This window comes from Oncorhynchus kisutch, linkage group LG15 (assembly GCF_002021735.2).
Source record: "Oncorhynchus kisutch isolate 150728-3 linkage group LG15, Okis_V2, whole genome shotgun sequence".
NCBI lineage: Eukaryota > Metazoa > Chordata > Actinopteri > Salmoniformes > Salmonidae > Oncorhynchus > Oncorhynchus kisutch.
This window is the reverse complement of record NC_034188.2, coordinates 95,550,160-95,622,248: the sequence shown is the minus strand read 5'-3', so window position 1 is coordinate 95,622,248 and position 72,089 is coordinate 95,550,160.

Here is a 72,089-nt window from a genome sequence, read left to right as displayed (position 1 = left end):
CTCTCATGAGGACCGGCACAGGAAAGGAAGACCCAGAGTTACCTCTGCTGCAGAGGATAAGTTCATTAGAGTTAACTGCACCTCAGATTGCAGCCCAAATAAATGCTTCACAGAATTTAAGTAACCGACACACCTCAACATCAACTGTTCAGAGGAGACTGCGTGGATTATGCCTTCATGGTCGAATTGCTGCAAAGAAACCACTACTAAAGGACACCAATAATTAGAAGAGACTTGCTTGGGCCAAGAAACACGAGCAATGAACATTAGACCGGTGGAAATATGTCCTTTGGTCTGATGAGTCCAAATTTGAGATTTTTGGTTCCACCGCCATTTCTTTGTGAGACGCAGAGTAGGTGAACAGATGATCTCCTCATGTGTAGTTCCCACCGTGAAGCATGGAGTAGGAGGTGGTGATGGTGATTTATTTAGAATTCAAGACAAATTTAATCAGCACGGCTACAACAGCATTCTGCAGTGATATGCCATCACATCTGGTTTGGGCTTAGTGGGACTATCATTTGTTTTTCAACAGGACAATGACCCAACACACCTCCAGGCTGTGTAAGGGCTATTTGATCATGAAGGAGAATGATGGAGTGCTGCATCAGATGACCTGGCCTCCACATTCACCCGACCTCAACCCAATTCAGATGGTTTGGGATGAGTTGGACCACAGAGTGAAGGAAAAGCAGACAAGAAGTGCTCAACATATGTGGGAACTTCAAGACTGTTGGAAAAGCATTCCAGGTGAAGCTGGTTGGTAGAATGCCAAGAGTGTGCAAAGCTGTTGTCAAGGCAAAGGGTGTCTACTTTGAAGAATCTCAAATTTAAATATATTTTCATTTGTTTAACACTTTTTTGGTTATTACATGATTCCATATGTGTTATTTTGAAGTCTTCACTATTTTTATACAATATAGAAAATATAAACAAAAATATTAACCCTTAAATGAGTAGGTTTCTAAAACTTTTGACTGGTACTGGGTGTGTGTGTGTCTATTCACACATATATACATATATATATGTATATACACATATACACACACAGTGGGGCAAAAAAGATCCCTCAGGAGACCACCCGCCACCTCATCAGGAGCATGCCCAGGCGTTGTAGGGAGGTCACACAGGCACGTGGAGGCCACACACCCTACTGAGCCTCATTTTGACTTGTTTTAAGGACATTACATCAAGTTGGATCAGCCTGTAGTGTGGTTTTCCACTTTAATTTTGAGTGTGATTCCAAATCCAGACCTCCATGGGTTGATGAATTTGATTTCCATTGATCATTTTTGTGTGATTTTGTTGTCAGCACTTTCAACTATGTAAAGAAAAAAGTATTTAATAAGAATATTTCATTCATTCAGATCAAGGATGTGTTATTTTAGTGTTCCCTTTATTTTTTTGAGCAGTGTATATATACTGAGTCCCAACAGTTAAAAAAAATATATATATATATTAAAAAAATAAAATGTTGTGACTCAGTCCTGGTCACAACTTACGGTTGAGAGTAGGAATAGCAAAGTACACCAGGTGTAATTTTAGAAATTCAATTAGCCATGTCACAAATGTGTAGAACTGCAGAAAATGATCAAACACTATGCCTTATAGAGAAGCACCTTTCCCTATAGACAAGCACCTTTCCCTATAGACACACACTATTCCCTATAGACAAGCACCTTTCCCTATAGACATACTCTATTCCCTATAGACAAGCACCTTTCCCTATAGACAAGCACCTTTCCCTATAGACAAGCACCTTTCCCTATAGACAAGCACCTTTCCCTATAGACAAGCACCTTTCCCTATAGACAAGCACCTTTCCCTATAGACAAGCACCTGTCCCTATAGTCATACTCTATTCCCTATAGACACACACTATTCCCTATCGTCACACACTATTCCCTATAGTGGCACACAATTCCCTATAGACAAGCACCTTTCCCCATAGACAAGCACCTGTCCCTATAGTCACACACTATTCCCTATAGACACACACTATTCCCTATAGACAAGCACCTTTCCCTATAGACACACACTATTCCCTATCGTCACACACTATTCCCTATAGTGGCACACAATTCCCTATAGACAAGCAACTTTCCATAGTCACACACTAGTCCCTTTAGTCACATACTATTCCCTATAGTCAAACACTATTCCCCATAGACAAGCACCTTTCCCTATAGTCACACGCTATTCCCTATAGTCAAACACTATTCCCTATAGTCAAACACTTTCCCTATAGTCACACGCTATTCCCTATAGACAAGCACTATTCCCTATAGACAAGCACCTTACCCTATAGTCACACGCTATTCCCTATAGTCAAACACTATTCCCTATAGTCAAACACTATTCCCTATAGTCAAACACTATTCCCTATAGTCAAACACTATTCCCTATAGACAAGCACCTTTCCCTATAGACAAGCACTATTCCCTATGGACAAGCACTATTCCCAATAGACAAGCACTATTCCCTATAGTCAAACACTATTCCCTATAGACAAGCACTATTCCCTATAGACAAGCACCTTACCCTATAGTCACACGCTATTCCCTATAGTCAAACACTATTCCCTATAGTCACACGCTATTCCCTATAGACAAGCACCTTTCCCTATAGACAAGCACTATTCCCTATAGACAAGCACTATTCCCTATAGACAAGCACCTTTCCCTATAGACAAGCACTATTCCCTATGGACAAGCACTATTCCCAATAGACAAGCACTATTCCCTATAGACAAGCACTATTGCCTATAGACAAGCACTATTCCCTATAGACACACGCTATTCCCTATAGACAAGCACTATTCCCTATAGACAAGCACTATTCCCTATAGACAAGCACTATTCCCTATAGACAAGCACCTTTCCCTATAGACAAGCACTATTCCCTATAGACAAGCACTATTCCCTATAGTGGCACACTATTCCCTATAGTGGCACACTATTCCCTATAGACAAGCACCTTTCCATAGTCACACACTAGTCCCTTTAGTCACATACTATTCCCTATAGTCAAACACTATTCCCTATAGTCACACGCTATTCCCTATAGTCACACGCTATTCCCTATGGACAAGCACTATTCCCTATAGACAAGCACTATTCCCTATAGACAAGCACTATTCCCTATAGACACACACTATTCCCTATAGACAAGCACCTTTCCCTATAGTCACACGCTATTCCCTATAGACAAGCACTATTCCCTATAGACAAGCACCATTCCCTATAGTCACACGCTATTCCCTATAGTCACACGCTATTCCCTATAGACAAGCACTATTCCCTATAGACAAGCACCTTTCCATAGTCACACACTAGTCCCTTTAGTCACATACTATTCCCTATAGTCAAACACTATTCCCTATAGTCACACGCTATTCCCTATAGTCAAACACTATTCCCTATAGTCACACGCTATTCCCTATAGTCAAACACTATTCCCTATAGTCACACGCTATTCCCTATAGTCACACGCTATTCCCTATAGTCACACGCTATTCCCTATAGTCACACGCTATTCCCTATAGTCACACGCTATTCCCTATAGACAAGCACTATTCCCTATAGACAAGCACTATTCCCTATAGACAAGCACCTTTCCCTATAGTCAAACTATTCCCTATAGTCACACGCTATTCCCTATAGACAAGCACTATTCCCTATAGACAAGCACCTTTCCCTATAGTCAAACTATTCCCTATAGTGGCACACTATTCCCTATAGTCACACACTATTCCCTAGTGTCACACACTATTCCCTATAGACAAGCACGTTTCCCTATAGTCACACTCTTTTCTCTAGTGTCACACACTATTCCCTATAGACAAGCACCTTTCCCTATAGTCACACACTATTCCCTATAGTCACACACTTTTCCCTATAGTCACACACTATTCCCTATAGTCACACACTATTCCCTATAGTCACACACTATTCCCTATAGTCACACACTATTACCTATAGACAAGCAGCTTTCCCTATAGTCACACACTATTCCCTATAGAAAAGCACCTTTCCCTATAGTCACACTCTATTCCCTATCGTCACACTCTATTCCCTATCGTCACACTCTATTCCCTATCGTCACACACTATTCCCTATCGTCAAACGCTTTTCCCTATCGTCAAACTCTATTCCCTATCGCCACACTCTATTCCCTATCGTCAAACTCTATTCCCTATCGTCACACTCTATTCCCTATCGTCACACTCTATTCCCTATCGTCACACTCTATTCCCTATCGTCACACTCTATTCCCTATCGTCACACTCTATTCCCTATAGTCACACACTATTCCCTATAGACACACTCTATTCCCTATAGTAGCACACTATTCCCTATAGTAGCACACTATTCCCTATAGTAACACACTATTCCCTATAGACAAGCACCTGTCCCTATAGTCACACACTATTCCCTATAGACAAGCACCTGTCCCTATAGTCACACACTATTCTCTATAGACATGCACCTTTCCCCATCGTCACACTCTATTCCCCATCGTCACACTCTATTCCCCATCGTCACACTCTATTCCCCATCGTCACACTCTATTCCCCATCGTCACACTCTATTCCCCATCGTCACACTCTATTCCCCATCGTCACACTCTATTCCCCATCGTCACACTCTATTCCCCATCGTCACACTCTATTCCCTATAGTCACACACTTTTCCCTATAGTCACACACTTTTCCCTATAGACACAATCTATTCCCTATAGTCGCACACTATTCCCTATAGTCACACACTATTCCCTATAGCCTAACACTATTCCCTATAGACAAGCACCTTTCCCTATAGACACACACTATTCCCTATAGTCAAACACTATTCCCTATAGACAAACACCTTCCCCTATAGTCACATACTATTCCCTATAGCGACACACTATTCCCTATAGCCTAACACTATTCCCTATAGAGGAACACTATTCCTTATAGTGGAACACTATTCCCTATAGTGGAACACTATTCCCTATAGTGGAACACTATTCCCTATATTGGAACACCACTCCCTATAGTGGAACACAATTCCTATTGTGCTCTACTTTTCTGTGTACAATATAGGGAATAGGGTACCATTTGGGACACATTGAGACTGACTCAGAGCATTGTGACTACAGTGGTGGCCAAAAGTTTTGAGAATGACACAAATATTAATTTTCAAAGTCTGTTGCCTCAGTTTGTATGATGGCAATTTGCATATACTCCAGAATGTTATGAAGAGTGATCAGATGAATTGCAATTAATTGCAAAGTCCCTCTTTGCCATACAAATTAACTGAATCCCCCAAAAATATTTCCACTGCATTTCAGCCCTGCCACAAAAGGACCAACTGACAACATGTCAGTGATTCTCTCGTTAACACAGGTATGAGTGTTGACGAGGACAAGGCCGGAGATCAGTCTGTCATGCTGATTGAGTTCGAGTAACAGACTTGAAGCTTCAAAAGGAGGGTGGTGCTTGGAATCGTTGTTCTTCCTCTGTCAACCACGGTTACCTGCAAGGAAACACGTGCTGTCATCATTGCTTTGCACAAAAAGGGCTTCACAGGCAAGGATATTGCTGCCAGTAAGATGGCACCTAAATCAACCATTTATCGGATCATCAAGAACTTCAAGGAGTGCGGTTCAATTGTTGTGAAGAAGGCTTCAGGGCGCCCAAGACAGTCCAGCAAGCGCCAGGTGTGAGTGCATCTGCACGCACAGTGAGGCGAAGACTTTTGGAGGATGGCCTGGTGTCAAGAAGGGCAGCAAAGAAGCCACTTCTTTCCAGGAAAAACATTAGGGACAGACCGATATTCTGCAAAAGGTACAGGGATTGGACTGCTGAGGACTGGGGTAAAGTCATTTTCTCTGATGAATCCCCTTTCCTATTGTTTGTGGCATCCGGACAAAAAGCTTATCCGGAGAAGACAAGGTGAGAGCTACCATCAATCCTGTGTCATGCCAACAGTAAAGCATCCTGAGACCATTCATGTGTGGGGTTGCTTCTCAGCCAAAGGAGTGGGCTCACTCACAATTCTTCCTAAGAACACAGCCATGAACAAAGAATGATACAAACACATCCTCCGAGAGCAACTTCTCCCAACCATCCAGGAAGTTTGGTGACGAACAATGCCTTTTTCCAGCATGATGGAGCACCTTGCCATAAGGCAAAAGTGGCAATAACTAAGTGGCTCGGGGAACAAAACATCGATATTTTGGGTCCATGGTCAGGAAACTCCCCAGACCTTAATCCCTTTGGGAACTTGTGGTCAATCCTCAAGAGGCGGATGGACAAACAAAAACCCACACATTCTGACAAACTCCAAGCATTGATTATGCAAGATTGGGCTGCCATCAGTCAGGATGTGGCCCAGAAGTTAATTGACAGCATGCCAGGGCAGATTGTAAAGGTCTTGAAAAAGAAGGGTCAACTTCTTGCTCTATACGTCTTCACATAACGACAGAAGCCATTTACACCTGAATGTCTTCTCGAAAATGGTTTCTTGTTCTGGATGACAAGCCTCCTATGATGCCAATAAGATGTTAGGTAAGAAAAGCATCACATCTTCACACTGACACAAGCTCTCTCTTTCATTAAGCTGTGCATTCAGTCTCTTCATTAAGCTATACATTCAATCTCTTTCATTAAGCTGTGCATTCAATCTCTTTCAATAAGCTGTGCATTCAATCTCTTTCAATAAGCTGTGCATTCAATCTCTTTCATTAAGCTGTACATTCAATCTCGACATTACGCTGTACATTAAGCTGTACATTCAATGAAACTGGGGGATGCATCACTAATATCTTCCATTAATCAACATATATTTCATGAATTAACATATCGTCCATGAATTAACTCTTTATGAAATACATTTCCTTTTAAAGTGAAACTTTTACAATGTAATTGACTTTGCATGTCACATTAGAAATATCGTTGAATAAAATCATCTTTCTGTGTGCCAAAAAACACAACAAATTCCCTTCTCAACAACTCTAAAATTGATATTTCTATAGACCAACGGTCAGTTTCCATGTTGTTGAACCTCTAGATGTCACTATTTCTTAAATGCTCAAATTCACAGAAAACATTTGTCACCCGTTCGTCTGAGTAGGCCCTTACTACGTTCTTGTATTTGGGCAACTGTGTGTTGGACCCCTATGATGCTGCACCACACAAACAGACAGGGCAGTTGACTTGATTCCTCTTTAAGAACAAGAAGGAAAGGCTTATTCATAAAGACCCTGTTCATGTGGTTGTCTCTCCCTGGGACCAACACTGTGTTCATGTGGTTGTCTCTCCCTGGGACCAACACTGTGTTCATGTGGTTGTCTCTCCCTGGGACCAACACTGTGTTCATGTGGTTGTCTCTCCCTGGGACCAACACTGTGTTCATGTGGTTGTCTCTCCCTGGGACCAACACTGTGTTCATGTGGTTGTCTCTCCCTGGGACCAACACTGTGTTCATGTGGTTGTCTCTCCCTGGGACCAACACTGTGTTTTCATGTGGTTGTCTCTCCCTGTGTTGAGACAACATGAAGGAAATTACACTTACTTGTGTTACTTATACCTGGACCATGTCCATAGACAGTGTTTGCTTCTAAAAATGGCACCCTATTCCCTATATAGTGCACTACTTTTGACAAAGGCTAATAGCGTGAAAGATAAGGCAGGGCTCTCGGCAAAAGTAGTGCACTATATAGGGAATAGGGTGTAATTTAGGACACAGTCATGTTATTCTGTACTTCCATCCCTGAATGGGAATGTAGGTGGCCATGCATGAGTTGGGAGGTCCTTTGAGAAGGAACACAGGGCTGCTTGTTTTAACAGTGAATCTGTCTCGTTCCAGTCACAGCCCTGTTTAACGGTGAATCTGTCTCGTTCCAGTCACTGCCCTGTTTAACGGTGAATCTGTCTCGTTCCAGTCACTGCCCTGTTTAACGGTGAATCTGTCTCGTTCCAGTCACTGCCCTGTTTAACGGTGAATCTGTCTCGTTCCAGTCACTGCCCTGTTTTAACTGTGAATCTGTCTCGTTCCAGTCACTGCCCTGTTTTAACGGTGAATCTGTCTCGTTCCAGTCACTGCCCTGTTTAACAGTGAATCTGTCTCGTTCCAGTCACTGCCCTGTTTAACGGTGAATCTGTCTCGTTCCAGTCACTGCCCTGTTTAACGGTGAATCTGTCTCGTTCCAGTCACTGCCCTGTTTAACAGTGAATCTGTATCGTTCCAGTCACTGCCCTGTTTAACGGTGATAGTCTTTACACGAGTGGGTAAATTAACTATTTCAGGGGGAGAAGAGAGAGGAATCGTGGACGAAACGATAGCAGATTAAAAGACAAGGGCAAGAGAAGCAAGGGGGAGAGGAGAGGAGGCTGAAGAGGGAGAGGCAAGGAGAGTGTGGGAGGTAGTTGGAGATGGAGGAATGGGAGAGGAGAGTGTGGGAGGCAGTTGGAGATGAAGGCATGGGAGAGGAGAGGAGAGATGAGAGAGGAGGGGAGAGGAGAGTGCACCAGTCTGTGTACCTTGAAGCCAGAGTCGGAGGGAAAAGGCCTATAATGGCATGCGTTAGTGTGAGCTAGGCTGGATGGTTGCATACTCGACAAGGTCCCCGGCAGAGTGCATAGAGCTCCGTGTGCTGGGGGAGTAGGCCAGAGACGCAGTATCCAGCTCTGCATACTGGACATCACAGTCCCTGTGGCCAGAGTTCTAGAGACAAGAGAGGCAAGAGGAGTTTGATGAGAGAGAGTGATAGAGAGACAGTGAGTGCCTTCAGAAAGTCTTCATACCCCTTGACTTATTCTACATTTTGTTGTTTTACAGCCTGAATTCAACATTGATTGAAGTGATTTTTCCCACCCATCTACACACAATACCCCATAAAGATAAAGTGAAAACATGTTTTTGCAAATTTATTGAAAATTAAATAAAGAAATCTCTAATTTTATAAGTATTTACACCCCAGAGTCAAAGCTTTGTAGGAGCAGCTTTGGCAGTGATTACAGCTGTGAGTCTTACTGGGTAAGTCTCCAAGAGCTTTCCACACCTAGATTGTGCAACATTTCCCCATTATTCTTTTCAAACTTCTTCAAGCTCTGTCAAATTGGTTGTTGATCATTGCTAGACAACCATTTGAAATTCTTGCCAAAGATTTTCAAGCAGATTTAAGTCCAAACTGTAACTCGGCCTAACTCGGTCTTCTTGGTAGCAACTCCAGTGTAGATTTGGCCTTGTGTTTTAGTTTATTGTCCTGCTGAAAGGGGAATTCATCTCCCCAGTGTCTGGAGAAAACAGACTGAACCAGGCTTTCCTCTAGGATTTTGCCTGTGCTTAGCTCCATTCCATTTCTTTTGTGTCCTGAAAAACTCCCCAGTTCTTAACGATTGCAAGCATACCCATAACATGATGCAGCCACCACCATGCTTGAAAATTTGGAGACTAGTACTCAGTAATGTGTTGTATTGGATTTGCCCAAACATAACACTTTGTATTCAGGACAAAGAGTTAATTTCTTTGACACATTTTTTGCAGTATTACTTAAATGCCTTGTTACAAACAGGATGCATGTTTTGGAATATTTTTATGCTCTACCAGCTTCCTTTTTTCACTCTGTCAATTAGTTTAGTATTGTGGAGTAACTATAATGTTGTTGATCCATCCTCAGTTCTCTCCTCTCACAGCCATTAAACTCTAACTGTTCTAAAGTCACCAAATTGACTGCTCGACTGAGGGACCTTTGTGGGGTACAGAGATGAGGAAGGAATTCAAAAATCATGTTATTATTGTCCATGCAACCTATTAAGCAAATGTTTACTCCTGAACTTATTTAGGTTTTCCATAACAAAGGGGTTGAATACTTATTGACTCAAGACATTTTAGCTTTTCATTTTTGATATGTTTGTAAACATTTAAAAATATTTAATTCCACTTTGACATTATGGGGTATTGTATGTAGGCCAGTGCCCCATTTTTAATTCAGGCTGTAACACAACAAAATGTGAAAAAAGTAAAGGGGTGTGAATACTTTCTGAAGGCGCTTTATGTGTGAGACACGGAAAGAGCAAGAAAGGAGAGGGAGGGGAGGGAGGGGGAGGAGTAAACAACAAATGTCACTATTAGTTTTGTGTGAGAGTGTGGGAGGCAGTTGAAGAAGGATGGAAGAATGAAAGAAAGATGGAAATAGCAAGAGAAACAGAGAAAGAGGACTGCAGATCGATTGAGGATGTTGTGTGGAAATCTTTAAAAAAGGGTCTTATGATAATGAGAGAGGGGCCTATGATCATGAGAGAGGGCCTTATGATAATGAGAGAGGGACCTATGGTAATGAGAGAGAGTCTTATGATAATGAGAGAGGGTCCTATAATAATGAGAGAGGGTCTTATGATAATGAGAGAGGGGCCTATGATCCTGAGAGAGAGTCTTATGATAATGAGATAGGGTCCTATGATAATGAGAGAGGGTCATACGATAATGATAGAGGGTTAGGGTTCGGGTCCTATGATAATGAGAGAGGGTCGTACGATAATGAGAGAGGGTCGTACGATAATGAGAGAGGGCCGTACGATAATGAGACGGGGTCCTATGATAATGCGATAGGGTCCTATGATAATGAGAGAGGGTTAGGGTTTGGGTCCTAAGATAATGAGACAGGGGCCTATGATCATGAGAGAGGGGCCTATGATCATGAGAGAGGGTCCTATGATCATGAGAGAGGGTCCTATGATAATGAGAGCAGGTCCTATGATAATGAGAGAGAGTCTTATGATAATGAGAGAGGGTCTATGATAATAAGAGAGGGTCTATGATAATGAGAGAGGGTTTACGATAATGAGAGAGGGTTAAACGATAAGGAGAGAGGGTTAGGGTTCGGGTCCTATGATAATGAGAGAGGGTCCTACGATAATGAGAGAGGGTTAGGGTTCGGGTCCTATGATAATGAGATATGGTCCTATGATAATGAGAGAGGGTCCTATGATAATGAGGGGGGTCCTATGATAATGAGAGAGCGTCCTATGATAATGAGAGAGGTTTAGGGTTCAGGTCCTATGATAATGAGGCAGGGTCCTGTGATAATGAGAGAGGGTCCTATGATAATGAGATAGGGTCCTATGATAATGAGATAGGGTCCTATGATAATGAGAGAGGGTTAGGGTTCTGGTCCTATGATAATGAGACAGGGTCCTATGATAATGAGAGACGGTCCTATGATAATTGGGCGAGACCGAGTCAATACTGAGATGGGGAGAATGGGTCTGAGTCAAGACCGAGGTCAGAAAAATGTGAGTCCAGTTCAAGACCATTATTATAATTTGTCATATTACCTCCATAATAAGTCCAAAATGTCCAGTATTTACTTGAAACATTCAGAATAGTGAAAAAAAGCATACTGAGGGCAAATAGAGCCACTCTGTAAATTATTACTAACCCAAACACAGTGGGGAACAATGGGCCTTCTACGCCTTCAGAGAAGGGCTAAGGATTTATTAAATAATTATTATAATAGTAATAATAATGATATTATTATGTTCAATGATGTATGATTTAATCTCTTCAGTTTACATGATCAAAATCTAGCTATCTAAGTCAGCCATTGGCTAGGCAATCAGAAGAAAGGCATCTGCCATTCAACTGTATTAGGGCAACATTTTGGAGTGACAGTGGAATCAACCAATCACATTTTTACATAATGAGTGGGACCGTTTTTAATGAAACTTTGGCCTCCTTTTTTATGACATTTTTTAAAACTTTAGTTTATTATTTGTTAAATATTTTCTTAACTCTTCTTGAACTGCACTGTTGGTTAAGGGCTTGTTAATAAGCATTTCATGTTAATTAAGGTTTTATTTCATTTTATTTGTTATTTAAGAGGATGTTGTTGCTAATTTACATTTCAAATGATCATCATCTGGTAAGTGGAACTGTGTTTAATGCAGCACGCTTGCTGTTAGCCATCTCTATGTGTATTTTAATGCAGCACACTTGCTGTTAGCCATCTCTATGTGTAATTTAATGCAGCACGCTTGCTGTCAGCCATCTCTATGTGTAATTTAATGCAGCACACTTGCTGTTGTTAGCCATCTCTATGTGTAATTTAATGCAGCACGCTTGCTGTTAGCCATCTCTATGTGTAATTTAATGCAGCACGCTTGCTGTCAGCCATCTCTATGTGTAATTTAATGCAGCACACTTGCTGTTAGCCATCTCTATGTGTATTTTAATGCAGCACACTTGCTGTTGTTAGCCATCTCTTTGTGTTTTAATGCAGCACGCTTGCTGTTGTTAGCCATCTCTTTGTGTTTTAATGCAGCACACTTGCTGTTGTTAGCCATCTCTATGTGTAATTTAATGCAGCACGCTTGCTGTCAGCCATCTCTATGTGTAATTTAATGCAGCACACTTGCTGTTGTTAGCCATCTCTATGTGTAATTTAATGCAGCACGCTTGCTGTTAGCCATCTCTATGTGTAATTTAATGCAGCACGCTTGCTGTCAGCCATCTCTATGTGTAATTTAATGCAGCACACTTGCTGTTAGCCATCTCTATGTGTATTTTAATGCAGCACACTTGCTGTTGTTAGCCATCTCTTTGTGTTTTAATGCAGCACACTTGCTGTTGTTAGCCATCTCTTTGTGTTTTAATGCAGCACGCTTGCTGTTGTTAGCCATCTCTTTGTGTTTTAATGCAGCACACTTGCTGTTGTTAGCCATCTCTATGTGTATTTTAATGCAGCACACTTGCTGTTGTTAGCCATCTCTTTGTGTTTTAATGCAGCACGCTTGCTGTTGTTAGCCATCTCTTTGTGTTTTAATGCAGCACGCTTGCTGTTGTTAGCCATCTCTTTGTGTTTTAATGCAGCACACTTGCTGTTGTTAGCCATCTCTATGTGTATTTTAATGCAGCACACTTGCTGTTGTTAGCCATCTCTTTGTGTTTTAATGCAGCACACTTGCTGTTGTTAGCCATCTCTATGTGTATTTTAATGCAGCACACTTGCTGTTGTTAGCCATCTCTTTGTGTTTTAATGCAGCACACTTGCTGTTGTTAGCCATCTCTATGTGTATTTTAATGCAGCACACTTGCTGTTGTTAGCCATCTAACTCTAGGGTCATCTAGCTCTACCACCTGGTTGTTCTGTTCAGACAGCTCTACCCTTTACCACCTGGTTGTTCTGTTCAGACAGCTCTACCACCTGGTTGTTCTGTTCAGACAGCTCTACCCTTTACCACCTGGGTGTTCTGTTCAGACAGCTCTACCACCTGGGTGTTCTGTTCAGACAGCTCTACCACCTGGGTGTTCTGTTCAGACAGCTCTACCCTTTACCACCTGGGTGTTCTGTTCAGACAGCTCTACCACCTGGTTGTTCTGTTCAGACAGCTCTACCACCTGGGTGTTCTGTTCAGACAGCTCTACCACCTGGTTGTTCTGTTCAGACAGCTCTATCCTTTACCACCTGGGTGTTCTGTTCAGACAGCTCTACCACCTGGTTGTTCTGTTCAGACAGCTCTACCACCTGGGTGTTCTGTTCAGACAGCTCTACCCTTTACCACCTGGGTGTTCTGTTCAGACAGCTCTACCACCTGGGTGTTCTGTTCAGACAGCTCTACCCTTTACCACCTGGGTGTTCTGTTCAGACAGCTCTACCACCTGGCTGTTCTATTCAGACAGCTCTACCCTTTACCACCTGGCTGTTCTGTTCAGACAGCTCTACCACCTGGTTGCTCTGTTCAGACAGCTCTACCACCTGGTTGTTCTGTTCAGACAGCTCTACCACCTGGTTGTTCTGTTCAGACAGCTCTACACTTTACCCCCTGGGTGTTCTGTTCAGACAGCTCTATCCTTTACCACCTGGGTGTTCTGTTCAGACAGCTCTACCACCTGGTTGTTCTGTTCAGACAGCTCCACCACCTGGTGGTTCTGTTCAGACAGCTCTACCACCTGGTTGTTCTGTTCAGACAGCTCTACCACCTGGGTGTTCTGTTCAGACAGCTCTACCCTTTACCACCTGGGTGTTCTGTTCAGACAGCTCTACCCTTTACCACCTGGGTGTTCTGTTCAGACAGCTCTACCACCTGGCTGTTCTGTTCAGACAGCTCTACCCTTTACCACCTGGGTGTTCTGTTCAGACAGCTCTACCACATGGTTGCTCTGTTCAGACAGCTCTACCCTTTACCACCTGGTTGTTCTGTTCAGACAGCTCTACCACCTGGTTGTTCTATTCAGACAGCTTTACCACCTGGTTGTTCTGTTCAGACAGCTCTACCACCTGGTTGTTCTGTTCAGACAGCTCTACCCTTTACCACCTGGCTGTTCTGTTCAGACAACTCTACCCTTTACCACCTGGTTGTTCTGTTCAGACAGCTTTACCACCTGGTTGTTCTGTTCAGACAGCTCTACCACCTGGTTATTCTGTTCAGACAGCTCTAACCTTTACCACCTGTTTGTTCTGTTCAGACAGCTCTCCACCTGGTTGTTCTGTTCAGACAGCTTTACCACCTGGTTGCTCTGTTCAGACAGCTTTACCACCTGGTTGTTCTGTTCAGACAGCTCTACCACCTGGCTGTTCTGTTCAGACAGCTCTACCCTTTACCACCTGGTTGTTCTGTTCAGACAGTTTTACCACCTGGTTGTTCTGTTCAGACAGCTCTACCACCTGGTTGTTCTGTTCAGACAGCTCTATCCTTTACCACCTGGCTGTTCTGTTCAGACAGCTCTACCACCTGGTTGTTCTGTTCAGACAGCTCTACCACCTGGTTGTTCTGTTCAGACAGCTCTATCCTTTACAACCTGGGTGTTCTGTTCAGACAGCTCTACCACCTGGTTGCTCTGTTCAGACAGCTCTACCACCTGGTTGTTCTGTTCAGACAGCTCTACCCTTTAACACCTGGGTGTTCTGTTCAGACAGCTCTACCACCTGGTTGTTCTGTTCAGACAGCTCTACCACCTGGTTGTTCTGTTCAGACAGCTCTATCCTTTACAACCTGGGTGTTCTGTTCAGACAGCTTTACCACCTGGTTGTTGTGTTCGGACAGCTCTACCACCTGGGTGTTCTGTTCAGACAGCTCTACCCTTTACCACCTGGGTGTTCTGTTCAGACAGCTCTACCCTTTACCACCTGGTTGTTCTGTTCAGACAGCTCTACCACCTGGCTGTTCTGTTCAGACAGCTCTACCCTTTACCACCTGGCTGTTCTGTTCAGACAGCTCTACCACCTGGTTGCTCTGTTCAGACAGCTCTACCACCTGGTTGTTCTGTTCAGACAGCTCTACCACCTGGTTGTTCTGTTCAGACAGCTCTACCCTTTACCACCTGGCTGTTCTGTTCAGACAGCTCTACCCTTTACCACCTGGCTGTTCTGTTCAGACAGCTCTACCACCTGGTTGTTCTGTTCAGACAGCTCTACCCTTTACCACCTGGTTGTTCTGTTCAGACAGCTTTACCACCTGGTTGTTCTGTTCAGACAGCTCTACCACCTGGGTGTTCTGTTCAGACAGCTCTACCCTTTACCACCTGGGTGTTCTGTTCAGACAGCTCTACTCTTTACCACCTGGGTGTTCTGTTCAGACAGCTCTACCACCTGGCTGTTCTGTTCAGACAGCTCTACCCTTTACCACCTGGGTGTTCTGTTCAGACAGCTCTACCACCTGGTTGTTCTGTTCAGACAGCTCTACCACTTGGGTGTTCTGTTCAGACAGCTCTACCCTTTACCACCTGGGTGTTCTGTTCAGACAGCTCTACCACCTGGGTGTTCTGTTCAGACAGGTCTACCCTTTACCACCAGGTTGCTCTGTTCAGACAGCTCTACCACCTGGTTGTTCTGTTCAGACAGCTCTAACCTTTACCACCTGGTTGTTCTGTTCAGACAGCTCTACCACCTGGCTGTTCTGTTCAGACAGCTCTACCACCTGGTTGCTCTGTTCAGACAGCTCTACCACCTGGTTGTTCTGTTCAGACAGCTCTACCCTTTACCACCTGGGTGTTCTGTTCAGACAGCTCTACCCTTTACCACCTGGGTGTTCTGTTCAGACAGCTCTACCACCTGGCTGTTCTGTTCAGACAGCTCTACCACCTGGCTGTTCTGTTCAGACAGCTCTACCACCTGGTTGTTCTGTTCAGACAGCTCTACCCTTTACTACCTGGTTGTTCTGTTCAGACAGCTCTACCACCTGGTTGTTCTGTTCAGACAGCTCTATCCTTTACCACCTGGGTGTTCTGTTCAGACAGCTCTATCCTTTACCACCTGGGTGGTCTGTTCAGACAGCTCTACCACCTGGTTGTTCTGTTCAGACAGCTCTACCACCTGGCTGTTCTGTTCAAACAGCTCTACCACCTGGTTGTTCTGTTCAGACAGCTCTATCCTTTACCACCTGGTTGTTCTGTTAGTCTAGATGTGTAGATGGATAGTCTAGATGTGTAGATGGATAGTCTATATGTGTAGATGGACAGTCTAGATGTGTAGATGGATAGTCTAGATGTGTAGATGGATAGTCTAGATGTGTAGATGGACAGTCTAGATGTGTAGATGGATAGTCTAGATGTGTAGATGGACAGTCTAGATGTGTAGATGGACAGTCTAGATGTGTAGATGGACAGTCTAGATGTGTAGATGGATAGTCTAGATGTGTAGATGGATAGTCTAGATGTGTAGATGGACAGTCTAGATGTGTAGATGGATAGTCTAGATGTGTAGATGGACAGTCTAGATGTGTAGATGGACAGTCTAGATGTGTAGATGGACAGTCTAGATGTGTAGATAGATAATCTAGATGTGTAGATGGACAGTCTAGATGTGTAGATGGATACTCTAGATGTGTAGATAGATACTCTAGATGTGTATATAGTAGATACTCTAGATGTGTAGATGGATAGTCTAGATGTGTAGATAGATACTCTAGATGTGTAGATAGATACTCTAGATGTGTAGATAGATACTCTAGATGTGTAGATGGATAGTCTAGATGTGTAGATGGACAGTCTAGATGTGTAGATGGATACTCTAGATGTGTAGATATCTACTCTAGATGTGTATATAGTAGATACTCTAGATGTGTATTGTGACGGCCCTGAATTATTCTGACTTTTACATAAGTCCTTTGTATTGGTGTAGACTTGACGGACCAGATGGGACTCATTCCCACCCAAACTAAAAGGAGAAACCAATGTTTTCTCTGGTAGGTACAACCTACCTGGCACCACTATAAATAATAACCTCAAGTCAAAACCGTTACAGTATATAGTAGATACACTAGATGTGTAGATAGATACTCTAGATGTGTAGATGGACAGTCTAGATGTGTAGATGGACAGTCTAGATGTGTAGATAGATACTCTAGATGTGTAGATAGATACTCTAGATGTGTATATAGTAGATACTCTACATGTATCCCAAATGCCGCCCTACTTTCTTTATAGTGCACTTCTTTTGTCCAGGACCCATTGTGATCAACTACATAGGGACAGAGCCTAGCAACAGGAGGACACCAAGCCTGGATGACTTTCCCAGAGTTAAAAACGTATTCTTCTTCCCCTTCATTATCGGCAGGGACAATTGGTTTTTCATGGGGTGAAAGGATAGTAATTACGTTATGCTTGACAGATCATTGAAAAAGTGTGGCGTCAACGCAGTAATGACTCAGGATGGGGTTAATATGATGATTAGGAGTGGGGGACAAAAAAGCAACGTCTTTCCTCAGGTAAGGAATGTGGGAAGACCAACCTTTACAAGTGAATAAACTCTTTTGACTGCATTTGGGTTTTCTTATGCCTGGCAACCCTTTTTCAATGGGAAAATAACTCTGACACATTCTGATCTTTTATTCCCAAACGGGTGTGGGGCTTCTTTCCTGTGAGAGTTCATTTAGGGAGAGCCTGACATAGTCAGTCCCAAACGTGGCATACCCACCCCTGACAAATCAGTCATTATGGGAGCTTATCTTCTTCCAGCTGGACATGAACAGGGGAGGAGACTGCTGCTACCGTCTGTATTTACAACGGCCTGATAGGCCCGGAGGTTGTCAGTACCCTGAACACCTTCAACATGGCTCTGTAGTACCCTGTACACCTGGCCTATATACCTGTACAACATGGCTCTGTAGTACCCTGTACAACATGGCTCTGCAGTACCCTGTACACCTGGCCTATATCCCTGTACAACAGGGCTCTGCAGTACCCTTTACACCTGGCCTATACACCTGTCCAACATGGCTCTGCAGTACCCTGTACAACATGCTCTGTAGTACCCTGTACACCTGGCCTATACACCTGTACACCACGGCTCTGCAGTACCCTGTATACCATGGCTTGGCAGTACCCTGTACACCACGGCTCGGCAGTACCCTGTACACCACGGCTCGGCAGTACCCTGAAAACCTGGCCTGTACACCTGTACAACATGGCTCTGTAGTACCCTGTACAACATGGCTCTGCAGTACCCTGAAAACCTGGCCTGTACACCGTACAACATGGCTCTGCAGTACCCTGTACAACATGGCTCTGCAGTACCCTGTACAACATGGCTCTGCAGTACCCTGTATAACATGGCTCTGCAGTACCCTGTACAACAACCCTGTACACCTGGCCTATACACCTGTACAACATGGCCTCTGCAGTACCCTGTACAACATGGCCTCTGCAGTACCCTGTACAACATGGCCTCTGCAGTACCCTGTACAACATGGCCTCTGCAGTACCCTGTACAACATGGCCTCTGCAGTACCCTGTACAACATGGCCTCTGCAGTACCCTGTACAACATGGCCTCTGCAGTACCCTGTACAACATGGCCTCTGCAGTACCCTGTACAACATGGCCTCTGCAGTACCCTGTACAACATGGCTCTGCAGTACCCTGTACAACATGGCTCTGCAGTACCCTGTACAACATGGCTCTGTAGTACCCTGTACACCTGGCCTATACACCTGTTCAACATGGCTCTGTAGTACCCTGTACACCTGTTCAACATGGCTCTGTAGTACCCTGTACACCTTGCCTATACACCTGTTCACCTTGGTCAAGGCTGCTCTACTCACCGGCTTGTTAGTGAAGGGTGTTGACTCAGAGGGTACCATGTCGTAATATGGAGGCTGCAGAGGAAGCTTCTTGTCCAGGGTAAGCACCTACACAGGAAACACCACAGCTCAGAGTGGAGTAATGTGAAAATGGAGACGCCATAGAAATATTATCCGTAGAACAGACCTAGTCACTCAGACCACAGTGATTTCACTTGTTCTTATTGGTATACAATATATGACTATTACCACAGGATGGATGGAGGGTCATAAATCAAATGTCAATCATTAATAAAGCCCTTCTTACATCAGCAGATGTCAAAGTGCTGCACAGAAACCCAACCTAAAACCCCAAACAGCAAGCAATGCAGATGTAGAAGCACGGTGGCTAGGAAAAACTCCCTAGAAAGAAAGAAACCTAGGAAGAAACCTAGAGAGGAAGCAGGGTCCAAGGGGTGGCCAGTCCTCTGGCTGTGCCGGGTGGAGATTAAGAGTACATGGCCTTTAAGGCCAGATCATACTTCAAGGTGTTCAAACGTCCATAGATGATCAGCAGGGTTGTACATTGTGCAACAGGTCAGTATCTCAGGAGTAAAAATCAGTTGACTTTTCATAGCCGATCATTCAGAGTGTCTCTACCGCTCCTGCTGTCTCTAGAGAGTTGAAAACAGCAGGTCTTTAAAACACAGGCTTCCAGGGAAGGCAATTTTAGGGCTTCACCAGGTTTTATCGAAATGTACAGCTGTGTGTCGTCCACATAGCAGAGAAAGTTGACATTGTGTTTCTTAATGACATCAGCAAGATGTAGAATATATAGTGAAAACAGTAGTGGTCCTAAAATGGAACCTTGAGGAACGCTGAAACGTATATCAAATCAAAGTTTATTTGTCAGGTGTAGTAGACCTTACAGTGAAATGGTTACTTACAGGCTCTAAGCAATAGTGCAAAAAAGGTATTAGGTGAACAATCGGTAGGTAAAGAAATAAAACAGTAAAAAGACAGGCTATATACAGTAGCGAGGCTATAAAAGTAGCGAGGCTATAAACAGACACCGGTTAGTCAGGCTGATTGAGGTAGTATGTACATGTAGATATGGTTAAAGTGACTATGCATATATGATGAACAGAGAGTAGCAGTAGTGTAAAAGAGGGGTTGGCGAGTGGTGGGTGGGACACAATGCAGAAACATACAATTGATTTGTACCTTTGACAAACCATCCACAGAGACGAACTAATATATCTTTCCGACAGATAAAATCTAAACCAGGCAAGAACTTTTTCATGTGGACCAGGTTTTTCAATCTCTCCAAAAGAATGTTGTGATCGATGGTGTCAAAAGCAACACTATGGTCTAGCACAGGGGTTGGCAACTCCTGATTGGTGTCACACTTTTTTCCATCCCTAGCAAACACAGCTGATTAATAAACTAATTGCATTCTAAACTGAAGATCATGATTAGGTGATTATTGGAGTCAGGTGTGTTAGCTGGGCCTGGGGCAAAGCTGTGTCACCAATCAGGCCCTCGAGGACTGAAGTTGCCCAACCCTGGTCTAGGAGCACAGGGACAGATGCAGAGCCTTGGTCTGACACCATTCAAATATAATTTACAACCTTCACAAATGCAGTCTCAGTGCTATAATGGGTCTAAAACCAGACTGAAGCATTTCGTATACATTGTCTTCAGGAAGCCAGTGAGTTGCTATGCAACAGCTTTTTCAAAAATGTTTGAGAGTAATGGAATATTCGATATAGGCCGATAGTTTATATTTTCTGGGTCATGGTTTGGCTTTTTCAAGAGAGGCTTTATTACTAAATCAAATCAAATCAAATACAATTTTATTTGTCACATACACATGGTTAGCAGATGTTAGTGCGAGTGTAGCGAAATGCTTGTGCTTCTAGTTCCGACAATGCAGTAATAACCAACAAGTAATCTAGCTAACAATTCCAAAACTACTACCTTATAGACACAAGTGTAAGGGGATAAAGAATATGTACATAAGATATATGAATGAGTGATGGTACAGAGCGGCATAGGCAAGATACAGTAGATGGTATTGAGTGCAGTATATACATATGAGATGAGTATGTAAACAAAGTGGCTTAGTTAAAGTGGCTAGTGATACATGTATTACATAAGGATGCAGTAGATGATATAGAGTACAGTATATACGTATACATATGAGATGAATATGTAGGGTATGTAGGGTATGTAAACCCTCACTTTTAGTGAGTTTGGTACACATCCGGTGGATAGAGAGCCGTTTAAACTGTTCAACATAGGAGGGCCAAGCACAGGAAGCAGCTCTTTCAGTAGTTTAGTTAAGAGAGGGTCCAGATTGTCTAGCCCAGCTGATTTGTAGGGATCCAGATTTTCCAGCTCTTTCAGAACATCAGATGTCTGGATTTGGGTGAAGGAGAAATGGGGGAGGCTTGGGCAAGTTGCTGTGGGGGGGTGCAAGGCTGTTGACCGGGGTAGGGGTAAACAGGTGGAAAGCATTGCCAGCCGAAGAGAAAAATGCTTATTAAAATGATCGATTATCGTAGATTTATCGGTGGTGACAGTGTTTCCTAGCCTCGGTGCAGTGGGCAGGTGGGAGGAGGTGCTCTTATTCTCAGTGGACTTCAGTGTCCCAAAACTAATTGGAATTAGTGCTACAGGATGCACATTTCTTTCCTAACTGACTATGTATATTGGTTACTGACTACCCTGAAAAGTTGCGCATCATGGGGGCTATTCGATGCTAACGCAGAACAACACAGGATGTTAATGTGATGGTCAAGGGCAGTCAAGTCTGGGGTGAACCAAGGGCAATATTGGTTCTTAGTTCTCAATTTTTTGAATGGGGCATGCTTATTTAAGATGGTGAGGAAAACACTTTTAAAGAGCAACCAGGCATCCTCTACTGATGGGATGAGATCGAAATCCTTCCAGGATACCCGGGCCAGGTCGATTAGAGAGGCCTGCTCGCTGAAGTGTTTTTGGGAGCATTTGACAGTGATGAGGGGTGGTCGTTTGACCGCAGACCGATTACGGACGCAGGCAATGAGGCAGTGATTGCTGAGGTCCTGGTTGAAGACAACAAAGGTGTATCTGGCTTCCTGGTAAGGCAAGGGCTGATTTCAAGGTTTTACTGCTAACCCTACAAAGCACTACATGGGCTTGCTCCTACCTATCTTTCCGATTTGGTCCTGCCATACATACCTATACGTAAGCTACGGTCACAAGATGCAGGTCTCGTTGCGGTCCCTAGAATTTCTAAGCAAACAGCTGGAGGCAGGGCTTTCTCCTATAGAGCTCCATTTTTATGGCATGGTCTGCCTACCCATGTGAGAGACGCAGACTCGGTCTCAACCTTTATATCTTTAAGTCTTTATTGAAGACTCTCTCAGTAGGTCCTATGATTGAGTGTAGTCTGGCCCAGGAGTGTGAAGATGAACGGAAAGGCTCTGGAGCAACGAACCGCCCTTGCGGTCTCTGCCTGGCCGGTTCCCCTCTCTCCACTGGGATTCTCTGCCTCTAACCCTATTACAGGGGCTGAGTCACTGGCTTACTGATGCTCTTCCATGCCGTCCCTAGGAGGGGTGCGTCACTTGAGTGGGTTGAGTCACTGACGTGATCTTCCTGTCTGGGTTGGCGCCCCGCCCCTTTGGTTGTACCGTGGCGGAGATCTTTGTGGGCTATACTCGGCCTTGTCTCAGGATGGTAAATTGGTGGTTTAAGATAATCCCTTTAGCGTGTGGGGGCTGTGCTTTGGCAAAGTGGGTGGGGTTATATCCTGCCTGTTTGGCCCTGTCCGGGGATATCGTCAAATGGGGCCACAGTGTCTCCCGACCCCTCTCGTCTCAGCCTCCAGTAGTTTGTGTCGGGGGGCTAGGGTCAGTCTGTTATAGCTGGAGTATTTCTCCTGTCTTATCCGGTGTCCTGTGTGAATTTAAGTATGCTCTCTCTAATTCTTTCTTTCTCTCTCTCTCTTTCTCTGAGGACCTGAGCCATAAGAACATGCCTCAGGACTATCTGGCATGATGATTCCTTGCTGTCCCCAGTCCACCTGGCCATGCTGCTGCTCCAGTTTAAACTGTTCTGCCTGCGGCTATGGGACCCTGAGAGAGCAGGAGGGGTAGACATACTCTGAATGATCGGCTATGAAAAGCCAACTGACATTTACTCCTGAGGCGCTGACCTGTTGCACCCTCTACAACCACTGTGATTATTATTATTTGACCCTGCTGGTCATCTATGAACATTTGAACATCTTGGCCATGCTGTTATAATCTCCACCCGGACAGCCAGAAGAAGACTGGCTACCCCTCAGAGCCTGGTTCCTCTCTAGGTTCTTCATAGGTTCTGGCCTTTCTAGGGAGTTTTTCCTAGCCACCGTGCTTCTACACCTGCATTGCTTGCGGTTTGGGGTTCTAGGCTGAGTTTCTGTACAGCACTTTGTGACATCAGCTGAAGTAAGAAGGGCTTGATAAATACATTTGATTGATATTTAGAGGTCAGGTTGGTCAGGATGATATCTAAGAGTGCAGGTTGGTCAGGATTATATTTCTATGAGGGTGCCCATGGTTATGGATTTAGGGTTGTACCTGGTAGGTTCCTTGATAATTTGTGTGAGATTGAGGGCATCTATCTTAGATTGTAGAATGGCCTGGGTGTTAAGCATATCCCAGTTTAGGTCACCTAACAGAACAAACTCTGAAGATTTGCCCCCCCATCTATCTATTCACATATGGTCTCCAGGGTACAGCTGGGGGCTGAGGGCAACAAGCGGCAACAGTGAAAGATTTATTTCTGGAGAGATTAATTTTAAAATTAGAAGCTCGAAGGGTTTGGGCACAGACCTGGATAGTATGACAGAACTCTACAGAACTCTATCAGAACTCTGATAGTATGACAGATCTCTACAGTAGATTGCAACGCCACCCCCTTTGGCAATTCTATCTTGTCGAGAAAATGTTATAGTTAGTGATGGAAATGTCAGGATTTTTGGTGGTCTTCCTATGCCAGGATTCAGACATGGCTAGGACATCTGGTTTGGAAGAGTGTGCTAAAGCTGTGAATAAAACACACTTAGGAAGGAGGCTTCTAATGTTATCATGCATGAAACCAGGTCTTTTACAGTTACAGAAGTCAAGAAATGAGAGCACCTGGAGAATGGGAGTGGTGCTGGGGGCGCAGGGCCTGGGTTAACCTCCACATGATCAGAGGAACAGAGGAGGAGTAGGATATGGGTATGTCTAAAGGCTTTAAGAACTGATCGTCTAGTGCTTTCGGAACAGAGAGTAAAAGGAGCAGATTTATGGGCATGGAAGAATAGATTCAAAGCATAATGTACAGACAAGGGTATGGTAGGATATGAGTGTGTGTGTACAGTGCCACACACACACAGTATACAGTATACAGTATACAATATTCCTCAGTAAACGTCTCTGAAAACAATCTGTATGTCCTTTTATAGCTTTCTAACGTGCCAATATTCAAGATTCCCTGTGACTGGTGGAGGAAAAAGGGAAGTCAAGTTGAGAGAGAAGATAACAGCATCCTATCATATTTTGTTCCAGCGCTGGAGAGAGCAGAATGAGTTTGTTGATGTGTCAGGCTGGTGTTTAGCATGGAGAAGAGTTATAGCTAATGATTTGATGTGACTGAAATGAAATGTTTTGATGTGAGGTGCTCTTTTAGCAAAGACAGTTTCAAAATCGATTTTCAACAATAGTTCCTTGGCTATGTCATAATTCAGAGACATATCTATTCAGGAAAAGAGCGAATAAGCTTTTCTGAAGATGTCTTGAGATGTGAGGAAAAGGGGAAAGAAGCTATGCCACTTCTTGGTTTTATATAATGGTCTAATGTTACTCACGCCAGATTTTTGATATGATAAGCTATCACTTCATGTCTAACATCAAACATCATTCACTTTTATGGCACTATTCAGCATTACTCTATACATTCATAGGTTGCACCTCCATCACTTAGTCACTGTTATGAACGTTCTCAAACCACCCTCTACTGGTGGAGCCATAGTGGTGCTCTAAAGATGTGATAAGCCCAGTCATTCTGGACAGAGGCTAACGACCGTTTATTCTAAATTACACTATAAAGCCTGGAAATACAATGGCATTGATAAAGTAGTCAAATAATTAGAAGGAAAAAACTTTGCCAGCATTATCATGTCGTCAAATGTATTTTACACAGATGGGAATGTTGTCATTCGCTAGCAAATCAACCAACAAAAAAATGCTAGCATGGCTAACGTTAGCTAACTAAAATCCAGTGTCTTCCACTCAATCTTAGCTAGCTAGCTAACGTTATACTGCATCTAAAGTCAATCTGGCGACATCAAAATTATGACAAAATGTTTCCCTACTATGTCTTCTTTTGAATGGCATTGTGTTTCCAAGCCACTGTAATGCACTTCTGATAATCTTAATGACAATGCGTCCAAAATTAACGTTGAAAACAATACTGTGACTAAACATGCCACCAAAGAATAGATCTACTCACAACACAGGAAAACAACATACAGAGGAAATGGAGGGATGAGGAAAAGAGGGATTTACAGTACAGAGAGAATACAAGAGGACACCGTTTATTATATGATCCACACAATCAATGTTCCCTCTAAAAAAAAATTGTCCATTGAGCAAATTTCAGGTCTGCTGAGCGCAAACTTGAACGTGTGAAAATTCTGTGCAACTTCTGGCATGAGTTTATTGTGAACACTGAGGCGGTACCTGCTTTATTAAGTTACAGTTATAACAGTGGCCAAGTAGACTACTGTGGCTGTTTGATCATAACGTAGGCCTTCCAGAGTGGCCTACCATCAAAGACAAAGGACAAATGCATCCCATAACTTTTTAACATGGAAATAGCTGTTATCATTCAACCTACAGTAGCAGCCAATGTGTGGTGTTCAATATAGGCCTACATTCAAATCGGGATAAAGTGACTATGCATTGATAATTAACAGCGAGTAGCAGCTGTATAAAAACAAAGGGGGGGGGGAATGTAAATAGTCTGGGTTGCCATTTGATGAATTGTTCAGCAGTCCTATGGCTTGGGGGTAGAAGCTGTTAAGGAGCCTTTTAGACCTAGATCCAGCTCCAGTCCCGCTTGCCGTGCGATAGCACAGAGAACAGTCTATGATTTGGGTGACTGGAGTCTTGGACGATTTTTTGGGCCTTCCTCTGACACCACCAAGTATATAGGTCCTGGATGGCAGAAAGCTTGGCCCCAGTGATGTACTGGGCCACACGTACTGTCCTGTGTAGCACCTTGTAGTTGGAGGCCGAGCAGTTGCCGTACCAGGCAGTGATGCAACCGGTCAGGATGCTCTCAATGGTTCAGCTGTATAACATTTTGAGAATCTGGGGACCCATGCCAAATCTTTTCAGTCTCCTCAGGGGGAAAAGGTGTTGTCGTGCCCTCTTCATGACTGTCTTAGTGTGTTTGGAATGTTTGTTGGTGATGTGAACACCAAGGAGCTTGATACTCTCAACCTGTCCAGTCGATGTTAATGCGGGTATGTTCAGCCCTCCTTTTCCTGTAGTCCACGATCAGCTCCATTGTCTTGCTCAGATTGAGGGAGAAGTTGTTGTCTTTGACCTCCTCCCTATAGGCTGTCTCATCATTGTCGGTGATCAGGCCTAGCACTGTTGTGTCATCAGCAAACTTAAACTTAACCATGGTGTTGAAGTCATGCTTGGCCACGCAGTCGTGGGTGAACAGGGAGTGCAGGCTCACGTCACTGGGCAGATCACAGCTGGATTTCCCTTTGCAGTCCATAATAGTTTAAGCCCTGCCACATCCGACGAGCGTCAGAGCCGGTGTAGTAGGATTCAATCTTAATCCTATATTGACGCTTTGCTTGTTTGATGGTTCGTCTGAGGGCATTGCGGACCCGGTTATTACCGAGGGGCTTTCTACTGGGCCCACCCACAATCACAGCCATACTCTGGACCTGGTTATTACCGAGGGGCTTTCTACTGGGCCCACCCACAATCACAGCCATACTCTGGACCTGGTTATTACCGAGGGGCTTTCTACTGGGCCCACCCACAATCACAGCCATACTCTGGACCTGGTTATTACCGAGGGGCTTTCTACTGGGCCCACCCACAATCCCAGCCATACTCTGGACCTGGTTATTACCGAGGGGATTTCTACTGGGCCCACCCACAATCACAGCCATACTCTGGACCTGGTTATTACCGAGGGGATTTCTACTGGGCCCACCCACAATCACAGCCATACTCTGGACCTGGTTATTACCGAGGGGCTTTCTACTGGGCCCACCCACAATCACAGCCATACTCTGGACCTGGTTATTACCGAGGGGCTTTCTACTGGGCCCACCCACAATCACAGCCATACTCTGGACCTGGTTATTACCGAGGGGCTTTCTACTGGGCCCACCCACAATCACAGCCATACTCTGGACCTGGTTATTACCGAGGGGCTTTCTACTGGGCCCACCCACAATCACAGCCATACTCTGGACCTGGTTATTACCGAGGGGCTTTCTACTGGGCCCACCCACAATCACAGCCATACTCTGGACCTGGTTATTACCGAGGGGCTTTCTACTGGGCCCACCCACAATCACAGCCATACTCTGGACCTGGTTATTACCGAGGGGCTTTCTACTGGGCCCACCTATAACCACAGCCATACTCTGGACCTGGTTATTACCGAGGGGCTTTCTACTGGGCCCACCCACAATCACAGCCATACTCTGGACCTGGTTATTACCGAATGGCTTTCTACTGGGCCCACCCACAATCACAGCCATACTCTGGACCTGGTTATTACCGAGGGGCTTTCTACTGGGCCCACCTATAACCACAGCCATACTCTGGACCTGGTTATTACCGAGGGGCTTTCTACTGGGCCCACCCACAATCACAGCCATACTCTGGACCTGGTTATTACCGAGGGGCTTTCTACTGGGCCCACCCATAACTACAGCCATACTCTGGACCTGGTTATTACCAAGGGGCTTTCTACTGGGCCCACCCATAACCACAGCCATACTCTGGACCTGGTTATTACCGAGGGGCTTTCTACTGGGCCCACCCATAACTACAGCCATACTCTGGACCTGGTTATTACCAAGGGGCTTTCTACTGGGCCCACCCACAATCACAGCCATACTCTGGACCTGGTTATTACCGAGGGGCTTTCTACTGGGCCCACCCATAACTACAGCCATACTCTGGACCTGGTTATTACCGAGGGGCATTCTACTGGGCAGACCTGGTTATTACCGAGGGGCTTTCTACTGGGCAGACCTGGTTATTACCGAGGGGCTTTCTACTGGGCAGACCTGGTTATTACCGAGGGGCTTTCTACTGGGCCCACCCATAACTACAGCTATACTCTGGACCTGGTTATTACCAAGGGGCTTTCTACTGGGCCCACCCATAACTACAGCCATACTCTGGACCTGGTTATTACCAAGGGGCTTTCTACTGGGCCCACCCACAATCACAGCCATACTCTGGACCTGGTTATTACCGAGGGGCTTTCTACTGGGCCCACCCATAACTACAGCCATACTCTGGACCTGGTTATTACCGAGGGGCTTTCTACTGGGCAGACCTGGTTATTACCGAGGGGCTTTCTACTGGGCAGACCTGGTTATTACCGAGGGGCTTTCTATTGACATATCCTCTATTGTTGATGTTGCTATGTTGTTGTTGTCTTAGGTCTCTCTTCATGTAGTGTTATTGTGTCTCTCTTGTCATGTGTGTTTTGTCCTATATATATATATGACAAAACACACACACACACACACATATATATATATATATATATATATTTATATATATACTTTTTTTATCCCAGCCCCCATCCCCACAGGAGGCCTTTTGGTAGTCCGTCATGGTACATAATAATTATTTCTTAACTGAGAAGTTAAAAGGTGTTTTAGCAGCTAAAACTTTCAGATTATTATTATATATTTTTAAAATATGTAAATTAAATGTTTACTGATTTTTGACCAAACTGTCAGATGGAACCTAATCTAAACAACACAACATGAACAGGAAATATATTCTGGGCTGGCATCAAACCATATAGTCCCAATGTCACGATTAGTAATCTAAACAACAACATGACAGGAAATATATTCTGGGCTGGCATCAAACCATATAGTCCCAACGTCACGATTAGTAATCTAAACAACATGACAGGAAATATATTCTGGGCTGGCATCAAACCATATAGTCCCAACGTCACGATTAGTCATCTAAACAACATGACAGGAAATATATTCTGGGCTGGCATCAAACCATATAGTCCCAACGTCACGATTAGTAATCTAAACAACAACATGACAGGAAATATATTCTGGGCTGGCATCAAACCATATAGTCCCAACGTCACGATTAGTAATCTAAACAACATGACAGGAAATATATTCTGGGATGGTTTTCTCTTGCTGCCATTGCATTTAATACAGACATTCAGTAAAAAAAATGAGCAAGATGATTTATGAATTAAAATCAATTAATTAAATATGAAATACTGCTCAAACTCAGTATGTGTTCTAGTCGTCAATGTGACAGAAAGGAGAAGGTTAATGAAAGAAAACACAGACAAGCAGACAGACATAAGCAGACAGACATAAGCAGACAGACATAAGCTGGCTGGCAGATAGGCTGGCAGACAGGCTGGCAGACAGATTCTTTCAGAATATGCCAACCTCCTAACCAGACACATCATGTCTGGAGAGGATAAAAGTTCAAAGTTACCTCCCAAATGGGACCCTATTCCCTATATAGAGCACTACTTTAGACCAGGACACATATGGCCTATAAAGGGAATAGGCTCCCATTTGGGACACTGAGCGGGTAGTTTGAGGAGGATCTTACCTGGATGTCATCGGATGTCAAGTGGCCCTTCAAATCACTGCTCCTCTTTCTGGGCGGGGGAGGGGCCGGCTTGTGGGCAGGCGGGAGGTCGGTCCTGTTATCACAGAGGGGTGAGAAGAAAAACATGACACTCTGCACAGTGAGGGCTTTCCACCTCTACCATTCCAGCCCGCTCACACCACTCAACCTGTATGACTGCAGTAATGACAAGCTGTCTGGCTGCACTTGCCTTGGTCTCTCTCTCCCTCTTCCCTCCATCGTTAGGACGGAGTTCTGACAGACATCAACCATCATGTTCCGACTGACCGTGGGGCCAGCAGCAGCCATTTCCTGTTTGTCCACCTTTTCTGCCCTTTGAATGACTGACTGCTCTAATGAGACCAGACCGGACTGTGATTGGCTGATTGGACTCTGAGGTGAGGGGATGAGGGGAGGGGTGTGATGGTGCAGGGAGACTGACCATTATGAGTCAAATCCTCAGGACGGACAGGCTGTGTAGTCCGCTAGTATCTCACTGAACACCGTAACATGGATATACTCTGGCTCAATCTGACCTCCTGATCTCTTCCTGGGACTGATACTGTATGTCTCTGTTGTTAACATAAAGTTAACAATTTTAGACTGCTGTTATTGTTGTTGTTTTTAATCAAAGTTCTTTGAGCGCTTTTTCAACTTTTCACCAAAGGCAAACTACAGACAAGCCTTCCAGATCAAACAGGGTGGGACATTAAAACCCCTGATGCTGCTCCAACAGGGTGGGACATTAAACTACCTGATGCTGCCCCAACAGGGGGGGACATTAAACCCCCTGATGCTACCCCAACAGGGTAGGATATTAACCTACCTGATGCAGCCCCAACAGGGAGGACATTAAACTACCTGATGCAGCCCCAACAGGGTGGGACATTAAACTACCTGATGCTGCCCCAACAGGGTGGGACATTAAACTACCTGATGCTGCCCCAACAGGGTATGACATTAAACTACCTGATGCTGACCCAACAGGGTGGGACATTAAACTACCTGATGCAGCCCCAACAGGGTGGGACGTTAAACTACCTGATGCTGCCCCTACAGGGTAGGACATTAAAACCCCTGATGCAGCCCCAACAGGGTAGAATATAATACCCCTGATGCTGCCCCAACAGGGTGGGACATTAAACTACCTGATGCTGCCCCAACAGGGTGGGACATTAAACTACCTGATGCTGCCCCAACAGGGTGGGACATTAAACTACCTGGTGCAGCCCCAACAGGGTGGGACATTAATACCCCTGATGCTTCCCCAACAGGGTGGGACATTAAACTACCTGATACTGCCCCAACAGGGTGGGACATTAAACTACCTGATACTGCCCCAACAGGGTGGGACATTAAACTACCTGATGCTGACCCAACAGGGTGGGACATTAAACTACCTGATGCTGCCCCAACAGGGTGGGACATTAAACTACCTGATGCAGCCCCAACAGGGTGGGACATTAATACCCCTGATGCTTCCCCAACAGGGTGGGACATTAAACTACCTGATACTGCCCCAACAGGGTGGGACATTAAACTACCTGATGCTGACCCAACAGGGTGGGACATTAAACTACCTGATGCTGCCCCAACAGGGTGGGACATTAAACTACCTGATGCTGCCCCAACAGGGAGGGACATTAAACTACCTGATGCTGCCCCAACAGGGAGGGACATTAAACTACCTGATGCTGCCCCAACAGGGAGGGACATTAAACTACCTGATGCTGCCCCAACAGGGAGGGACATTAAACTACCTGAATGAACCAGAAGACAGAGAGAGCTGTGTACCTATACCTACACAAAGGTAATATCTGCACTGAACTACAATATAAATGCAACATGTAAAGTGTTGGTCCCGTGTTTCATGAAATAAAAGATCCCAGAAATGTTCCAAACAAACAAAAAGCTTATTTTTCTCAAATTTTGTGCACAGATTTATTAACATCTGTTAGTGAGCATTTCTCCTTTACCAAGATAATCCAGCCACCTGAGAGGTGTGGTATATGTAGAAGCTGATTAAACAGCACGATCATTACACAGGTGCACCTTATGCTGAGGACAATAAATGGCCACTCCAAAAGTTGTCACACAACACAATGCCACAGATGTCTCAAGTTTTGAGCGTGCATTTGGCATGCTGACTGTAGGAATGTCCAACAGTGCTATTGCCAAATAATTTAATGTTAATTTCTCTACCATAAGCCACCTCCAACATTGTTTTAGGAAATTTGGCAACACGTCCAACCGGCCTCACAACCGCAGACCAAGTGTAGGGTGTTGTGTGGGCGAGCACTATGCTGATGTCAACGTTGTGAACAGAGTGCCCGGTGGTGGTAGGGTTATTGTATGGGTAAGTATAAGCTAAGGACTATGAACACAATTGCAACATTCAACAGGCCACAATCAACAGCCTGATAAACTCTGTGTAAAGGAGACGTGTCACACTAAATGAGGCAAATGGTGGTCACACCAGATACTGACTGGTTTTCTGATCAAATCGTTTTAGTCACATGCGCCAAATACAACAGGTTACAGTGAAATGCTTACTTACGAGCCGCTGACCAACAATGCAGTTTCAAAATGTACAGATAAGAATAAGAGATAAAAGTAACAAGTAAAATAAGAGCAGCAGTGAAATAACAATAGCGAGACTACATTCAGGGGGGTACCGGTACAGAGTCAATGTCCCGGGGGAATGGTTAGTAGTTGAGGTAATATGTACATGTAGGTAGAGTTATTAAAGTGACTATGCATAGATGATAATAACAGAGAGTAGCAGCGGTGTAAAAGAGGGGGGAATGCAAATAGTCTGGGTAGCCATTTGACAAGATGTTCAGGAGTCTTATGGCTTGGGGGTAGAGGCTGTTTAGAAGCCTCTTAGACTTAGACCTGGCACTCCGGTACCGCTTGCCGTGCAGTAGCAGAGAGAACAGTCTATGACTAGGGTGGCTGGAGTCTTTGACAATTTTTAGGGCCTTCCTCTGATACTACCCCCCTGGTATAGAGGTCCTGGATGGCAGGAAGCTTGGCCCCAGTGATGTACTGGGCCGTTCGCACTACACTCTGAAGTGCCTTGTGGTTGGAGGCTTAGCAGTTGCCATACCAGGCAGTGATGTAACCAGTCAGGATGCTCTTGATGGTGTAGCTGTAAAACCTTTTGAGGATCTGAGGACCCATGCCAAATCTCCTGAGGGGGAATAGGTTTTGTCATGCCATCTTCACAATTGTCTTGGTGTGCTTGGACCATGTCATTTTGTTGGTGATGTGGACGCCATGGAGCTTGAAGCTCTCAACCTACAGCCCCGTCGATGAGGATGGGGGCATTGGAAAGCTTTGGAAAGGTTTCTACATGGACCCAATAATGGTTCTTCAAAGGTTTCTCCTATGGGGAAAAGAACCCTTTAGGTTTTATACTGAACAAAAATATACACTCAACATGCAACAATTAAAAAAATGTACGTTCATATAATTTTAACACCACAAACATTTATGGATGCACAATTGAGAGCATCCTGTCGGGCTGTATCACCACCTGGTACTGCAACTGCGTCGCCCACAACCACAAAGCTCTCCAGAGGGTAGTGAGGTCTGCACAACGCATCACCGGGGGCAAACTTCACACCCTCCTGCACACCTACACCACCCGATGCCATAGGAAGGCCAAAAAGATTGTCAAGGACATCAACCACCCGAGCCACTGCCTGTTCACCCTGCTATCATTCAGAAGGTGAGGTCAGTACAGGTGCATCAAAGCTGGGACCGAGAGACTGAAAAACAGCTTCTATCTCAAGGCCATCAGCCTGTTAAACAGCCACCACTAACATTGAGTGGCTACTGCCAACACACTGTCAATGCCACTGACTCTACTCCAGCCACTTTAATCATGGGAATTGATGGGAAATGATGTAAATATATCACTAGCCACTTTAAACAATGCTACCTTATATAATGTTACTTACCCTACATTATTAATCTCATATGCATACGTAGATACTGTACTCTATATCATCGACTGCATCCTTATGTAATACATGTATCACTAGCCACTTTAACTATGCCACTTGGTTTACATACTCATCTCATATGTATATACTGTACTCGATATCATCTACTGTATCTTGCCTATGCTGCTCTGTACCATCACTCATTCATATATCCTTATGTACATATTCTTTATCCCCTTACACTGTGTATAAGACAGTAGTTTTTTTTGGAATTGTTAGTTAGATTACTTGTTCGTTATTACTGCATTGTTGGAACTAGAAGCACAAGCATTTCGCTACACTCGCATTAACATCTGCTAACCATGTGTATGTGACAAATAAATTTGATTTGATTTGATTTGATTTATATACTGTACTCTATACTACGCCACTGTATCTTGGTCCAATGCCGCTCTGACATACATGTACAGTATATATTCTTAATCCATTCCTTACTTAGATGTACAGTGCCTTAGATGTACAGTGCCTTAGATGTACAGTGCCTTAGATGTACAGTGCCTTAGATGTACAGTGCCTTAGATGTACAGTGCCTTGCGAATAGTTTTGCAAGGCACTGTATATGTATTATAATTATAAGAAAAATATAGATTTTATTCTCTATTATTTTTATTATAATATATTATATGTTCAAGATTTTTGGGTAATCTTCCATTTTCTTATCTAAGACAATGATCAGAACATTCTTGGTTCCCACAAGTTATTTGAATTAAATGTTTTATCTTGGCACTCTACTTTCTATCACATTTCACCTCATTGTATTTCATTGACTTGAAGGGGGGGGATCTGATTTATTTAATGCAGATTTTAAAAAATCAGAAACTTTACATAAATTCTAACAGTCTGTTCTTGTGATAATGCCAGTATCGTAGCCTATGTATTGGCACATATTTACCATTAAACATGTTTCTCAGTAGTGAGAAACAGCGTCACTGTCCACCCCAAGGCCTTTGTTATTGTTTTTGTTTTGTTGACAAGCAGATGTGGGGAGTGCTGGGGAGCATCGCACATCAAGCTAAAACAAATGTGCAGTACCCATGCTGCTGTTCTAACGTGGGGCGAAGATGACCAAGGGAAAACAACAGTAACTACTTTGATGTTGTAATATCACAAAAGAACATTGCACTTCACCAAGTGGTTAACCAGCCCTGCTAACCCTAACCCTAACCCTAATCCTAACCCTAACCCTAACACAAAAGAACATTCACCATTAAGGACTCCATCTTTAAAGTGATGATAGTCATATTTACAATCGTGTGCTCAAGTATATTAATTTCAGGCCACCATTGCATGCAGGCAACAAGATACAGGGACATAGCGGGGGAGAGTGGGGTGGGGTGGTGCCAGTGGAGAGTAGACTGGGAACGGGTGCCTCTACTTTCCTTGTGGGGGATTCAGGCATCTCGGGGGCCACCACACTATCGGGCTCTGCCGGAGGTGCAACAGAATCACTAGGAGGAGGCTGTGTGACACAACTATCAGCGACCGCAGCCACAGCGATGCTGAGAGAAGGAGAGGAGGGGACAGAAACAGAAAGAAGCAGAGTAAGAGACAGAGAAGAAAGCGAAAGCAACAGGAAAGAGAGGTGAGTGTTGTGGAGTGTGGGATTCATTTGTCTTGGAAAGCATTCCTGAGCGGTATAGGAGGTATCGGCCGTGTGGGTGGTGCGTTTCTGGGACTCCTTGGATACTGGCATTGGAGGTGGGTTCAGTGTGGTATCTGGTATTGGACCTGGGTTCAGTGTGGTATCTGGGTTCAGTGTGGTTTCTGGGTTCAGTGTGGTATCTGGTATTGGCCCAGGTTCAGTGTGGTATCTGGGTTCAGTGTGGTTTCTGGGTTCAGTGTGGTATCTGGTATTGGACGTGGGTTCAGTGTGGTATCTGGGTTCAGTGTGGTTTCTGGGTTCAGTGTGGTATCTGGTATTGGACCTGGGTTCAGTGTGGTTTCTGGGTTCAGTGTGGAATTTGGGTTCAGTGTGGTGTCTGGTATTGGGACTGGGTTCAGTGTGGTATCTGGTATTGGACCTGGGTTCAGTGTGGTATCTGGGTTCAGTGTGGTATCTGGTATTAGGCCTGGGTTCAGTGTGGTATCTGGTATTGGGCCTGGGTTCAGTGTGGTATCTGGTATTATGCCTGGGTTCAGTGTGGTATCTGGTATTGGGCCTGGGTTCAGTTTGGTATCTGGTATTGGGCCTGGGTTCAGTATGGTATCTGGGTTCAGTGTGGTATCTGGTATTGGGCCTGGGTTCAGTGTGGTATCTGGTATTGGGACTGGGTTCAGTGTGGTATCTGGTATTGGCCCAGGTTCAGTGTGGTATCTGGGTTCAGTGTGGTTTCTGGGTTCAGTGTGGTATCTGGTATTGGACGTGGGTTCAGTGTGGTATCTGGGTTCAGTGTGGTATCTGGTATTGGACCTGGGTTCAGTGTGGTTTCTGGGTTCAGTGTGGAATTTGGGTTCAGTGTGGTGTCTGGTATTGGGCCTGGGTTCAGTGTGGTATCTGGTATTGGGCCTGGGTTCAGTGTGGTGTCTGGTATTGGGACTGGGTTCAGTGTGGTATCTGGTATTGGACCTGGGTTCAGTATGGTATCTGGGTTCAGTGTGGTTTCTGGGTTCAGTGTGGTATCTGGTATTGGCCCAGGTTCAGTGTGGTATCTGGGTTCAGTGTGGTTTCTGGGTTCAGTGTGGTATCTGGTATTGGACGTGGGTTCAGTGTGGTATCTGGGTTCAGTGTGGTATCTGGTATTGGACCTGGGTTCAGTGTGGTTTCTGGGTTCAGTGTGGAATTTGGGTTCAGTGTGGTGTCTGGTATTGGGACTGGGTTCAGTGTGGTATCTGGTATTGGACCTGGGTTCAGTGTGGTATCTGGGTTCAGTGTGGTATCTGGTATTAGGCCTGGGTTCAGTGTGGTATCTGGTATTGGGCCTGGGTTCAGTGTGGTATCTGGTATTATGCCTGGGTTCAGTGTGGTATCTGGTATTGGGCCTGGGTTCAGTTTGGTATCTGGTATTGGGCCTGGGTTGAGTGTGGTATCTGGTATTGGGCCTGGGTTCAGTTTGGTATCTGGTATTGGGCCTGGGTTCAGTGTGGTATCTGGTATTGGGCCTGGGTTCAGTTTGGTATCTGGTATTGGGCCTGGGTTCAGTTTGGTATCTGGTATTGGGCCTGGGTTCAGTGTGGTATCTGGTATTGGGCCTGGGTTCAGTGTGGTGTCTGGTATTGGGACTGGGTTCAGTGTGGTATCTGGTATTGGACCTGGGTTCAGTATGGTATCTGGGTTCAGTGTGGTATCTGGTATTGGGCCTGGGTTCAGTGTGGTATCTGGTATTATGCCTAGGTTCAGTGTGGTATCTGGTATTGGGCCTGGGTTCAGTGTGGTATCTGGTATTGGGCCTGGGTTCAGTGTGGTATCTGGTATTGGGCCTGGGTTCAGTGTGGTATCTGGTATTGGGCCTGGGTTCAGTGTGGTATCTGGTATTGGGCCTGGGTTCAGTGTGGTATCTGGTATGGGGCCTGGGTTCAGTGTGGTGTCTGGTATTGGGACTGGGTTCAGTGTGGTATCTGGTATTGGACCTGGGTTCAGTATGGTATCTGGGTTCAGTGTGGTATCTGGTATTGGGCCTGGGTTCAGTGTGGTATCTGGTATTATGCCTGGGTTCAGTGTGGTATCTGGTATTGGGCCTGGGTTCAGTTTGGTATCTGGTATTGGGCCTGGGTTCAGTTTGGTATCTGGTATTGGGCCTGGGTTCAGTGTGGTATCTGGTATTGGGCCTGGGTTCAGTGTGGTATCTGGTATTATGCCTGGGTTCAGTGTGGTATCTGGTATTGGGCCTGGGTTCAGTTTGGTATCTGGTATTGGGCCTGGGTTCAGTGTGGTATCTGGTATTGGGCCTGGGTTCAGTGTGGTATCTGGTATTGGGCCTGGGTTCAGTGTGGTATCTGGTATTGGGCCTGGGTTCAGTGTGGTATCTGGTATTGGGCCTGGGTTCAGTGTGGTATCTGGTATTGGGCCTGGGTTCAGTGTGGTATCTGGTATTGGGCCAGGTTCAGTGTGGTATCTGGGTTCAGTGTGGTTTCTGGGTTCAGTGTGGTATCTGGTATTGGACGTGGGTTCAGTGTGGTATCTGGGTTCAGTGTGGTTTCTGGGTTCAGTGTGGTATCTGGTATTGGACCTGGTTTCAGTGTGGTTTCTGGGTTCAGTGTGGAATTTGGGTTCAGTGTGGTGTCTGGTATTGGGACTGGGTTCAGTGTGGTATCTGGTATTGGACCTGGGTTCAGTGTGGTATCTGGGTTCAGTGTGGTATCTGGTATTAGGCCTGGGTTCAGTGTGGTATCTGGTATTGGGCCTGGGTTCAGTGTGGTATCTGGTATTGGGCCTGGGTTCAGTGTGGTATCTGGTATTGGGCCTGGGTTCAGTGTGGTATCTGGTATTGGGCCTGGGTTCAGTGTGGTGTCTGGTATTGGGACTGGGTTCAGTGTGATATCTGGTATTGGACCTGGGTTCAGTATGGTATCTGGGTTCAGTGTGGTTTCTGGGTTCAGTGTGGTATCTGGTATTGGCCCAGGTTCAGTGTGGTATCTGGGTTCAGTGTGGTTTCTGGGTTCAGTGTGGTATCTGGTATTGGGCCTGGGTTCAGTGTGGTATCTGGTATGGGGCCTGGGTTCTGTGTGGTGTCTGGTATTGGGACTGGGTTCAGTATGGTATCTGGGTTCAGTGTGGTATCTGGTATTGGGCCTGGGTTCAGTGTGGTATCTGGTATTATGCCTGGGTTCAGTGTGGTATCTGGTATTGGGCCTGGGTTCAGATTGGTATCTGGTATTGGGCCTGGGTTCAGTTTGGTATCTGGTATTGGGCCTGGGTTCAGTGTGGTATCTGGTATTGGGCCTGGGTTCAGTGTGGTATCTGGTATTATGCCTGGGTTCAGTGTGGTATCTGGTATTGGGCCTGGGTTGAGTTTGGTATCTGGTATTGGGCCTGGATTCAGTGTGGTATCTGGTATTGGGCCTGGGTTCAGTGTGGTATCTGGTATTGGGCCTGGGTTCAGTGTGGTATCTGGTATTGGGCCTGGGTTCAGTGTGGTATCTGGTATTGGGCCTGGGTTCAGTGTGGTATCTGGTATTGGGCCTGGGTTCAGTGTGGTATCTGGTATTGGGCCAGGTTCAGTGTGGTATCTGGGTTCAGTGTGGTTTCTGGGTTCAGTGTGGTATCTGGTATTGGGCCTGGGTTCAGTTTGGTATCTGGTATTGGGCCTGGGTTCAGTGTGGTATCTGGTATTGGGCCTGGGTTCAGTGTGGTATCTGGTATTATGCCTGGGTTCAGTGTGGTATCTGGTATTGGGCCTGGGTTCAGTTTGGTATCTGGTATTGGGCCTGGGTTCAGTGTGGTATCTGGTATTGGGCCTGGGTTCAGTGTGGTATCTGGTATTGGGCCTGGGTTCAGTGTGGTATCTGGTATTGGGCCTGGGTTCAGTGTGGTATCTGGTATTGGGCCTGGGTTCAGTGTGGTATCTGGTATTGGGCCAGGTTCAGTGTGGTATCTGGGTTCAGTGTGGTTTCTGGGTTCAGTGTGGTATCTGGTATTGGACGTGGGTTCAGTGTGGTATCTGGGTTCAGTGTGGTTTCTGGGTTCAGTGTGGTATCTGGTATTGGACCTGGGTTCAGTGTGGTATCTGGGTTCAGTGTGGAATTTGGGTTCAGTGTGGTGTCTGGTATTGGGACTGGGTTCAGTGTGGTATCTGGTATTGGACCTGGGTTCAGTGTGGTATCTGGGTTCAGTGTGGTATCTGGTATTAGGCCTGGGTTCAGTGTGGTATCTGGTATTGGGCCTGGGTTCAGTGTGGTATCTGGTATTATGCCTGGGTTCAGTGTGGTATCTGGTATTGGGCCTGGGTTCAGTTTGGTATCTGGTATTGGGCCTGGGTTCAGTATGGTATCTGGGTTCAGTGTGGTATCTGGTATTGGGCCTGGGTTCAGTGTGGTATCTGGTATTGGGACTGGGTTCAGTGTGGTATCTGGTATTGGACCTGGGTTCAGTATGGTATCTGGGTTCAGTGTGGTTTCTGGGTTCAGTGTGGTATCTGGTATTGGGCCTGGGTTCAGTGTGGTATCTGGTATGGGGCCTGGGTTCAGTGTGGTGTGGTGTCTGGTATTGGGACTGGGTTCAGTGTGGTATCTGGTATTGGACCTGGGTTCAGTATGGTATCTGGGTTCAGTGTGGTATCTGGTATTGGGCCTGGGTTCAGTGTGGTATCTGGTATTATGCCTGGGTTCAGTGTGGTATCTGGTATTGGGCCTGGGATCAGTTTGGTATCTGGTATTGGGCCTGGGTTCAGTTTGGTATCTGGTATTGGGCCTGGGTTCAGTGTGGTATCTGGTATTGGGCCTGGGTTCAGTGTGGTATCTGGTATTATGCCTGGGTTCAGTGTGGTATCTGGTATTGGGCCTGGGTTCAGTTTGGTATCTGGTATTGGGCCTGGGTTCAGTGTGGTATCTGGTATTGGGCCTGGGTTCAGTGTGGTATCTGGTATTGGGCCTGGGTTCAGTGTGGTATCTGGTATTGGGCCTGGGTTCAGTGTGGTATCTGGTATTGGGCCTGGGTTCAGTGTGGTGTCTGGTATTGGGCCTGGGTTCAGTGTGGTATCTGGTATTGGGCCAGGTTCAGTGTGGTATCTGGGTTCAGTGTGGTTTCTGGGTTCAGTGTGGTATCTGGTATTGGACGTGGGTTCAGTGTGGTATCTGGGTTCAGTGTGGTTTCTGGGTTCAGTGTGGTATCTGGTATTGGACCTGGGTTCAGTGTGGTTTCTGGGTTCAGTGTGGAATTTGGGTTCAGTGTGGTGTCTGGTATTGGGACTGGGTTCAGTGTGGTATCTGGTATTGGACCTGGGTTCAGTGTGGTATCTGGATTCAGTGTGGTATCTGGTATTAGGCCTGGGTTCAGTGTGGTATCTGGTATTGGGAATGGGTTCAGTGTGGTATCTGGTATTATGCCTGGGTTCAGTGTGGTATCTGGTATATTGGGCCTGGGTTCAGTTTGGTATCTGGTATTGGGCCTGGGTTCAGTATGGTATCTGGGTTCAGTGTGGTATCTGGTATTGGGCCTGGGTTCAGTGTGGTATCTGGTATTGGGCCTGGGTTCAGTGTGGTATCTGGTATTGGGCCTGGGTTCAGTGTGGTATCTGGTATTGGGCCTGGGTTCAGTGTGGTGTCTGGTATTGGGACTGGGTTCAGTGTGATATCTGGTATTGGACCTGGGTTCAGTATGGTATCTGGGTTCAGTGTGGTTTCTGGGTTCAGTGTGGTATCTGGTATTGGCCCAGGTTCAGTGTGGTATCTGGGTTCAGTGTGGTTTCTCGGTTCAGTGTGGTATCTGGTATTGGACGTGGGTTCAGTGTGGTATCTGGGTTCAGTGTGGTATCTGGTATTGGACCTGGGTTCAGTGTGGTTTCTGGGTTCAGTGTGGAATTTGGGTTCAGTGTGGTGTCTGGTATTGGGACTGGGTTCAGTGTGGTGTCTGGTATTGGGACTGGGTTCAGTGTGGTATCTGGTATTGGACCTGGGTTCAGTGTGGTATCTGGGTTCAGTGTGGTATCTGGTATTAGGCCTGGGTTCAGTGTGGTATCTGGTATTGGGCCTGGGTTCAGTGTGGTATCTGGTATTATGCCTGGGTTCAGTGTGGTATCTGGTATTGGGCCTGGGTTCAGTTTGGTATCTGGTATTGGGCCTGGGTTCAGTGTGGTATCTGGTATTGGGCCTGGGTTCAGTTTGGTATCTGGTATTGGGCCTGGGTTCAGTGTGGTATCTGGTATTGGGCCCGGGTTCAGTGTGGTATCTGGTATTGGGCCTGGGTTCAGTTTGGTATCTGGTATTGGGCCTGGGTTCAGTATGGTATCTGGTATTGGGCCTGGGTTCAGTGTGGTGTCTGGTATTGGGACTGGGTTCAGTGTGGTATCTGGTATTGGACCTGGGTTCAGTATGGTATCTAGGTTCAGTGTGGTATCTGGTATTGGGCCTGGGTTCAGTGTGGTATCTGGTATTATGCCTAGGTTCAGTGTGGTATCTGGTATTGGGCCTGGGTTCAGTGTGGTATCTGGTATTGGGCCTGGGTTCAGTGTGGTATCTGGTATTGGGCCTGGGTTCAGTGTGGTATCTGGTATTGGGCCTGGGTTCAGTGTGGTATCTGGTATTGGGCCTGGGTTCAGTGTGGTATCTGGTATTGGGCCTGGGTTCAGTGTGGTATCTGGTATGGGGCCTGGGTTCAGTGTGGTGTCTGGTATTGGGCCTGGGTTCAGTGTGGTATCTGGTATTGGACCTGGGTTCAGTATGGTATCTGGGTTCAGTGTGGTATCTGGTATTGGGCCTGGGTTCAGTGTGGTATCTGGTATTATGCCTGGGTTCAGTGTGGTATCTGGTATTGGGCCTGGGTTCAGTTTGGTATCTGGTATTGGGCCTGGGTTCAGTTTGGTATCTGGTATTGGGCCTGGGTTCAGTGTGGTATCTGGTATTGGGCCTGGGTTCAGTGTGGTATCTGGTATTATGCCTGGGTTCAGTGTGGTATCTGGTATTGGGCCTGGGTTCAGTTTGGTATCTGGTATTGGGCCTGGGTTCAGTGTGGTATCTGGTATTGGGCCTGGGTTCAGTGTGGTATCTGGTATTGGGCCTGGGTTCAGTGTGGTATCTGGTATTGGGCCTGGGTTCAGTGTGGTATCTGGTATTGGGCCTGGGTTCAGTGTGGTATCTGGTATTGGGCCAGGTTCAGTGTGGTATCTGGGTTCAGTGTGGTTTCTGGGTTCAGTGTGGTATCTGGTATTGGACCTGGGTTCAGTGTGGTTTCTGGGTTCAGTGTGGAATTTGGGTTCAGTGTGGTGTCTGGTATTGGGACTGGGTTCAGTGTGGTATCTGGTATTGGGCCTGGGTTCAGTGTGGTATCTGGTATTGGGCCTGGGTTCAGTGTGGTGTCTGGTATTGGGACTGGGTTCAGTGTGGTATCTGGTATTGGACCTGGGTTCAGTATGGTATCTGTGTTCAGTGTGGTTTCTGGGTTCAGTGTGGTATCTGGTATTGGCCCCAGGTTCAGTGTGGTATCTGGGTTCAGTGTGGTTTCTGGGTTCAGTGTGGTATCTGGTATTGGGCCTGGGTTCAGTGTGGTATCTGGTATTATGCCTGGGTTCAGTGTGGTATCTGGTATTGGGCCTGGGTTCAGTTTGGTATCTGGTATTGGGCCTGGGTTCAGTTTGGTATCTGGTATGGGCCTGGGTTCAGTGTGGTATCTGGTATGGCCTGGGTTCAGTGTGGTATCTGGTATTATGCCTGGGTTCAGTGTGGTATCTGGTATTGGGCCTGGGTTCAGTTTGGTATCTGGTATTGGGCCTGGATTCAGTGTGGTATCTGGTATTGGGCCTGGGTTCAGTGTGGTATCTGGTATTGGGCCTGGGTTCAGTGTGGTATCTGGGTATTGGGCCTGGATTCAGTGTGGTATCTGGTATTGGGCCTGGGTTCAGTGTGGTATCTGGTATTGGGCCAGGTTCAGTGTGGTATCTGGGTTCAGTGTGGTTCTGGGTTCAGTGTGGTATCTGGTATTGGACGTGGGTTCAGTGTGGTATCTGGGTTCAGTGTGGTTTCTGGGTTCAGTGTGGTATCTGGTATTGGAACCATGGGTTTCAGTGTGGTTTCTGGGTTCAGAGTGTGGAATTTGGGTCAAGTGTGGTGTCTGGTATTGGGACTGGGTTCAGTGTGGTATCTGGTATTGGACCTGGGTTCAGTGTGGTATCTGGATTCAGTGTGGTATCTGGTATTAGGCCTGGGTTCAGTGTGGTATCTGGTATTGGGAATGGGTTCAGTGTGGTATCTGGTATTATGCCTGGGTTCAGTGTGGTATCTGGTATATTGGGCCTGGGTTCAGTTTGGTATCTGGTATTGGGCCTGGGTTCAGTATGGTATCTGGGTTCAGTGTGGTATCTGGTATTGGGCCTGGGTTCAGTGTGGTATCTGGTATTGGGCCTGGGTTCAGTGTTGGTATCTGGTATTGGGCCTGGGTTCAGTGTGGTATCTGGTATTGGGCCTGGGTTCAGTGTGGTGTCTGGTATTGGGACTGGGTTCAGTGTGATATCTGGTATTGGACCTGGGTTCAGTATGGTATCTGGGTTCAGTGTGGTTTCTGGGTTCAGTGTGGTATCTGGTATTGGCCCAGGTTCAGTGTGGTATCTGGGTTCAGTGTGGTTTCTCGGTTCAGTGTGGTATCTGGTATTGGACGTGGGTTCAGTGTGGTATCTGGGTTCAGTGTGGTATCTGGTATTGGACCTGGGTTCAGTGTGGTTTCTGGGTTCAGTGTGGAATTTGGGTTCAGTGTGGTGTCTGGTATTGGGACTGGGTTCAGTGTGGTGTCTGGTATTGGGACTGGGTTCAGTGTGGTATCTGGTATTGGACCTGGGTTCAGTGTGGTATCTGGGTTCAGTGTGGTATCTGGTATTAGGCCTGGGTTCAGTGTGGTATCTGGTATTGGGCCTGGGTTCAGTGTGGTATCTGGTATTATGCCTGGGTTCAGTGTGGTATCTGGTATTGGGCCTGGGTTCAGTTTGGTATCTGGTATTGGGCCTGGGTTCAGTGTGGTATCTGGTATTGGGCCTGGGTTCAGTTTGGTATCTGGTATTGGGCCTGGGTTCAGTGTGGTATCTGGTATTGGGCCTGGGTTCAGTGTGGTATCTGGTATTGGACCTGGGTTCAGTATCTGGTATCTGGGTTCAGTGTGGTATCTGGTATTGGGCCTGGGTTCAGTGTGGTATCTGGTATTGGGCCTGGGTTCAGTGTGGTATCTGGTATTGGGCCTGGGTTCAGTGTGGTATCTGGTATTGGGCCTGGGTTCAGTGTGGTATCTGGTATTGGGCCTGGGTTCAGTGTGGTATCTGGTATTGGGCCTGGGTTCAGTGTGGTATCTGGTATTGGGCCTGGGTTCAGTGTGGTATCTGGTATTGGGCCTGGGTTCAGTGTGGTATCTGGTATTGGGCCTGGGTTCAGTGTGGTATCTGGTATTGGGCCTGGGTTCAGTGTGGTATCTGGTATTGGGCCTGGGTTCAGTGTGGTATCTGGTATTGGGCCTGGGTTCAGTGTGGTATCTGGTATTGGGCCTGGGTTCAGTGTGGTATCTGGTATTGGGCCTGGGTTCAGTGTGGTATCTGGTATTGGGCCTGGGTTCAGTATGGTATCTGGGTTCAGTGTGGTATCTGGTATTGGGCCTGGGTTCAGTGTGGTATCTGGTATTGGGCCTGGGTTCAGTGTGGTATCTGGTATTGGGCCTGGGTTCAGTGTGGTATCTGGTATTGGGCCTGGGTTCAGTTTGGTATCTGGTATTGGGCCTGGGTTCAGTGTGGTATCTGGTATTGGGCCTGGGTTCAGTGTGGTATCTGGTATTGGGCCTGGGTTCAGTGTGGTATCTGGTATTGGGCCTGGGTTCAGTGTGGTATCTGGTATTGGGCCTGGGTTCAGTGTGGTATCTGGTATTGGGCCTGGGTTCAGTGTGGTATCTGGTATTGGGCCTGGGTTCAGTGTGGTATCTGGTATTGGGCCTGGGTTCAGTGTGGTATCTGGTATTGGGCCTGGGTTCAGTGTGGTATCTGGTATTGGGCCTGGGTTCAGTGTGGTATCTGGTATTGGGCCTGGGTTCAGTGTGGTATCTGGTATTGGGCCTGGGTTCAGTGTGGTATCTGGTATTGGGCCTGGGTTCAGTGTGGTATCTGGTATTGGGCCTGGTTCAGTGTGGTATCTGGTTCAGTGGGCCTGGGTTCAGTGTGGTATCTGGTATTGGGCCTGGGTTCAGTGTGGTATCTGGTTCAGTGTGGTTTCTGGGTTCAGTGTGGTATCTGGTATTGGACCTGGGTTCAGTGTGGTATCTGGGTTCAGTGTGGTTTCTGGGTTCAGTGTGGTATCTGGTATTGGACCTGGGTTCAGTGTGGTATCTGGTTCAGTGTGGATTTGGGTTCAGTGTGGTATCTGGTATTGGGACTGGGTTCAGTGTGGTATCTGGTATTGGACCTGGGTTCAGTGTGGTATCTGGGTTCAGTGTGGTATCTGGTATTGGGCCTGGGTTCAGTGTGGTATCTGGTATTGGGCCTGGGTTCAGTGTGGTATCTGGTATTATGCCTGGGTTCAGTGTGGTATCTGGTATTGGGCCTGGGTTCAGTTTGGTATCTGGTATTGGGCCTGGGTTCAGTATGGTATCTGGGTTCAGTGTGGTATCTGGTATTGGGCCTGGGTTCAGTGTGGTATCTGGTATTGGGCTGGGTTCAGTGTGGTATCTGGTATTGGACCTGGGTTCAGTGTGGTATCTGGTTCAGTGTGGTTTCTGGGTTCAGTGTGGTATCTGGTATTGGGCCTGGGTTCAGTGTGGTATCTGGTATTGGGCCTGGGTTCAGTGTGGTCTGGGTCTGTGTGGGACTGGGTTCAGTGTGGTATCTGGTATTGGACCTGGGTTCAGTGTGGTATCTGGGTTCAGTGTGGTATCTGGTATTGGGCCTGGGTTCAGTGTGGTATCTGGTATTATGCCTGGGTTCAGTGTGGTATCTGGTATTGGGCCTGGGTTCAGTGTGGTATCTGGTATTGGGCCTGGGTTCAGTTTGGTATCTGGTATTGGGCCTGGGTTCAGTGTGGTATCTGGTATTGGGCCTGGGTTCAGTGTGGTATCTGGTATTATGCCTGGGTTCAGTGTGGTATCTGGTATTGGGCCTGGGTTCAGTGTGGTATCTGGTATTGGGCCTGGGTTCAGTGTGGTATCTGGTATTGGGCCTGGGTTCAGTGTGGTATCTGGTATTGGGCCTGGGTTCAGTGTGGTATCTGGTATTGGGCCTGGGTTCAGTGTGGTATCTGGTATTGGGCCTGGGTTCAGTGTGGTATCTGGTATTGGGCCTGGGTTCAGTGTGGTATCTGGTATTGGGCCTGGTTCAGTGTGGTATCTGGGTTCAGTGTGGTTTCTGGGTTCAGTGTGGTATCTGGTATTGGACGTGGGTTCAGTGTGGTATCTGGGTTCAGTGTGGTTTCTGGGTTCAGTGTGGTATCTGGTATTGGACCTGGGTTCAGTGTGGTTTCTGGGTTCAGTGTGGAATTTGGGTTCAGTGTGGTGTCTGGTATTGGGACTGGGTTCAGTGTGGTATCTGGTATTGGACCTGGGTTCAGTGTGGTATCTGGATTCAGTGTGGTATCTGGTATTAGGCCTGGGTTCAGTGTGGTATCTGGTATTGGGAATGGGTTCAGTGTGGTATCTGGTATTATGCCTGGGTTCAGTGTGGTATCTGGTATATTGGGCCTGGGTTCAGTTTGGTATCTGGTATTGGGCCTGGGTTCAGTATGGTATCTGGGTTCAGTGTGGTATCTGGTATTGGGCCTGGGTTCAGTGTGGTATCTGGTATTGGGCCTGGGTTCAGTGTGGTATCTGGTATTGGGCCTGGGTTCAGTGTGGTATCTGGTATTGGGACTGGGTTCAGTGTGGTATCTGGTATTGGACCTGGGTTCAGTATGGTATCTGGGTTCAGTGTGGTTTCTGGGTTCAGTGTGGTATCTGGTATTGGCCCAGGTTCAGTGTGGTATCTGGTTCAGTGTGGTTTCTCGGTTCAGTGTGGTATCTGGTATTGGACGTGGGTTCAGTGTGGTATCTGGGTTCAGTGTGGTATCTGGTATTGGACCTGGGTTCAGTGTGGTTTCTGGGTTCAGTGTGGAATTTGGGTTCAGTGTGGTGTCTGGTATTGGGACTGGGTTCAGTGTGGTGTCTGGTATTGGGACTGGGTTCAGTGTGGTATCTGGTATTGGACCTGGGTTCAGTGTGGTATCTGGGTTCAGTGTGGTATCTGGTATTAGGCCTGGGTTCAGTGTGGTATCTGGTATTGGGCCTGGGTTCAGTGTGGTATCTGGTATTATGCCTGGGTTCAGTGTGGTATCTGGTATTGGGCCTGGGTTCAGTTTGGTATCTGGTATTGGGCCTGGGTTCAGTGTGGTATCTGGTATTGGGCCTGGGTTCAGTTTGGTATCTGGTATTGGGCCTGGGTTCAGTGTGGTATCTGGTATTGGGCCTGGGTTCAGTGTGGTATCTGGTATTGGGCCTGGGTTCAGTTTGGTATCTGGTATTGGGCCTGGGTTCAGTGTGGTATCTGGTATTGGGCCTGGGTTCAGTGTGGTGTCTGGTATTGGGACTGGGTTCAGTGTGGTATCTGGTATTGGACCTGGGTTCAGTATGGTATCTGGGTTCAGTGTGGTATCTGGTATTGGGCCTGGGTTCAGTGTGGTATCTGGTATTATGCCTAGGTTCAGTGTGGTATCTGGTATTGGGCCTGGGTTCAGTGTGGTATCTGGTATTGGGCCTGGGTTCAGTGTGGTATCTGGTATTGGGCCTGGGTTCAGTGTGGTATCTGGTATTGGGCCTGGGTTCAGTGTGGTATCTGGTATTGGGCCTGGGTTCAGTGTGGTATCTGGTATTGGGCCTGGGTTCAGTGTGGTATCTGGTATGGGGCCTGGGTTCAGTGTGGTGTCTGGTATTGGGCCTGGGTTCAGTGTGGTATCTGGTATTGGACCTGGGTTCAGTATGGTATCTGGGTTCAGTGTGGTATCTGGTATTGGGCCTGGGTTCAGTGTGGTATCTGGTATTATGCCTGGGTTCAGTGTGGTATCTGGTATTGGGCCTGGGTTCAGTTTGGTATCTGGTATTGGGCCTGGGTTCAGTTTGGTATCTGGTATTGGGCCTGGGTTCAGTGTGGTATCTGGTATTGGGCCTGGGTTCAGTGTGGTATCTGGTATTATGCCTGGGTTCAGTGTGGTATCTGGTATTGGGCCTGGGTTCAGTTTGGTATCTGGTATTGGGCCTGGGTTCAGTGTGGTATCTGGTATTGGGCCTGGGTTCAGTGTGGTATCTGGTATTGGGCCTGGGTTCAGTGTGGTATCTGGTATTGGGCCTGGGTTCAGTGTGGTATCTGGTATTGGGCCTGGGTTCAGTGTGGTATCTGGTATTGGGCCTGGGTTCAGTGTGGTATCTGGTATTGGGCCTGGGTTCAGTGTGGTATCTGGTATTGGGCCTGGTTCAGTGTGGTATCTGGGTTCAGTGTGGCCTGGGTTCAGTGTGGTATCTGGTATTGGGCCTGGGTTCAGTGTGGTATCTGGTTCAGTGTGGAATTTGGGTTCAGTGTGGTATCTGGTATTGGGACTGGGTTCAGTGTGGTATCTGGTATTGGGCCTGGGTTCAGTGTGGTATCTGGTATTGGGCCTGGGTTCAGTGTGGTATCTGGTATTGGGACTGGGTTCAGTGTGGTATCTGGTATTGGACCTGGGTTCAGTGTGGTATCTGGGTTCAGTGTGGTTTCTGGGTTCAGTGTGGTATCTGGTATTGGCCCTGGTTCAGTGTGGTATCTGGGTTCAGTGTGGTTTCTGGGTTCAGTGTGGTATCTGGTATTGGGCCTGGGTTCAGTGTGGTATCTGGTATTGGCCTGGGTTCAGTGTGGTATCTGGTATTGGGCCTGGGTTCAGTTTGGTATCTGGTATTGGGCCTGGGTTCAGTTGGTATCTGGTATTGGGCCTGGGTTCAGTGTGGTATCTGGTATTGGGCCTGGGTTCAGTGTGGTATCTGGTATTATGGCCTGGGTTCAGTGTGGTATCTGGTATTGGGCCTGGGTTCAGTTTGGTATCTGGTATTGGGCCTGGGTTCAGTGTGGTATCTGGTATTGGGCCTGGGTTCAGTGTGGTATCTGGTATTGGGCCTGGGTTCAGTGTGGTATCTGGTATTGGGCCTGGGTTCAGTGTGGTATCTGGTATTGGGCCTGGGTTCAGTGTGGTATCTGGTATTGGGCCAGGTTCAGTGTGGTATCTGGGTTCAGTGTGGTTTCTGGGTTCAGTGTGGTATCTGGTATTGGACGTGGGTTCAGTGTGGTATCTGGGTTCAGTGTGGTTTCTGGGTTCAGTGTGGTATCTGGTATTGGACCTGGGTTCAGTGTGGTTTCTGGGTTCAGTGTGGAATTTGGGTTCAGTGTGGTGTCTGGTATTGGGACTGGGTTCAGTGTGGTATCTGGTATTGGACCTGGGTTCAGTGTGGTATCTGGATTCAGTGTGGTATCTGGTATTAGGCCTGGGTTCAGTGTGGTATCTGGTATTGGGAATGGGTTCAGTGTGGTATCTGGTATTATGCCTGGGTTCAGTGTGGTATCTGGTATTTGGGCCTGGGTTCAGTTTGGTATCTGGTATTGGGCCTGGGTTCAGTATGGTATCTGGGTTCAGTGTGGTATCTGGTATTGGGCCTGGGTTCAGTGTGGTATCTGGTATTGGGCCTGGGTTCAGTGTGGTATCTGGTATTGGGCCTGGGTTCAGTGTGGTATCTGGTATTGGGCCTGGGTTCAGTGTGGTGTCTGGTATTGGGACTGGGTTCAGTGTGATATCTGGTATTGGACCTGGGTTCAGTATGGTATCTGGGTTCAGTGTGGTTTCTGGGTTCAGTGTGGTATCTGGTATTGGCCCAGGTTCAGTGTGGTATCTGGGTTCAGTGTGGTTTCTCGGTTCAGTGTGGTATCTGGTATTGGACGTGGGTTCAGTGTGGTATCTGGGTTCAGTGTGGTATCTGGTATTGGACCTGGGTTCAGTGTGGTTTCTGGGTTCAGTGTGGAATTTGGTTCAGTGTGGTGTCTGGTATTGGGACTGGGTTCAGTGTGGTGTCTGGTATTGGGACTGGGTTCAGTGTGGTATCTGGTATTGGACCTGGGTTCAGTGTGGTATCTGGGTTCAGTGTGGTATCTGGTATTAGGCCTGGGTTCAGTGTGGTATCTGGTATTGGGCCTGGGTTCAGTGTGGTATCTGGTATTATGCCTGGGTTCAGTGTGGTATCTGGTATTGGGCCTGGGTTCAGTTTGGTATCTGGTATTGGGCCTGGGTTCAGTGTGGTATCTGGTATTGGGCCTGGGTTCAGTGTGGTATCTGGTATTGGGCCTGGGTTCAGTGTGGTATCTGGTATTGGGCCTGGGTTCAGTGTGGTATCTGGTATTGGGCCTGGGTTCAGTTTGGTATCTGGTATTGGGCCTGGGTTCAGTGTGGTATCTGGTATTGGGCCTGGGTTCAGTGTGGTATCTGGTATTGGGACTGGGTTCAGTGTGGTATCTGGTATTGGACCTGGGTTCAGTATGGTATCTGGGTTCAGTGTGGTATCTGGTATTGGGCCTGGGTTCAGTGTGGTATCTGGTATTATGCCTGGGTTCAGTGTGGTATCTGGTATTGGGCCTGGGTTCAGTGTGGTATCTGGTATTGGGCCTGGGTTCAGTGTGGTATCTGGTATTGGGCCTGGGTTCAGTGTGGTATCTGGTATTGGGCCTGGGTTCAGTGTGGTATCTGGTATTGGGCCTGGGTTCAGTGTGGTATCTGGTATTGGGCCTGGGTTCAGTGTGGTATCTGGTATGGGGCCTGGGTTCAGTGTGGTATCTGGTATTGGGCCTGGGTTCAGTGTGGTATCTGGTATTGGACCTGGGTTCAGTATGGTATCTGGGTTCAGTGTGGTATCTGGTATTGGGCCTGGGTTCAGTGTGGTATCTGGTATTGGGCCTGGGTTCAGTGTGGTATCTGGTATTGGGCCTGGGTTCAGTTTGGTATCTGGTATTGGGCCTGGGTTCAGTTTGGTATCTGGTATTGGGCCTGGGTTCAGTGTGGTATCTGGTATTGGGCCTGGGTTCAGTGTGGTATCTGGTATTATGCCTGGGTTCAGTGTGGTATCTGGTATTGGGCCTGGGTTCAGTTTGGTATCTGGTATTGGGCCTGGGTTCAGTGTGGTATCTGGTATTGGGCCTGGGTTCAGTGTGGTATCTGGTATTGGGCCTGGGTTCAGTGTGGTATCTGGTATTGGGCCTGGGTTCAGTGTGGTATCTGGTATTGGGCCTGGGTCGTGTGGTATCTGGTATTGGGCCTGGGTTCAGTGTGGTATCTGGTATTGGGCCTGGGTTCAGTGTGGTGTCTGGTATTGGGCCTGGGTTCAGTGTGGTATCTGGTTATTGGGCCAGGTTCAGTGTGGTATCTGGGTTCAGTGTGGTTTCTGGGTTTCAGTGTGGTATCTGGTATTGGACGTGGTTCAGTGTGGTATCTGGGTTCAGTGTGGTTTCTGGGTTCAGGTGTGGTATCTGGTATTGGACGTGGGTTCAGTGTGGTATCTGGGTTCAGTGTGGTTTCTGGGTTCAGTGTGGTATCTGGTATTGGACCTGGGTTCAGTGTGGTTTCTGGGTTCAGTGTGGAATTTGGGTTCAGTGTGGTGTCTGGTATTGGGACTGGGTTCAGTGTGGTATCTGGTATTGGACCTGGGTTCAGTGTGGTATCTGGATTCAGTGTGGTATCTGGTATTAGGCCTGGGTTCAGTGTGGTATCTGGTATTGGGAATGGGTTCAGTGTGGTATCTGGTATTATGCCTGGGTTCAGTGTGGTATCTGGTATATTGGGCCTGGGTTCAGTTTGGTATCTGGTATTGGGCCTGGGTTCAGTATGGTATCTGGGTTCAGTGTGGTATCTGGTATTGGGCCTGGGTTCAGTGTGGTATCTGGTATTGGGCCTGGGTTCAGTGTGGTATCTGGTATTGGGCCTGGGTTCAGTGTGGTATCTGGTATTGGGCCTGGGTTCAGTGTGTGTGTCTGGTATTGGGACTGGGTTCAGTGTGATATCTGGTATTGGACCTGGGTTCAGTATGGTATCTGGTTCAGTGTGGTTTCTGGGTTCAGTGTGGTATCTGGTATTGGGCCCAGGTTCAGTGTGGTATCTGGGTTCGTGTGGTTTCTCGGTTCAGTGTGGTATCTGGTATGGACGTGGGTTCAGTGTGGTATCTGGGTTCAGTGTGGTATCTGGTATTGGACCTGGGTTCAGTGTGGTTTCTGGGTTCAGTGTGGAATTTGGGTTCAGTGTGGTGTCTGGTATTGGGACTGGGTCAGTGTGGTGTCTGGTATTGGGACTGGGTTCAGTGTGGTATCTGGTATTGGACCTGGGTCAGTGTGGTATCTGGGTTCAGTGTGGTATCTGGTATTAGGCCTGGGTTCAGTGTGGTATCTGGTATTGGGCCTGGGTTCAGTGTGGTATCTGGTATTATGCCTGGTTCAGTGTGGTATCTGGTATTGGGCCTGGGTTCAGTTTGGTATCTGGTATTGGGCCTGGGTTCAGTGTGGTATCTGGTATTGGGCCTGGGTTCAAGTTTGGTATCTGGTATGGGCCTGGGTTCAGTGTGGTATCTGGTATTGGGCCTGGGTTCAGTGTGGTATCTGGTATTGGGCCTGGGTTCAGTATGGTATCTGGGTTCAGTGTGGTATCTGGTATTGGGCCTGGGTTCAGTGTGGTATCTGGTATTGGGCCTGGGTTCAGTGTGGTATCTGGTATTGGGCCTGGGTTCAGTGTGGTATCTGGTATTGGGCCTGGGTTCAGTGTGGTATCTGGTATTGGGCCTGGGTTCAGTGTGGTATCTGGTATTGGGCCTGGGTTCAGTGTGGTATCTGGTATTGGGCCTGGGTTCAGTGTGGTATCTGGTATTGGGCCTGGGTTCAGTGTGGTATCTGGTATTGGGCCTGGGTTCAGTGTGGTATCTGGTATTGGGCCTGGGTTCAGTGTGGTATCTGGTATTGGACCTGGGTTCAGTATGGTATCTGGGTTCAGTGTGGTATCTGGTATTGGGCCTGGGTTCAGTGTGGTATCTGGTATTGGGCCTGGGTTCAGTGTGGTATCTGGTATTGGGCCTGGGTTCAGTTTGGTATCTGGTATTGGGCCTGGGTTCAGTGTGGTATCTGGTATTGGGCCTGGGTTCAGTGTGGTATCTGGTATTGGGCCTGGGTTCAGTGTGGTATCTGGTATTGGGCCTGGGTTCAGTGTGGTATCTGGTATTGGGCCTGGGTTCAGTTTGGTATCTGGTATTGGGCCTGGGTTCAGTGTGGTATCTGGTATTGGGCCTGGGTTCAGTGTGGTATCTGGTATTGGGCCTGGGTTCAGTGTGGTATCTGGTATTGGGCCTGGGTTCAGTGTGGTATCTGGTATTGGGCCTGGGTTCAGTGTGGTATCTGGTATTGGGCCTGGGTTCAGTGTGGTATCTGGTATTGGGCCTGGGTTCAGTGTGGTATCTGGTATTGGGCCTGGGTTCAGTGTGGTATCTGGTATTGGGCCTGGGTTCAGTGTGGTATCTGGTATTGGGCCTGGGTTCAGTGTGGTATCTGGTATTGGGCCTGGGTTCAGTGTGGTATCTGGTATTGGGCCTGGGTTCAGATGTGGTATCTGGTATTGGGCCTGGGTTCAGTGTGGTGTCTGTTGGGCCTGGGTTCAGTGTGGTATCTGGTATTGGGCCAGGTTCAGTGTGGTATCTGGTTCAGTGTGGTTTCTGGGTTCAGTGTGGTATCTGGTATTGGACGTGGGTTCAGTGTGGTATCTGGGTTCAGTGTGGTTTCTGGGTTCAGTGTGGTATCTGGTATTGGACGTGGGTTCAGTGTGGTATCTGGGTTCAGTGTGGTTTCTGGGTTCAGTGTGGTATCTGGTATTGGACCTGGGTTCAGTGTGGTTTCTGGGTTCAGTGTGGAATTTGGGTTCAGTGTGGTGTCTGGTATTGGGACTGGGTCAGTGTGGTATCTGGTATTGGACCTGGGTTCAGTGTGGTATCTGGATTCAGTGTGGTATCGGTATTAGGCCTGGGTTCAGTTGTGGTATCTGGTATTTGGGAATGGGTTCAGTGTGGTATCTGGTATTATGCCTGGTTCAGTGTGGTATCTGGTATATTGGGCCTGGGTTCAGTTTGGTATCTGGTATTGGGCCTGGGTTCAGTATGGTATCTGGGTTCAGTGTGGTATCTGGTATTGGGCCTGGGTTCAGTGTGGTATCTGGTATTGGGCCTGGGTTCAGTGTGGTATCTGGTATTGGGCCTGGGTTCAGTGTGGTATCTGGTATTGGGCCTGGGTTCAGTGTGGTGTCTGGTATTGGGACTGGGTTCAGTGTGATATCTGGTATTGGACCTGGGTTCAGTATGGTATCTGGGTTCAGTGTGGTTTCTGGGTTCAGTGTGGTATCTGGTATTGGCCCAGGTTCAGTGTGGTATCTGGGTTCAGTGTGGTTTCTCGGTTCAGTGTGGTATCTGGTATTGGACGTGGTTCAGTGTGGTATCTGGGTTCAGTGTGTATCTGGTATTGGACCTGGGTTCAGTGTGGTTTCTGGGTTCAGTGTGGAATTTGGGTTCAGTGTGGTGTCTGGTATTGGGACTGGGTTCAGTGTGGTGTCTGGTATTGGGACTGGGTTCAGTGTGGTATCTGGTATTGGACCTGGGTTCAGTGTGGTATCTGGGTTCAGTGTGGTATCTGGTATTAGGCCTGGGTTCAGTGTGGTATCTGGTATTGGGCCTGGGTTCAGTGTGGTATCTGGTATTATGCCTGGGTTCAGTGTGGTATCTGGTATTGGGCCTGGGTTCAGTTTGGTATCTGGTATTGGGCCTGGGGTTCAGTGTGGTATCTGGGTATTGGGCCTGGGTTCAGTTTGGTATCTGGGTATTGGGCCTGGGTTCAGTGTGGTGTCTGGTATTGGGACTGGGTTCAGTGTGGTATCTGGTATTGGACCTGGGTTCAGTATGGTATCTGGGTTCAGTGTGGTATCTGGTATTGGGCCTGGGTTCAGTGTGGTATCTGGTATTTATGCTAGGTTTCAGTGTGGTATCTGGTATTGGGCCTGGGTTCAGTGTGGTATCTGGTATTGGGCCTGGGTTCAGTGTGGTATCTGGTATTGGGCCTGGGTTCAGTGTGGTATCTGTATTGGTCCTGGGTTCAGTGTGGGTATCTGGTATTGGGCCTGGTTCAGTGTGGTATCTGGTATTGGGCCTGGGTTCAGTGTGGTATCTGGTATGGGGCCTGGTTCAGTGTGGTGTCTGGTATTGGGCCTGGGTTCAGTGTGGTATCTGGTATTGGACCTGGTTCAGTATGGTATCTGGGTTCAGTGTGGTATCTGGTATGGGCCTGGGTTCAGTGTGGTATCTGGTATTATGCCTGGGTTCAGTGTGGTATCTGGTATGGGCCGGTTCAGTTTGGTATCTGGTATTGGGCCTGGGTTCAGTTTGTATCTGGTATTGGGCCTGGGTTCAGTGTGGTATCTGGTATTGGGCCTGGGTTCAGTGTGGTATCTGGTATTATGCCTGGTTCAGTGTGGTATCTGTATTGGGCCTGGGTTCAGTTTGGTATCTGGTATTGGGCCTGGGTTCAGGTGGTATCTGGTATTGGGCCTGGGGTTCAGTGTGGTATCTGGTATTGGGCCTGGTTCAGTGTGGTATCTGGTATTGGGCCTGGGTTCAGTGTGGTATCTGGTATTGGGCCTGGGTTCAGTGTGGTATCTGGTATGGGCCTGGGTTCAGTGTGTATCTGTATTGGGCCTGGGTTCAGTGTGGTATCTGGGTTCAGTGTGGTTTCTGGGTTCAGTGTGGTATCTGGTATTGGACCTGGGTTCAGTGTGGTTTCTGGGTTCATGTGTGGAATTTGGGTTCAGTGTGGTGTCTGGTATTGGGAACTGGGTTCAGTGTGGTATCTGGTATGTGCCTGGGTTCAGTGTGGTATCTGGTATTGGGCCTGGGTTCAGTGTGGTGTCTGGTATTGGGACTGGGTTCAGTGTGGTATCTGGTATTGGACCTGGGTTCAGTATGGTATCTGGGTTCAGTGTGGTTTCTGGGTTCAGTGTGTATCTGGTATTGGCCCAGGTTCAGTGTGGTATCTGGGTTCAGTGTGGTTTCTGGGTTCAGTGTGGTATCTGGTATTGGGCCTGGGTTCAGTGTGGTATCTGGTATGGGGCCTGGGTTCAGTGTGGTGTCTGGTATTGGGACTGGGTTCAGTGTGGTATCTGGTATTGGGACTGGGTCCAGCATGGTATCTGGGTTCAGTGTGGTATCTGGTATTGGGCCTGGGTTCAGTGTGGTATCTGGTATTATGCCTGGGTTCAGTGTGGTATCTGGTATTGGGCCTGGGTTCAGTTTGGTATCTGGTATTGGGCCTGGGTTCAGTTTGGTATCTGGTATTGGGCCTGGGTTCAGTGTGGTATCTGGTATTGGGCCTGGGTTCAGTGTGGTATCTGGTATTATGCCTGGGTTCAGTGTGGTATCTGGTATTGGGCCTGGGTTCAGTTTGGTATCTGGTATTGGACGTGGGTTTCAGTGTGGTATCTGGGTTCAGTGTGGTTTCTGGGTTCAGTGTGGTATCTGGTATTGGACCTGGGTTCAGTGTGGTTTCTGGGTTCAGTGTGGAATTTGGGTTCAGTGTGGTGTCTGGTATTGGGACTGGGTTCAGTGTGGTATCTGGTATTGGACCTGGGTTCAGTGTGGTATCTGGATTCAGTGTGGTATCTGGTATTAGGCCTGGGTTCAGTGTGGTATCTGGTATTGGGAATGGGTTCAGTGTGGTATCTGGTATTATGCCTGGGTTCAGTGTGGTATCTGGTATATTGGGCCTGGGTTCAGTTTGGTATCTGGTATTGGGCCTGGGTTCAGTATGGTATCTGGGTTCAGTGTGGTATCTGGTATTGGGCCTGGGTTCAGTGTGGTATCTGGTATTGGGCCTGGGTTCAGTGTGGTATCTGGTATTGGGCCTGGGTTCAGTGTGGTATCTGGTATTGGGCCTGGGTTCAGTGTGGTGTCTGGTATTGGGACTGGGTTCAGTGTGGATATCTGGTATTGGACCTGGGTTCAGTATGGTATCTGGGTTCAGTGTGGTTTCTGGGTTCAGTGTGGTATCTGGTATTGGCCCAGGTTCAGTGTGGTATCTGGGTTCAGTGTGGTTTTCTCGGTTCAGTGTGGTATCTGGTATTGGACGTGGGTTCAGTGTGGTATCTGGGTTCAGTGTGGTATCTGGTATTGGACCTGGGTTCAGTGTGGTTTCTGGGTTCAGTGTGGAATTTGGGTTCAGTGTGGTGTCTGGTATTGGGACTGGGTTCAGTGTGGTGTCTGGTATTGGGACTGGGTTCAGTGTGGTATCTGGTATTGGACCTGGGTTCAGTGTGGTATCTGGGTTCAGTGTGGTATCTGGTATTAGGCCTGGGTTCAGTGTGGTATCTGGTATTGGGCCTGGGTTCAGTGTGGTATCTGGTATTATGCCTGGGTTCAGTGTGGTATCTGGTATTGGGCCTGGGTTCAGTTTGGTATCTGGTATTGGGCCTGGGTTCAGTGTGGTATCTGGTATTGGGCCTGGGTTCAGTTTGGTATCTGGTATTGGGCCTGGGTTCAGTGTGGTATCTGGTATTGGGCCCGGGTTCAGTGTGGTATCTGGTATTGGGCCTGGGTTCAGTTTGGTATCTGGTATTGGGCCTGGGTTCAGTATGGTATCTGGTATTGGGCCTGGGTTCAGTGTGGTGTCTGGTATTGGGACTGGGTTCAGTGTGGTATCTGGTATTGGACCTGGGTTCAGTATGGTATCTGGGTTCAGTGTGGTATCTGGTATTGGGCCTGGGTTCAGTGTGGTATCTGGTATTATGCCTAGGTTCAGTGTGGTATCTGGTATTGGGCCTGGGTTCAGTGTGGTATCTGGTATTGGGCCTGGGTTCAGTGTGGTATCTGGTATTGGGCCTGGGTTCAGTGTGGTATCTGGTATTGGGCCTGGGTTCAGTGTGGTATCTGGTATTGGGCCTGGGTTCAGTGTGGTATCTGGTATTGGGCCTGGGTTCAGTGTGGTATCTGGTATGGGGCCTGGGTTCAGTGTGGTGTCTGGTATTGGGCCTGGATTCAGTGTGGTATCTGGTATTGGACCTGGGTTCAGTATGGTATCTGGGTTCAGTGTGGTATCTGGTATTGGGCCTGGGTTCAGTGTGGTATCTGGTATTATGCCTGGGTTCAGTGTGGTATCTGGTATTGGGCCTGGGTTCAGTTTGGTATCTGGTATTGGGCCTGGGTTCAGTTTGGTATCTGGTATTGGGCCTGGGTTCAGTGTGGTATCTGGTATTGGGCCTGGGTTCAGTGTGATATCTGGTATTATGCCTGGGTTCAGTGTGGTATCTGGTATTGGGCCTGGGTTCAGTTTGGTATCTGGTATTGGGCCTGGGTTCAGTGTGGTATCTGGTATTGGGCCTGGGTTCAGTGTGGTATCTGGTATTGGGCCTGGGTTCAGTGTGGTATCTGGTATTGGGCCTGGGTTCAGTGTGGTATCTGGTATTGGGCCTGGGTTCAGTGTGGTATCTGGTATTGGGCCTGGGTTCAGTGTGGTATCTGGTATTGGGCCAGGTTCAGTGTGGTATCTGGGTTCAGTGTGGTTTCTGGGTTCAGTGTGGTATCTGGTATTGGACCTGGGTTCAGTGTGGTTTCTGGGTTCAGTGTGGAATTTGGGTTCAGTGTGGTGTCTGGTATTGGGACTGGGTTCAGTGTGGTATCTGGTATTGGGCCTGGGTTCAGTGTGGTATCTGGTATTGGGCCTGGGTTCAGTGTGGTGTCTGGTATTGGGACTGGGTTCAGTGTGGTATCTGGTATTGGACCTGGGTTCAGTATGGTATCTGGGTTCAGTGTGGTTTCTGGGTTCAGTGTGGTATCTGGTATTGGCCCAGGTTCAGTGTGGTATCTGGGTTCAGTGTGGTTTCTGGGTTCAGTGTGGTATCTGGTATTGGGCCTGGGTTCAGTGTGGTATCTGGTATGGGGCCTGGGTTCAGTGTGGTGTCTGGTATTGGGACTGGGTTCAGTGTGGTATCTGGTATTGGGACTGGGTCCAGCATGGTATCTGGGTTCAGTGTGGTATCTGGTATTGGGCCTGGGTTCAGTGTGGTATCTGGTATTATGCCTGGGTTCAGTGTGGTATCTGGTATTGGGCCTGGGTTCAGTTTGGTATCTGGTATTGGGCCTGGGTTCAGTTTGGTATCTGGTATTGGGCCTGGGTTCAGTGTGGTATCTGGTATTGGGCCTGGGTTCAGTGTGGTATCTGGTATTATGCCTGGGTTCAGTGTGGTATCTGGTATTGGGCCTGGGTTCAGTTTGGTATCTGGTATTGGGCCTGGATTCAGTGTGGTATCTGGTATTGGGCCTGGGTTCAGTGTGGTATCTGGTATTGGGCCTGGGTTCAGTGTGGTATCTGGTATTGGGCCTGGATTCAGTGTGGTATCTGGTATTGGGCCTGGGTTCAGTGTGGTATCTGGTATTGGGCCAGGTTCAGTGTGGTATCTGGGTTCAGTGTGGTTTCTGGGTTCAGTGTGGTATCTGGTATTGGACGTGGGTTCAGTGTGGTATCTGGGTTCAGTGTGGTTTCTGGGTTCAGTGTGGTATCTGGTATTGGACCTGGGTTCAGTGTGGTTTCTGGGTTCAGTGTGGAATTTGGGTTCAGTGTGGTGTCTGGTATTGGGACTGGGTTCAGTGTGGTATCTGGTATTGGACCTGGGTTCAGTGTGGTATCTGGATTCAGTGTGGTATCTGGTATTAGGCCTGGGTTCAGTGTGGTATCTGGTATTGGGAATGGGTTCAGTGTGGTATCTGGTATTATGCCTGGGTTCAGTGTGGTATCTGGTATATTGGGCCTGGGTTCAGTTTGGTATCTGGTATTGGGCCTGGGTTCAGTATGGTATCTGGGTTCAGTGTGGTATCTGGTATTGGGCCTGGGTTCAGTGTGGTATCTGGTATTGGGCCTGGGTTCAGTGTGGTATCTGGTATTGGGCCTGGGTTCAGTGTGGTATCTGGTATTGGGCCTGGGTTCAGTGTGGTGTCTGGTATTGGGACTGGGTTCAGTGTGATATCTGGTATTGGACCTGGGTTCAGTATGGTATCTGGGTTCAGTGTGGTTTCTGGGTTCAGTGTGGTATCTGGTATTGGCCCAGGTTCAGTGTGGTATCTGGGTTCAGTGTGGTTTCTCATTTCAGTGTGGTATCTGGTATTGGACGTGGGTTCAGTGTGGTATCTGGGTTCAGTGTGGTATCTGGTATTGGACCTGGGTTCAGTGTGGTTTCTGGGTTCAGTGTGGAATTTGGGTTCAGTGTGGTGTCTGGTATTGGGACTGGGTTCAGTGTGGTGTCTGGTATTGGGACTGGGTTCAGTGTGGTATCTGGTATTGGACCTGGGTTCAGTGTGGTATCTGGGTTCAGTGTGGTATCTGGTATTAGGCCTGGGTTCAGTGTGGTATCTGGTATTGGGCCTGGGTTCAGTGTGGTATCTGGTATTATGCCTGGGTTCAGTGTGGTATCTGGTATTGGGCCTGGGTTCAGTTTGGTATCTGGTATTGGGCCTGGGTTCAGTGTGGTATCTGGTATTGGGCCTGGGTTCAGTTTGGTATCTGGTATTGGGCCTGGGTTCAGTGTGGTATCTGGTATTGGGCCTGGGTTCAGTTTGGTATCTGGTATTGGGCCTGGGTTCAGTATGGTATCTGGTATTGGGCCTGGGTTCAGTGTGGTGTCTGGTATTGGGACTGGGTTCAGTGTGGTATCTGGTATTGGACCTGGGTTCAGTATGGTATCTGGGTTCAGTGTGGTATCTGGTATTGGGCCTGGGTTCAGTGTGGTATCTGGTATTATGCCTAGGTTCAGTGTGGTATCTGGTATTGGGCCTGGGTTCAGTGTGGTATCTGGTATTGGGCCTGGGTTCAGTGTGGTATCTGGTATTGGGCCTGGGTTCAGTGTGGTATCTGGTATTGGCCTGGGTTCAGTGTGGTATCTGGTATTGGGCCTGGGTTCAGTGTGGTATCTGGTATGGGGCCTGGGTTCAGTGTGGTGTCTGGTATTGGGCCTGGGTTCAGTGTGGTATCTGGTATTGGACCTGGGTTCAGTATGGTATCTGGGTTCAGTGTGGTATCTGGTATTGGGCCTGGGTTCAGTGTGGTATCTGGTATTATGCCTGGGTTCAGTGTGGTATCTGGTATTGGGCCTGGGTTCAGTTTGGTATCTGGTATTGGGCCTGGGTTCAGTTTGGTATCTGGTATTGGGCCTGGGTTCAGTGTGGTATCTGGTATTGGGCCTGGGTTCAGTGTGGTATCTGGTATTATGCCTGGGTTCAGTGTGGTATCTGGTATTGGGCCTGGGTTCAGTTTGGTATCTGGTATTGGGCCTGGGTTCAGTGTGGTATCTGGTATTGGGCCTGGGTTCAGTGTGGTATCTGGTATTGGGCCTGGGTTCAGTGTGGTATCTGGTATTGGGCCTGGGTTTCAGTGTGGTATCTGGTATTGGGCCTGGGTTCAGTGTGGTATCTGGTATTGGGCCTGGGTTCAGTGTGGTATCTGGTATTGGGCCAGGTTCAGTGTGGTATCTGGGTTCAGTGTGGTTTCTGGGTTCAGTGTGGTATCTGGTATTGGACCTGGGTTCAGTGTGGTTTCTGGGTTCAGTGTGGAATTTGGGTTCAGTGTGGTGTCTGGTATTGGGACTGGGTTCAGTGTGGTATCTGGTATTGGGCCTGGGTTCAGTGTGGTATCTGGTATTGGGCCTGGGTTCAGTGTGGTGTCTGGTATTGGGACTGGGTTCAGTGTGGTATCTGGTATTGGACCTGGGTTCAGTATGGTATCTGGGTTCAGTGTGGTTTCTGGGTTCAGTGTGGTATCTGGTATTGGCCCAGGTTCAGTGTGGTATCTGGGTTCAGTGTGGTTTCTGGGTTCAGTGTGGTATCTGGTATTGGGCCTGGGTTCAGTGTGGTATCTGGTATGGGGCCTGGGTTCAGTGTGGTGTCTGGTATTGGGACTGGGTTCAGTGTGGTATCTGGTATTAGGACTGGGTCCAGCATGGTATCTGGGTTCAGTGTGGTATCTGGTATTGGGCCTGGGTTCAGTGTGGTATCTGGTATTATGCCTGGGTTCAGTGTGGTATCTGGTATTGGGCCTGGGTTCAGTTTGGTATCTGGTATTGGGCCTGGGTTCAGTTTGGTATCTGGTATTGGGCCTGGGTTCAGTGTGGTATCTGGTATTGGGCCTGGGTTCAGTGTGGTATCTGGTATTATGCCTGGGTTCAGTGTGGTATCTGGTATTGGGCCTGGGTTCAGTTTGGTATCTGGTATTGGGCCTGGATTCAGTGTGGTATCTGGTATTGGGCCTGGGTTCAGTGTGGTATCTGGTATTGGGCCTGGGTTCAGTGTGGTATCTGGTATTGGGCCTGGATTCAGTGTGGTATCTGGTATTGGGCCTGGGTTCAGTGTGGTATCTGGTATTGGGCCAGGTTCAGTGTGGTATCTGGGTTCAGTGTGGTTTCTGGGTTCAGTGTGGTATCTGGTATTGGACGTGGGTTCAGTGTGGTATCTGGGTTCAGTGTGGTTTCTGGGTTCAGTGTGGTATCTGGTATTGGACCTGGGTTCAGTGTGGTTTCTGGGTTCAGTGTGGAATTTGGGTTCAGTGTGGTGTCTGGTATTGGGACTGGGTTCAGTGTGGTATCTGGTATTGGACCTGGGTTCAGTGTGGTATCTGGATTCAGTGTGGTATCTGGTATTAGGCCTGGGTTCAGTGTGGTATCTGGTATTGGGAATGGGTTCAGTGTGGTATCTGGTATTATGCCTGGGTTCAGTGTGGTATCTGGTATATTGGGCCTGGGTTCAGTTTGGTATCTGGTATTGGGCCTGGGTTCAGTATGGTATCTGGGTTCAGTGTGGTATCTGGTATTGGGCCTGGGTTCAGTGTGGTATCTGGTATTGGGCCTGGTTCAGTGTGGTATCTGGTATTGGGCCTGGGTTCAGTGTGGTATCTGGTATTGGGCCTGGGTTCAGTGTGGTGTCTGGTATTGGGACTGGGTTCAGTGTGATATCTGGTATTGGACCTGGGTTCAGTATGGTATCTGGGTTCAGTGTGGTTTCTGGGTTCAGTGTGGTATCTGGTATTGGCCCAGGTTCAGTGTGGTATCTGGGTTCAGTGTGGTTTCTCGGTTCAGTGTGGTATCTGGTATTGGACGTGGGTTCAGTGTGGTATCTGGGTTCAGTGTGGTATCTGGTATTGGACCTGGGTTCAGTGTGGTTTCTGGGTTCAGTGTGGAATTTGGGTTCAGTGTGGTGTCTGGTATTGGGACTGGGTTCAGTGTGGTGTCTGGTATTGGGACTGGGTTCAGTGTGGTATCTGGTATTGGACCTGGGTTCAGTGTGGTATCTGGGTTCAGTGTGGTATCTGGTATTAGGCCTGGGTTCAGTGTGGTATCTGGGTTCAGTGTGGTATCTGGTATTAGGCCTGGGTTCAGTGTGGTATCTGGTATTGGGCCTGGGTTCAGTGTGGTATCTGGTATTGGGCCTGGGTTCAGTGTGGTATCTGGTATTGGGCCTGGGTTCAGTGTGGTATCTGGTATTGGGCCTGGGTTCAGTGTGGTATCTGGTATTGGGCCTGGGTTCAGTGTGGTATCTGGTATTGGGCCAGGTTCAGTGTGGTATCTGGGTTCAGTGTGGTTTCTGGGTTCAGTGTGGTATCTGGTATTGGACCTGGGTTCAGTGTGGTTTCTGGGTTCAGTGTGGAATTTGGGTTCAGTGTGGTGTCTGGTATTGGGACTGGGTTCAGTGTGGTATCTGGTATTGGGCCTGGGTTCAGTGTGGTATCTGGTATTGGGCCTGGGTTCAGTGTGGTGTCTGGTATTGGGACTGGGTTCAGTGTGGTATCTGGTATTGGACCTGGGTTCAGTATGGTATCTGGGTTCAGTGTGGTTTCTGGGTTCAGTGTGGTATCTGGTATTGGCCCAGGTTCAGTGTGGTATCTGGGTTCAGTGTGGTTTCTGGGTTCAGTGTGGTATCTGGTATTGGGCCTGGGTTCAGTGTGGTATCTGGTATGGGGCCTGGGTTCAGTGTGGTGTCTGGTATTGGGACTGGGTTCAGTGTGGTAATCTGGTATTGGGACTGGGTCCAGCATGGTATCTGGGTTCAGTGTGGTATCTGGTATTGGGCCTGGGTTCAGTGTGGTATCTGGTATTATGCCTGGGTTCAGTGTGGTATCTGGTATTGGGCCTGGGTTCAGTTTGGTATCTGGTATTGGGCCTGGGTTCAGTTTGGTATCTGGTATTGGGCCTGGGTTCAGTGTGGTATCTGGTATTGGGCCTGGGTTCAGTGTGGTATCTGGTATTATGCCTGGGTTCAGTGTGGTATCTGGTATTGGGGCCTGGGTTCAGTTTGGTATCTGGTATTGGGCCCTGGATTCAGTGTGGTATCTGGTATTGGGCCTGGGTTCAGTGTGGTATCTGGTATTGGGCCTGGGTTCAGTGTGGTATCTGGTATTGGGCCTGGATTCAGTGTGGTATCTGGTATTGGGCCTGGGTTCAGTGTGGTATCTGGTATTGGGCCAGGTTCAGTGTGGTATCTGGGTTCAGTGTGGTTTCTGGGTTCAGTGTGGTATCCTGGTTATTGACGTGGGTTCAGTGTGGTATCTGGGTTCAGTGTGGTTTCTGGGTTCGTGTGGTATCTGGTATTGACCTGGGTTCAGTGTGGGTTTCTGGGTTCAGTGTGGAATTTGGGTTCAGTGTGGTGTCTGGTATTGGGACTGGGTTTCAGTGTGGTATCTGGTATTGGACCTGGGTTCAGTGTGGTATCTGGATTCAGTGTGGTATCTGGTATTAGGCCTGGGTTCAGTGTGTATCTGGTATTGGGAATGGGTTCAGTGTGGTATCTGGTATTATGCCTGGGTTCAGTGTGGTATCTGGTATATTGGGCCTGGGTTTCAGTTTGGTATCTGGTATGGGCCTGGGTTCAGTATGGTATCTGGGTTCAGTGTGGTATCTGGTATTGGGGCCTGGGTTCAGTGTGGTATCTGGTATTGGGCCTGGGTTCAGTGTGGTATCTGGTATTGGGCCCTGGGTTCAGTGTGGTATCTGGTATTGGGCCTGGGTTCAGTGTGGTGTCTGGTATTGGGACTGGGTTCAGTGTGATATCTGGTATTGGACCTGGGTTCAGTATGGTATCTGGGGTTCAGTGTGGTTTCTGGGTTCAGTGTGGTATCTGGTATTGGCCCAGGTTCAGTGTGGTATCTGGGTTCAGTGTGGTGTTTCTCGGTTCAGTGTGGTATCTGGTATTGGACGTGGGTTCAGTGTGGTATCTGGGTTCAGTGTGGTATCTGGTATTGGACCTGGGTTCAGTGTGGTTTCTGGGTTCAGTGTGGAATTTGGGTTCAGTGTGGTGTCTGGTATTGGGACTGGGTTCAGTGTGGTGTCTGGTATTGGGACTGGGTTCAGTGTGGTATCTGGTATTGGACCTGGGTTCAGTGTGGTATCTGGGTTCAGTGTGGTATCTGGTATTAGGCCTGGGTTCAGTGTGGTATCTGGTATTGGGCCTGGGTTCAGTGTGGTATCTGGTATTATGCCTGGGTTCAGTGGTGGTATCTGGTATTGGGCCTGGGTTCAGTTTGGTATCTGGTATTGGGCCTGGGTTCAGTGTGGTATCTGGTATTGGGCCTGGGTTCAGTTTGGTATCTGGTATTGGGCCTGGGTTCAGGTTGGTATCTGGTATTGGGCCCGGGGTCAGTGTGGTATCTGGTATTGGGCCTGGGTTCAGTTTGGTATCTGGTATTGGGCCTGGGTTCAGTATGGTATCTGGTATTGTGGCCTTGGGTTCAGTGTGGTGTCTGGTATTGGGACTGGGTTCAGTGTGGTATCTGGTATTGGACCCTGGGTTCAGTATGGTATCTGGTTCAGTGTGGTATCTGGTATTGGGCCTGGGTTCAGTGTGGTATCTGGTATTATGCCTAGGTTCAGTGTGGTATCTGGTATTGGGCCTGGGTTCAGTGTGGTATCTGGTATTGGGCCTGGGTTCATGTGTATCTGGTATTGGGCCTGGGTTCAGTGTGGTATCTGGTATTGGGCCTGGGTTCAGTGTGGTATCATGGTATTGGGCCTGGTTCAGTGTGGTATCTGGTATTGGGCCTTGGGTTCAGTGTTGGTATTCTTGAGTAATTGGGCCTGGGGTTCAGTGTGGTATCTGGTATTGGCCTGGGTTCAGTGTGGTATCTGGTATGGGGCCTGGGTTCAGTGTGGTGTCTGGTATTGGGCCTGGGTTCAGTGTGGTATCTGGTATTGGACTGGGTTCAGTGTGGGTTCTGGGTTCAGTGTGGTATCTGGTATTGGCCCAGGTTCAGTGTGGTATCTGGGTTCAGTGTGGTTTCATGGGTTCAGTGTGGTATCTGGTATTGGGGCCTGGGTTTCAGTGTGGTATCTGGTATGGGGCCTGGGTTCAGTGTGGTGTCTGGTATTGGGACTGGGTTCAGTGTGGTAATCTGGTATTGGACTTGGGTCCAGCATGGTATCTGGGTTCAGTGGGGTATCTTGGTATGGGCCTGGGTTCGAGTGTGTATCTGGTATTGTCCTGGGTTCAGGCGGGGTATCTGGTATTGGGCCTGGGGTTCAGTTTGGGTATCTGGTATTGGGCCTGGGTTCAGTGTGGTATCTGGTATTGGGCCTGGGTTCAGTGTGGTATCTGGTATTGGGCCTGGGTTCAGTGTGGTATCTGGTATTATGCCTGGGTTCAGTGTGGTATCTGGTATTGGGCCTGGGTTCAGTGTGGTATCTGGTATTGGGCCTGGGTTCAGTGTGGTATCTGGTATTGGGCCTGGGTTCAGTGTGGTATCTGGTATTGGGCCTGGGTTCAGTGTGGTATCTGGTATTGGGCCTGGGTTCAGTGTGGTATCTGGTATTGGGCCTGGGTTCAGTGTGGTATCTGGTATTGGGCCTGGGTTCAGTGTGGTATCTGGGTTCAGTGTGGTTTCTGGGTTCAGTGTGGTATCTGGTATTGGACGTGGGTTCAGTGTGGTATCTGGGTTCAGTGTGGTTTCTGGGTTCAGTGTGGTATCTGGTATTGGACCTGGGTTCAGTGTGGTATCTGGTTCAGTGTGGAATTTGGGTTCAGTGTGGTGTCTGGTATTGGGACTGGGTTCAGTGTGGTATCTGGTATTGGACCTGGGTTCAGTGTGGTATCTGGATTCAGTGTGGTATCTGGTATTAGGCCTGGGTTCAGTGTGGTATCTGGTATTGGGACTGGGTTCAGTGTGGTATCTGGTATTGTGCCTGGGTTCAGTGTGGTATCTGGTATTGGGCCTGGGTTCAGTGTGGTATCTGGTATTGGGCCTGGGTTCAGTGTGGTATCTGGTATTGGGACTGGGTTCAGTGTGGTATCTGGTATTGGACCTGGGTTCAGTATGGTATCTGGGTTCAGTGTGGTTTCTGGGTTCAGTGTGGTATCTGGTATTGGCCCTGGTTCAGTGTGGTATCTGGGTTCAGTGTGGTTTCTCGGTTCAGTGTGGTATCTGGTATTGGACGTGGGTTCAGTGTGGTATCTGGGTTCAGTGTGGTATCTGGTATTGGACCTGGGTTCAGTGTGGTTTCTGGGTTCAGTGTGGAATTTGGGTTCAGTGTGGTGTCTGGTATTGGGACTGGGTTCAGTGTGGTGTCTGGTATTGGGACTGGGTTCAGTGTGGTATCTGGTATTGGACCTGGGTTCAGTGTGGTATCTGGGTTCAGTGTGGTATCTGGTATTAGGCCTGGGTTCAGTGTGGTATCTGGTATTGGGCCTGGGTTCAGTGTGGTATCTGGTATTATGCCTGGGTTCAGTGTGGTATCTGGTATTGGGCCTGGGTTCAGTTTGGTATCTGGTATTGGGCCTGGGTTCAGTGTGGTATCTGGTATTGGGCCTGGGTTCAGTTGGTATCTGGTATTGGGCCTGGGTTCAGTGTGGTATCTGGTATTGGGCCTGGGTTCAGTGTGGTATCTGGTATTGGGCCTGGGTTCAGTTTGGTATCTGGTATTGGGCCTGGGTTCAGTGTGGTATCTGGTATTGGGCCTGGGTTCAGTGTGGTGTCTGGTATTGGGACTGGGTTCAGTGTGGTATCTGGTATTGGACCTGGGTTCAGTATGGTATCTGGGTTCAGTGTGGTATCTGGTATTGGGCCTGGGTTCAGTGTGGTATCTGGTATTATGCCTGGGTTCAGTGTGGTATCTGGTATTGGGCCTGGGTTCAGTGTGGTATCTGGTATTGGGCCTGGGTTCAGTGTGGTATCTGGTATTGGGCCTGGGTTCAGTGTGGTATCTGGTATTGGGCCTGGGTTCAGTGTGGTATCTGGTATTGGGCCTGGGTTCAGTGTGGTATCTGGTATTGGGCCTGGGTTCAGTGTGGTATCTGGTATTGGGCCTGGGTTCAGTGTGGTGTCTGGTATTGGGCCTGGGTTCAGTGTGGTATCTGGTATTGGACCTGGGTTCAGTATGGTATCTGGGTTCAGTGTGGTATCTGGTATTGGGCCTGGGTTCAGTGTGGTATCTGGTATTATGCCTGGGTTCAGTGTGGTATCTGGTATTGGGCCTGGGTTCAGTTTGGTATCTGGTATTGGGCCTGGGTTCAGTTTGGTATCTGGTATTGGGCCTGGGTTCAGTGTGGTATCTGGTATTGGGCCTGGGTTCAGTGTGGTATCTGGTATTATGCCTGGGTTCAGTGTGGTATCTGGTATTGGGCCTGGGTTCAGTTTGGTATCTGGTATTGGGCCTGGGTTCAGTGTGGTATCTGGTATTGGGCCTGGGTTCAGTGTGGTATCTGGTATTGGGCCTGGGTTCAGTGTGGTATCTGGTATTGGGCCTGGGTTCAGTGTGGTATCTGGTATTGGGCCTGGGTTCAGTGTGGTATCTGGTATTGGGCCTGGGTTCAGTGTGGTATCTGGTATTGGGCCTGGGTTCAGTGTGGTATCTGGGTTCAGTGTGGTTTCTGGGTTCAGTGTGGTATCTGGTATTGGACCTGGGTTCAGTGTGGTTTCTGGGTTCAGTGTGGAATTTGGGTTCAGTGTGGTGTCTGGTATTGGGACTGGGTTCAGTGTGGTATCTGGTATTGGGCCTGGGTTCAGTGTGGTATCTGGTATTGGGCCTGGGTTCAGTGTGGTGTCTGGTATTGGGACTGGGTTCAGTGTGGTATCTGGTATTGGACCTGGGTTCAGTGTGGTATCTGGGTAGTTGGTTTCTGGGTTCAGTGTGGTATCTGGTATTGGCCTGGGTTCAGTGTGGTATCTGGGTTCAGTGTGGTTTCTGGGTTCAGTGTGGTATCTGGTATTGGGCCTGGGTTCAGTGTGGTATCTGGTATTGGGCCTGGGTTCAGTGTGGTATTGGCTGGGTTCAGTGTGGTATCTGGTATTGGGCCTGGGTTCAGTGTGGTATCTGGTATTGGGCCTGGGTTCAGTGTGGTATCTGGTATTGGGCCTGGGTTCAGTGTGGTATCTGGTATTGGGCCTGGGTTCAGTGTGGTATCTGGTATTGGGCCTGGGTTCAGTTGGTATCTGGTATTGGGCCTGGGTTCAGTGTGGTATCTGGTATTGGGCCTGGGTTCAGTGTGGTATCTGGTATTGGGCCTGGGTTCAGTGTGGTATCTGGTATTGGGCCTGGGTTCAGTGTGGTATCTGGGTTCAGTGTGGTATCTGGTATTGGGCCTGGGTTCAGTGTGGTATCTGGTATTGGGCCTGGGTTCAGTGTGGTATCTGGTATTGGGCCTGGGTTCAGTGTGGTATCTGGTATTGGGCCTGGGTTCAGTGTGGTATCTGGGTTCAGTGTGGTATCTGGTATTGGGCCTGGGTTCAGTGTGGTATCTGGTATTGGGCCTGGGTTCAGTGTGGTATCTGGTATTGGCCTGGGTTCAGTGTGGTATCTGGTATTGGGCCTGGGTTCAGTGTGGTATCTGGTATTGGCCTGGGTTCAGTGTGGTATCTGGTTCAGTGGGCCTGGGTTCAGTGTGGTATCTGGTATTGGGCCTGGGTTCAGTGTGGTATCTGGTATTGGGCCTGGGTTCAGTGTGGTATCTGGTATTGGCCTGGGTTCAGTGTGGTATCTGGTATTGGGCCTGGGTTCAGTGTGGTATCTGGTATTATGCCTGGGTTCAGTGTGGTATCTGGTATTGGGACTGGGTTCAGTGTGGTATCTGGTATTGGACCTGGGTTCAGTATGGTATTTGGGTTCAGTGTGGTATCTGGTATTGGGCCTGGGTTCAGTGTGGTATCTGGTATTGGGCCTGGGTTCAGTGTGGTATCTGGTATTGGGCCTGGGTTCAGTGTGGTATCTGGTATTGGGCCTGGGTTCAGTGTGGTATCTGGTATTGGGCCTGGGTTCAGTGTGGTATCTGGTATTGTGGTTTCTGGGTTCAGTGTGGTATCTGGTATTGGGCCTGGGTTCAGTGTGGTATCTGGTATTGGTTTCTGGGTTCAGTGTGGTATCTGGTATTGGACCTGGGTTCAGTGTGGTATCTGGTATTGTGGGTTCAGTGTGGTATCTGGTATTGGACCTGGGTTCAGTGTGGTTTCTGGTATTGGGAATTTGGTTCAGTGTGGTGTCTGGTATTGGGCCTGGGTTCAGTGTGGTATCTGGTATTGGACCTGGGTTCAGTGTGGTATCTGGTATTGTTTCAGTGTGGTATCTGGTATTGGGCCTGGGTTCAGTGTGGTATCTGGTATTGGGCCTGGGTTCAGTGTGGTATCTGGTATTATGCCTGGGTTCAGTGTGGTATCTGGTATTGGGCCTGGGTTCAGTGTGGTATCTGGTATTGGGCCTGGGTTCAGTGTGGTATCTGGTATTGGGCCTGGGTTCAGTGTGGTATCTGGTATTGGGCCTGGGTTCAGTGTGGTATCTGGTATTGGGCCTGGGTTCAGTGTGGTATGGTATCTGGGTTCAGTGTGGTATCTGGTATTGGGCCTGGGTTCAGTGTGGTATCTGGTATTGGGCCTGGGTTCAGTGTGGTATCTGGTATTGGGCCTGGGTTCAGTGTGGTATCTGGTATTGGGCCTGGGTTCAGTGTGGTATCTGGTATTGGGCCTGGGTTCAGTGTGGTATCTGGTATTGGGCCTGGGTTCAGTGTGGTATCTGGTATTATGGCCTGGGTTCAGTGTGGTATCTGGTATTGGGCCTGGGTTCAGTGTGGTATCTGGTATTGGGCCTGGGTTCAGTGTGGTATCTGGTATTGGGCCTGGGTTCAGTGTGGTATCTGGTATTGGGCCTGGGTTCAGTGTGGTATCTGGTATTGGGCCTGGGTTCAGTGTGGTATCTGGTATTGGACCTGGGTTCAGTGTGGTATCTGGGTTCAGTGTGGTATCTGGTATTGGGCCTGGGTTCAGTGTGGTATCTGGTATTGGGCCTGGGTTCAGTGTGGTATCTGGTATTGGGCCTGGGTTCAGTGTGGTATCTGGTATTGGGCCTGGGTTCAGTGTGGTATCTGGTATTGGGCCTGGGTTCAGTGTGGTATCTGGTATTGGGCCTGGGTTCAGTGTGGTATCTGGTATTGGGCCTGGGTTCAGTGTGGTATCTGGTATTGGGCCTGGGTTCAGTGTGGTATCTGGTATTGGGCCTGGGTTCAGTGTGGTATCTGGTATTG